The 72,089-nt window shown below is 43.0% G+C and overlaps 1 protein-coding gene and 3 long non-coding RNA genes across 5 annotated transcripts in view; 1 reads left to right on the top strand and 3 right to left on the bottom strand.

The window, feature by feature from the left end:
- Positions 1–833, bottom strand: part of LOC145878635 (uncharacterized) — a 2,899-nt gene extending 2,066 nt beyond the window's left edge. The window contains exon 1 of the long non-coding RNA XR_014392133.1: positions 1–833. This exon is cut by the window's left edge and continues 557 nt beyond it. This is a non-coding gene — a long non-coding RNA (uncharacterized LOC145878635).
- A 38,736-nt stretch (positions 834–39,569) lies between these two features.
- LOC123742439 (uncharacterized) lies at positions 39,570–42,536 on the bottom strand. Its single transcript, XR_006769594.1, has 2 exons — positions 42,301–42,536; positions 39,570–42,049 (listed from the first exon to the last, which is right to left on the bottom strand). It is a non-coding gene; the product is annotated as an uncharacterized LOC123742439 (long non-coding RNA).
- LOC106602841 (uncharacterized) lies at positions 40,455–42,776 on the top strand. The gene is made up of 2 exons (XR_001328309.3): positions 40,455–40,918; positions 41,709–42,776. It is a non-coding gene; the product is annotated as an uncharacterized LOC106602841 (long non-coding RNA).
- A 10,205-nt stretch (positions 42,777–52,981) lies between these two features.
- tpst1l (tyrosylprotein sulfotransferase 1, like) lies at positions 52,982–66,951 on the bottom strand. Of its 2 annotated transcripts, XM_014195766.3 has the most exons (7): positions 66,564–66,701; positions 64,551–64,576; positions 56,358–57,042; positions 56,040–56,198; positions 55,632–55,885; positions 54,011–54,212; positions 52,982–53,584 (listed from the first exon to the last, which is right to left on the bottom strand). In XM_014195766.3, the coding sequence occupies exons 3-7, from the start codon at positions 56,769–56,771 to the stop codon at positions 53,552–53,554; spliced, it is 1,062 nt and encodes a 353-aa protein (XP_014051241.1). In that variant the 5' UTR covers positions 56,772–57,042; positions 64,551–64,576; positions 66,564–66,701; the 3' UTR covers positions 52,982–53,551. The 2 variants fall into 2 exon arrangements, with proteins under 2 accessions (XP_014051241.1, XP_014051239.1); XM_014195764.3 differs by lacking the exon at positions 64,551–64,576 and having other exon boundaries at positions 66,564–66,951.
- Between the last annotated feature and the right edge of the window lie 5,138 nt (positions 66,952–72,089).

The following is a 72,089-nucleotide window of genomic DNA, read 5'->3' as shown; positions in this document are numbered from 1 at the left end:
ATTAATTTCGGTGTGGATGTGATATCAGTATATATGTTAGACTATCTGTCTGCACTTAGCCCGTCACTGAAAGTTATTTCAGCGATGTATCCTTGGAGACAATTACTCTGCCTTAGCTCAGAGCTCCTCCCTCGTGCATTCAGAATTTATGTGGTGTTAATTGTTAGAGGCAGACGTTATGGAGCATGCAATTTACCCTCACTCTCATACATTTCCACAGTTATTCAACATATTACATCAATTTAACATTTTTACACATACATTTTATCAGTTACATCAGTTTAAACACTTCTTAACATGTATTTTGTCTATTCCTCATCGGTCACAGCCGAACTATATGGAAAGTAATTTTCGTCCGAATTGGGTCTATTCCTCATCGGTCACAGCCGAACTATATGGAATAATTCCTCATCGGTCACAGCCGAACTATATGGAATGTAATTTTTGTCCAAATTGAGTCTATTCCTCATCGGTCACAGCCGAACTATATGGAATAGTGCATCCTAAATACTGGCGTATCTAACCCCAGGACGTATCTAACGTCAACACAAAATACTGGCGTATCTAACCCCAGGACGTATCTAACGTCAACACAAAATACTGGCGTCTCTAACCCCAGGACGTATCTAACGTCAACACAAAATACTGGCGTCTCTAACCCCAGGACGTATCTAACGTCAACACAAAATATTTGACCCGATATCCTTACTTGACTATCACATTGTCATTTTATGCCTAAATTTAAACAAGAATTCTTACCCATACTCGGTACCACTGATCAGAATTTAGATATACCTATTCGACAATATGCAAAGTTTGATTTAACAGGTTTTGCTTACCTTTGTTTTAAGGCGCCTGGTGATCAGTTTCCCGAGTTGAGTAGAATGGTTGTCCTCCCCCGGAATTTCACCCGTCCTCCACGAACCGTCCTTGCCTCAATTCGCCCTCTCTCATCCACTCCAACCAGTCTGGTTCAATTATTTAGTGAACCATCCTCTGCTACCAAGTTTCTGTTGGTAAATGGAATGAGTAGAAGGGAGAGTCGGTCAAGGACTGATTCGGACAAGGCGCTAAATTATATGACAAGTGATAGTTTATTCAGAGTGAAGATATTTGGTACAGCGTGCACGGACTCGTTCCAGTAGCTCTGAGGGAGCCAGCGCAAGAGAGCCCCTAAAACAGTTTGTTTACATGTTTTATACAACACAGAAAGTAGGTTGAGTCTTGAAGTCCCGATCCTCTGGTTGGCTCAGGTCCAGGCGTTGTCACCGTCGATTGGCTCCATCTGTTCATGCGTCTTCCTGCGATCTTGCACAATGTTCTGATGATGTTAGGTTTCTATCAAAGCTCTAAATCTGGGTGTGAGTGCCTTGGATAAGCTATGGCATATGTGTGTGTGCGTGTTCCTGTTTTCACAGGGTCGGGCATGCCAGACACTGTTGCTGTTATCACGAGATGGGGCCCCCGCAGGCTTGTGGTTGGGCCAGTTCCTGTTATGTGCTGCAAGTGGAAACATCAGTTTGCTTGTGTAAGCTGCATTGAGACATAACTAGCTGGTTAGTGGAAAACATGTGTAATAGCTATAATGCCTGGTAATAACGTAGTTAGCTTGGTGCATGTTGGAGGCACACTAAGTAGAAAATCTTACAAATTCTTACACATGTGGTGGACAGAAAAGGGTGAGGCCGAGGCGAGGCTGGTAAGGGAGGTTGGAAAACTGCAGGGACCTTTGATGAGGAAATGCCCCCCTCCCAGTCCACAGAAACCCTGGACAATCCTGGGCCTATCTGCTACACAGTCCAAACCATCCATCACACTCCCCAACTCAGTTATGATACAACATGGCCCAGCCGGGACAGAATTGCAGAGCCTGCTTGGCTTCCTGGACTCAGAGGGTCTGAAGAAAAGTCTTTCCAGAAGCATTTCTCAACCCACAGAGACCAAATCCAACCATTTATTCTTTAAAAAGAGTCATTCTAAAAAAGATAAGAGTAAATTTCATGTCAGTTTTTAGATGCTGAGTCATGTCTCAAAGTAACTTTCCTCTTTACAAACTGATTGTGCTCTTGTAATCTGATTACTTTTATTGATGTGATTGATTTGAATGAATAGTTTGTATTATTTAAAAAAAGTTTTATAATAATAGCTGTATTGATTTGAATTGTGGCACTGAGAAACAAATTATTGTGTGCAATTGAAATGTGTAAAGAAGCTCATATAAATTTTAGATGATATTTACATTGAAGATTTCTTGTTAGATTTTAGCATTAGCAATTAATCATGCAGGTATAATGCACTCAATTCTCAAGATCAATGGATTTATATGAATACATTTGAAAAAGTGTCAAACTGTGACCTAAGCAAGGAAGCCATAAATATTTGAAAACATGGTATACAGTGCTAAACCTATTTTATTTAGCCTCTACGGGATCGGTGTTTTTGGGCTTGGTGTTTTTGCTCAATATGCGATAATGTGACTAGAATGATGTTGTAAACAACAGACAACTTCCGGGACATAGATGTCTAATATGGGCAGAAAGCTTAAATTCTTGTTAATCTAATTTCAATATGCGATAATGTGACTAGAATGACGTTGTGAACAACAGACAACAGACTTTCCTGGACATAGACGTGGGCAGAAAGCTTAAATTCTTGTGTTCAATTTACAGTAGCTATTACAGCAACAAAGTACCATGCTATTGTTTGAGGATAGTGCACAACAACAAAACACTTTTAGCATGACAACTGGTTTGATACATTCACCTCTGAAGGTAAATAATGTACGTACATTCAGTAATCTTGCTCAGATTTGTCATCCTTAGGGTCCCAGAGATAAAATGTAGCGTAGTTTTATTTGGTAAAATCCATTTATACATTAAAATGTAGCAACTGGGTTCTACAGTTTGACCCTACTCCATTTACATTTACGTCATTTAGCAGACGCTCCTGTCCAGAGCGACGTACAAATTGGTGCATTCACCTTATGATATTGTCACGTCCTGACCAGCAGATGGAGCTAGTGTTTTAGTTTTGGGGTCAGGACGTGGCATGTTTGTGTTGGTTAAATGTTGGGTGGATGATTGGGACTTCCAATTGAAGGCAGGTGTTTATAGTTGCCTTTGATTGGAAGTCCTATATAGGTGTGTGTGTTTTTCTTTGGGGTTGTGGGTGGTTGTTTTTTGCACTGCGTTTCTAGCCTGCAGAACTGTAACTGTTGTTACTTTGTTTGAATTGTTAAGTGGATGCTTTACTCCTTTATTTTAATTAAAGATGAGTATTCACATACCTGCTGCGCCTTGGTCCATTTCTACAGAAGACAGCCGTTACAGAACCACCCACCAAAGGACCAAGCAGCAGAAGAGGAGGAAGCCACAGGAGAGAGAAAGGGAACAATGGACATGGGAGGACGTCCTGGACGGCAAGGGAGCCTACACCTGGGAAGAGATCCTGTCCGGAAGGGATCGCCTCCCATGGGAACAGGTGGAGGCACTCAGGAGAGTGGAGGCAGCTGGACAGAGGAACCATCGGGAACGTTACGCTGGAACACGGTTGGCTAGGAAACCCGAGAGGCAGCCCCAAGATTTTTGTTGGGGGGGGCACACGGGTAGCTTGGCCAGGCCAGGGAGGAGCAGTAAGCCAGCTACCGGTGACTACAGGGAGGTGCGTACGAGGTGGAGGGCGCCATGTTACGCTGAGGTATGCACCATCTCGCCTATACGGACGCACAGCCCAGTTCGCCCAGTACCAGCGCCCCGCAGGTGCCAGGGCAAGGTGAGCATCGAGCCGGAAGGGGGGATGCCAACCCTACAATCAAGACCGCCAGCGCGCCCTTTCGGTCCGGTGTTTCCCGCCAGACGCACTAGCATGGAGGTGCGTGTCTCCAGGCTGGCACGTCCTATACCAGCCCCACGCATCAGGAGTCTAGTGTGTCAACCCAGCTTCGCCAGTCAACAGTCGTCAGTGCTGCCCGCCAGTCAACAGTCGTCAGAGCTGCCCGCCAGTCAACAGTCGTCAGAGCTGCCCGCCAGTCAACAGTCGTCAGAGCTGCCCGCCAGTCAACAGTCGTCAGAGCTGCCCGCCAGTCAACAGTCGTCAGAGCTGCCCGCCAGTCAACAGTCGCCAGAGAGGCCAGACTGCCCTGAACTGCCAGGGTGGCCAGACTGCCCTGAACTGCCAGGGTGGCCAGACTGCCCTGAACTGCCAGGGTGGCCAGACTGCCCTGAACTGCCAGGGTGGCCAGACTGCCCTGAACTGCCAGGGTGGCCAGACTGCCCTGAACTGCCAGGGTGGCCAGACTGCCCTGAACTGCCAGAGGTGCCCGCCTGCCCGGATCTGCCAGGGTGCCCTGCCTGTCAGGATCGGCCCGAGTGGCCCTCCTGCCCTCCGGCCCAGCCCGAGGGGCCCTCCTGCCCTCCGGCCCAGCCCGAGTGGCCCTCCTGCCATCCGGCCCAGCCCGAGTGGCCCTCCTGTCCCCCGGCCCAGCCCGAGTGGCCCTCCTGTCCCCCGGCCCAGCCCGAGGGGCCCTCCTGTCCTCCGGCCCAGCACGAGTGGTCCGTCTGCCAGGGTCAGCCCAAGTGGCCCGTCTGCCCGGCGCAGTTAGCAGCGCCACCGACGTGGGCTACGCCGACGGTGGAGCAAGGTCCACGCCCTGCACCTGAGCCACCTCCAGGATAGGTGGGTTGGGGAGGGAGGGTGTAGCACAGTGCCGTCGGTGACGGCAGCCACCCTCCCTTCCCTCCCTTATTGTTTTAGGGTTATTGTTTATGGGTTTTGTGTTGTTTTTTTTTTGTTGGTAGGTGCATTCCGGGGTCTGCACCTTGAGGGGGGGGTACTGTCACGTCCTGACCAGCAGATGGAGCTAGTGTTTTAGTTTTGGGGTCAGGACGTGGCATGTTTGTGTTGGTTAAATGTTGGGTGGATGATTGGGACTTCCAATTGAAGGCAGGTGTGTATAATTGCCTTTGATTGGAAGTCCTATATAGGTGTGTGTGTTTTTCTTTGGGGTTGTGGGTGGTTGTTTTTTGCACTGCGTTTCTAGCCTGCAGAACTGTAGCTGTTGTTACTTTGTTTGAATTGTTAAGTGGATGCTTTACTCCTTTATTTTAATTAAAGATGAGTATTCACATACCTGCTGCGCCTTGGTCCATTTCTACAGAAGACAGCCGTTACAGATATCCAGTGGAACAACCACTTTACAATAGTACATCTATATATTTTGGGGGGGAGGGTGGGGGGGAGGGTGGGGGGGGGGTAGAAGGATTACTTTATCCTATCCCAGGTATTCCTTTAAGAGGTGGGGTTTCAGGTGTCTCCGGAAGGTGGTGATTGACTCCGCTGACCTGGCGTCGTGAGGGAGCTTGTTCCATCATTGCGGTGCCAGAGCAGCGAACAGTTTTGACTGGGTTGAGCGGGAGCTGTGCTTCCGCAGAGGTAGGGAGGCGAGCAGGCCAGAGGTGGATGAACGCAGTGCCCTTCTTTGGGTGTAGGGACGGATCAGAGCCTGAAGATACGGAGGTGCCGTTCCCCTCACAGCTCCGTAGGCAAGCACCATGGTCTTGTAGCAGATGCGAGCTTCAACTGGAAGCCAGTGGAGTGTGCGTTGGAGCGGGGTGACATGAGAGAACTTGGGAAGGTTGAACACCAGACGGGCTGCGGCGTTCTGGATGAGTTGTAGGGGTTTAATGGCACAGGCAGGGAGCCCCGCCAACAGCGAGTTGCAGTAATCCAGACGGGAGATGACAAGTGCCTGGATTACGACCTGCGCTGCTTCCTGTGTAAGGCAGGGTCGTACTCTGCGAATGTTGTAGAGCATGAACCTACAGGATCGGGTCACCGCCTTGATGTTAGCGGAGAACGACACGGTGTTGTCCAGGGTCACGCCAAGGCTCTTAGCACTCTGGGAGGAGGACACAATGGAGTTGTCAACCGTGATGGCGAGATCATGGAACGGGCAGTCCTTCCCCGGGAGGAAGTGCAGCTCCGTTTTGCCGAGGTTCAGCTTGAGCTGGTGATCCGTCATCCACACTATGTCTGCCAGACATGCAGAGATGTGATTTGCCACCTGGTTATCAGAAGGGGGAAAGGAGAAGATTAATTGTGTGTCGTCTGCGTAGCAATGATAGGAGAGACCATGTGAGGATATGACAGAGCCAAGTGACTTGGTGTATAGCGAGAATAGTAGAGGGCCTAGAACTGAGCCCTGGGGGACACCAGTGATGAGAGCACGTGGTGCGGAGACGGATTCTCGCCACGCCACCTGGTAGGAGCGACCTGTCGCGACCTACTGCTGTCTTTGGCTCCACACCTGCCCGTTCCAGCCATCTAGATGTGTGAAGGTTAATGCTTTTTCTGTAGGGAAACTAATGTATGACGTTCCTGGGAGTGTGTTAACCTCTCTAGGCTAGGCGGGACGAATTCGTCCCACCTACGTAACAGCCACTGCTATCCTGTGGCGCGATTTTCAAAACCTTAAAAATCCTATTACTTCAATTTCTCAAACATATGACTATTTTACAGCCATTTAAAGACAAGACTCTCGTTAATCTAACCACACTGTCCGATTTCAAAAAGGCTTTACAACGAAAGCAAAACATTCGATTATGTCAGCAGAGTACCAAGCCAGAAATAATCAGACACCCATTTTTCAAGCCAGCATATAATGTCACCAAAACCCAGAAGACAGCTAAATGCAGCACTCACCTTTGATGATCTTCATCAGATGACAACCCTAGGACATTATGTTATACAATACATGCATGTTTTGTTCAATCAAGTTCATATTTATATCAAAAACCAGCTTTTTACATTAGCATGTGACGTTCAGAACTAGCATACTTCCGGGGAATTCGCTAACATTTTACTAAATTACTCACGATAAACGTTCACAAAAAGCATAACAATTATTTTAAGAATTATAGATACAGACCTCCTCTATGCACTCGATATGTCCGATTTTAAAATAGCTTTTTGGTGAAAGCACATTTTGCAATATTCTAAGTACATAGCCCAGGCATCACGGGCTCGCTATTTAGACACCCGGCAAGTTTAGCACTCACCATAATCATATTTACTATTATAAAAGTTTCATTACCTTTTGTTGTCTTCGTCAGAATACACACCCAGGACTGCTACTTCAATAACAAATGTTGGTTTGGTCCAAAATAATCCATCGTTATATCCGAATAGCGGCGTTTTGTTCGTGCGTTCCAGACACTATCCGAAATAGTAAAGAAGTGTCACGCGCATGGCGCAATTCGTGACAATAAAATTCTAAGTATTCCATTACCGTACTTCGAAGCATGTCAACCGCTGTTTAAAATCAATTTTTACGACATTTTTCTCGTAGAAAAGCGATAATATTCCGACAGGGAATCTCCTTTTCGGCAAACAGAGGAAAAAATCCCAAAGGCGGGGGCGGTCGGGGTCACGCGCATAAGCTAGTGTCTCTTGATCGGCCACTTGAGAAAGGCGATAATGTGTTTCAGCCTGGGGCTGGAATGACGACATTCTGTTTTTTCCCGGGCTCTGAGCGCCTATGGACGACGTGGGAAGTGTCACGTTAGAGCAGAGATCCTTAGTAAATGATAGAGATGGAAAAGAAGTTCAACAAATGGTCAGACAGGCCACTTCCTGTAAAGGAATCTCTCAGGTTTTGACCTGCCATTTGAGTTCTGTTATACTCACAGACACCATTCAAACAGTTTTAGAAAATTTAGGGTGTTTTCTATCCATATGTAATAAGTATATGCATATTCTAGTTACTGGGTAGGAGTGGTAACCAGATTAAATCGGGTATGTTTTTTATCCAGCCGTGTCAATGCTGCCCCCTAGCCCTAACAGGTTAACTTAAATGTTTTATTACCATAGCATTTTTGTATGCTCTCTATAGTTATGTACTTGAAAATGTATAAATTGACCAATTCAGGACATTTGGGCAAACTCCTGGCAGACTTGATACAAAATATTAGTGTGTAGTGATGAAATTCTTCACTGGATCAATCTGAAACTTGCACACATCTTGTGGACAACATATAAATTGCACCTAGAATCCTACATCACTGTCTGGCCTTTCTACTACATTTCAAAGACGATGCAAGAAAAAATAAAATAGAAAATGCATGTTTTTTTTTGTTTGTATTATATTTTAAGAGATCTAATGTGTTATATTCTCCTACATTAATTTCACATTTTCACAAACTTCAAAGTGTTTAGTTTCAAATGGTATCAATAATATGCATAACCTTGTTTCAGGTCCTGAGCTACAGGCAGTTAGATGTGGGTATTGTGGTGGATGAATCAGAATTAGTTGGGTAACATAGATAATTAAGATGTTTTATTAGGATAATATGCTTATGTGAGATACTTGTCATTAGAAAGTGTCCTTTGGACTCTGGTGTCTTTCAGTTGCACGTTTCCCTTAGCTGGGGCTCAGTCACTTGGGGCCCAGAGAGAGGAGAGTTCAGACTTGTTTTTTACATGTCTCTGTTGCCATGCAGAATATCAGCAAGAGAGGAGGACAGAATGAAATATTGTCTTCATATGTGAATGTGTCTTAACCTATTCTTAAACCATGTGAAGGGATGGCGTGATTAATGGGGAACTAATTATTTGTCTCCACAATGTCTGTGCACAGGTCACGCCCCTCAGTGAGCTTGTCCAGGAGTGTGAACAAGAGGTGTCTTACTGAGGATTGTCCTCTATGAGATAGCACTGACAGAGGAGATTTATGGTGTATTTTGATAAGAACGCCTAAAAAGCATTCCAGAGGACATGAGCTAATGGTTTTGTACTATACCGTACCAGGGAGGGACGGTTCTAGGGAGACCAAATACCGGTCTATACAATGACTCTGTTGATATAGCAGTTGCTGTTTGTTGTGGTTTATAGATATCTTTTCATACAAAACTTAACCTTTGTGAACCGTTCCTAACTATCTGTGTTTGGTCATGTCAAAAGGGGGTGGATCTTGCTATAAAGATCTCAGTAGCCATTGTGTTAACACTCTCAACGGGTCATTAAAAATGGTGAATCGTTGAAAGTCAACTGCTAATTAAAATTGTAGTTTAAGTATAACTCTAACTTGTGTGTACGAAGTTTGTCTCTCCTCATTTGGTAATACAGAAATTGGCAACCACATTATGTCATTAGACGGTCCGATCCTTAAGAGGTTTAACCTGTTAGGGCTAGGGGGCAGTATTGACACGGCCGGATAAAAAACGTACCCGATTTAATCTGGTTACTACTCCTGCCCAGTAACTAGAATATGCATATAATTATTGGCTTTGGATAGAAAACACCCTAAAGTTTCTAAAACTGTTTGAATGGTGTCTGTGAGTATAACAGAACTCATATGGCAGGTAAAAACCTGAGAAGATTCTGAACAGGAAGTGGCCTGTCTGACAAGTTGTTGTTCATCTTGGCTTTTTTTATTGAAGACTGAGGATCTTTGCTGTAACGTGACACTTCCAACGGCTCCCATAGGCTCTCAGAGCCCGGGAAAAAGCGGAATGATATCGAGGCAGCCTCTGGCTGAAACACATTATCGCGTTTGGCAAGTGGCCGATCAGAGGACAATGGGCTTAGGCGCGTGCACGAGTCGACCCCGTGCTTTATTTTCTTTCCTCTTTTTACCTAAACGCAGATTCCCGGTCGGAATATTATCGCTTTTTTACGAGAAAAATGGCATAAAAATTGATTTTAAACAGCGGTTGACATGCTTCGAAGTACGGTAATGGAATATTTAGAATTTTTTTGTCACGAAATGCGCCATGCTCGTCACCCTTATTTACCCTTTCGGATAGTGTCTTGAACGCACGAACAAAACGCCGCTATTTGGATATAACAATGGATTATTTTGGACCAAACCAACATTTGTTATTGAAGTAGAAGTCCTGGGAGTGCATTCTGACGAAGAACAGCGAAGGTAATAACATTTTTCTTATAGTAAATCTGACTTTGGTGAGTGCTAAACTTGCTGGGTGTCTAAATAGCTAGCCCTGTGATGCCGGGCTATCTACTGAGAATATTGCAAAATGTGCTTTCACCGAAAAGCTATTTCAAAATCGGACATATCGAGTGCATAGAGGAGTTCTGTATCTATAATTCTTAAAATAATTGTTATGTTTTTTGTGAACGTTTATCGTGAGTAATTTAGTAAATTCACCGGCAGTGTTCGGTGGGAAAGCTAGTCACATGCTAGTCACATGCCAATGTAAAAAGCTGGTTTTTGATATAAATATGAACTTGATTGAACAAAACATGCATGTATTGTATAACATAATGTCCTAGGTTTGTCATCTGATGAAGATCTTCAAAGGTTAGTGCTGCATTTAGCTGTGGTTTGGGTTTATGTGACATTATATGCTAGCTTGAAAAATGGGTGTCTGATTATTTCTGGCTGGGTACTCTGCTGACATAATCTAATGTTTTGCTTTCGTTGTAAAGCCTTTTTAAATCGGACAGTGTGGTTAGATTAACGAGAGTCGTGTCTTTAAAATGGTGTAAAATAGTCATATGTTTGAAAAATTGAAGTTTTAGCATTTTTGAGGTATTTGAATATCGCGCCACGGGATTACACTGGCTGTTGAGTAGCTGGGACTAGCCCATAGAGGTTAAACGAAACACGGCAAGTCACATCTATTTCTGAATTACCAACAAAATAATGTAGGCTATTATCTGTTTAAGACTCATCAACTTTGTAATGAATTACATATCACATATTTTAAACTCCCTGTACCAATGTCTATTTCCACAGCTCTATCAAGTCCAAAACATGAAGGCAATACCTACACACTTCTCTGACATTACTCCCATTTATATTCCATTGGTCCTTCCACACCTACATCGTCATTGTCTGACCAATTCGGTTATCTCACTTTCACAATGATCATTTGAATAATGTGATAACAACCATGTGATTGTTGCCTATGGTAAGTCTCATCACTACGGTTGAAATATATTTCTGTCCACTGGTTGGTTTTGTGTTGGTTTTGTCGTGCTGTTCCACTCTCCATAGGCCACTGTAGAAATGACACTTAGAACAATGAGAGAGATATTTCACCTGATGTATAAATGTGAAGCATTGTAACGCCCTGGCCATAGAGAGGGTTTTTTGTTCTCTATTTTTGGTTGGGCCAGGGTGTGACATGGGTGGGCGTTCTAGGTTTATTTTTCTGTGTTGGTGGTTTTCTTTGTTTCGGCTGTGTATGGCTCTCAATCAGGAACAGGTGTAAGTCGTTTGTTGCTGATTGAGAGTCATACATAGGCAGCCTGTTTTCCTTTGGGGTTTGTGGGTGAATGTTTTCTGTTTAGAGTTTGTATCCTGACAGAACAGTTGCGGGTTGTTCTTTTTGGATAGTGTTCTTTCGGTCATTAAAAACCTTACAAGATGAACACATCCTCCGCTGCACCTTGGTCTCATTTCAACGACGGCCGTTACAAGCATCCACTGGGCATTTCCACTCACTACCAAATATGGTAGTGAGAGGAAGCCCAATGGTCAGCAGTGGGAGAAGATGAAACAAGGTTAATTTTGTCTGGCATTCTGCACATTTTCTCATAGATAAAACATTTGATCTCAATACAGTTTTCTGTTTCCTAAACTAGAATCTGTTACGAACAGAGTGGACTAAGTTTTGTAGACTTTACCCTTTGCAAAAGCTTTAAAAAATTGCGTTGTTTAGAAGGAGTGCAAAGGCAAATTGAGTTATTGCACACGTGCACTTCACAGTGTAGGCGTTCCCTAACGGAAATATGCAAATGTTTGCTAGAATGCGCTAATAGGATCTTGCTAGCTCGTGCTTGGCTCTGCCCACCTCCTTACTTGTTCTGCCCACTATGACTAATTTCTTCCTGTTTAAAATGACTGTCTATAGCTACGTCACGGAGCAAGGCACAAACAACAATCACTGTAGTTATTTAACGTTAGTTATTACAGACAGATCTGGCAATTCTTCATCTGAAATTGAATACTTACAACTGCAATTATTTTATGTAATTTATGTCCAAGATAACTAGCTACAAAGCTAACTGGCTAACCTAACTAGCTTGCTAACTTTAGCTGCCTCTACAGTAGATCCAGTTTGCCATCTGAGAAGCACTTTGTCACTTTTGCTTTTATAACTTTCTAATCATCTCTAGTTGTTTGGCATGCGATCACACTAGCTACATATATTTAGCTAAAAAGCCTGTTGATGAAATGGATTGTTTTTTTGTAGTTATCTAGCTTGGTTGTAGGCTGCAGGCTACAGTATGCTAGTACAGTAACATTACAGTAGCTAGCTACACCTTTACTGAATGACAACAATGTAGCCTGAACACTGTTCTGTGTAGCAAGCTGGGCTTAGAAATAAATGAACGTATGGAGACATCACACATTCAAAGTGAACATTCCCAAGCCTTTATCCATATCAGAAGGTCTCCTATGAAAGTAATGTCATAACTTCAATGGGACAACCAGGTAATTAAAGCTGAAATGTTGTGTGCCTTCTCTCACTAGATAGAAGTGTGTGGTTCAGTGGTATATTTTCAAAAGAAAATAGAGAAAGATAGTATCAGCAATTTTCAATCAGATGAGACACGCCTGGTCTCATTAATTGAGAGACGTTACTTATACTGAACAAAGTTAGATACTGAACAAAAATATAAATGCAAAATGCAACAATTTCAAAGATTTTAATGAGTTACAGTTCATATAAGGAAATCAGTCAACTGAAATAAATAAATAAGGCCCTAATCTAAGGATTTCACATGGCTGGAAAGGGGTGCAGACATGGGTGGGCCTGGGAGGGCATAAGCCCACCCACTGGGCAGCCAGGCCCAGCCAATCATAATGAGTTTTTCTCCACATAAGGGCGTTATTACAGACAGAAATAATCCTCAGCACCGCCCCACCGTCCCTCAGAAGATCTCGCAGGTGAAGAAGCGGGATATGGAGGTCCTGGGCTGGTGTGGTTACACGTGGTCTGCGGTTGTGAGGCCGGCTGGACGCACTGCCAAATTCTCTAAAATAATGTTGGAGGCAGATTATGATAGAGAAATTAACATTAAATTATCTGGCAATAGCTCTGGTGGACATTCCTGCAGTCAGCATGCCAATTGCACACTCCCTCAAAACTGATATCTGCATATTTTAAAGTGGCCTTTTACTGTTCCCAGCACAAGGTGAACCTGTGTAATGATCGTGCTGTTTAATCATCTTCTTGATATGCCACATCTGTCAGGTGGATGGATTATCTTGGCAAAGGAGAAATGCTCACAAAATATGAGAGAAATAAGCTTTTTGCACAAATTGGAACATTTCTGGGATCTTTTATTTTAGCTCATGAAACATGGGACCATGTTGTGTTTTATATTTTTATTCAGTATAGATTGAGAATCATTTCCATATCGATAAGAGCGTCTGCGAAATGACAGAAGTGTAAATGTAATGTAAATGTTATTGCTCATGGTGTAACTATGTACTGTTTTTAATCACACGGCAAACCAAACGTTGCTGCCATTGCTGTGGGTTCCAGAGATTCAACGGTGGTAAATATCTCATTCAAATTGAATTTCATTCATAAATGTGGCCACTTAATTTACTGTGCTATAAGTTATGCATACTTCATGTTAATATTCCATTACCCTAAGTCCTCCATTCCCGAACGTGAAGCCGCCTGACCCTAGCAGAAAGGACCAGAGAAAAGTGTTGGCCTGTTATGACTTCTTATTGAATAAAATTAAGATCACTTAAGTTCTTACTTAGATTTAGTATTGACTGACATAAATTGGAGCATGAACATGCTTAGTCTACACATTAATGCATATCACAACAGTTGAGAGGTGTGTACACACTTGCAATTTAGCCTAGATCCGTTAAACTCGAGTGACGACTAAGCTCTAGAGGTTTTGTAACTTCACATGAGTAAGACTATGTCAATACAGATCTGAATGTTTGATATCCTTTTTACTGTACACTGTTGATAGTAGTTGATGCCAAAGCTAATCACTGGACTCAGTCAGCTTGACAAACTTCTGAGGCATATGAACACACTGTCATGACGTTGGCCTGTGGGTAAGGTTTATGACCCCCCCCCATAAATACCTTTCCCCCTTCCCCTCTCTTACTGACCCTACTGAAGGACTGCTGTCCTGTTAAATATAGAGAGTCTGGGAACATCAAACAAATGGCGAAAGGTACCACATATTTTGTTAATAAAACCAGTTGGAAATATGCTTGGGAACGTAATGAGTATGTATGTCAGTTCGGTTGTCATCTGAGACATTATGACTGATGACAGGACGACATAAACTGTATCTGAGAAAGTATACACCCTCTAGTTATCAGTCACATGGAATTGTTATGCAATTGAAATGTTTGATATTGAAAATGTTTGTTAGGAGATGAAATGTAATTTTAGCTTCCGAATGAGAGATTTGGGTTTTCATAAGGAAAGGGCCCTGCTCGATCAGTAACCCAACCCTGTGAAGAGACAGGGGTTATAAACGATGAAACACCTCCCTCCCCCCTCTCCACTATATAATCCTTTGACGAAAAGATAACCAGGTAGTTCCAGTACGGGAGGCCTGCAGCCTCTACGTTAGAAGGACACACATGTCAACTAAGCCAACCTCGGCGTGAGCTATGGTATGAACTGGTATGAACTTTGAGCTTATTCACTACAGAAGTGCTACTTCCTAGCCGTTGAGTTAGCAGCGGCCGCTGTAACGTGGGCTAGGAAAGGACGGACGACGGATCCAGTCTAACAGACGGACGAAGATACCACCACGTATCCAATTGACCACCAGAGACATTCTTCCGAGTAACAGGAAGATCTGTTGGCCAACCCGGCCTGCATCTACGACCAATCTACCGAAGCGCAGCTCAGAGTAAATATTTATTGCATTTTCCTTTTCCAAATGGGCGGTAATTTAGAATGCATAAGATAATGTATTTACGATAGCATAGCTGCTGTTTCTTTGTTCCTAAATCTTCCCGCTCTTTCATTCAAGCCCAACCCCCTTTCCTTTGTGTAACCAGCCATGATACAGGTTCCGTCCACAAGGACGTTTTCTGTATGACGTCATTGTATTCTGTGTATTTGTAATTCTGTGTGATTAGTTAGGTATTTAGTAAATAAATAATTAAACCCAATTTTGTATTGCTGATTCAACTTGTTAGCCAGGGTTCGTGAAGATAGCCAAGAATTTACAACTTTCATTATGAGACTGAAAATAAGGTGAGGATTGAGATGACGGCTATCGATGTAAAATATTACTAAGTATTTTAAGAGTTTATTCGGAAGATAACAGCTCTATAAACGTTCTTCCGTGGTGCCCCGACTTTCTAGTTAATTACATTTACATGATTAGCTTAATCAGGTAATATTAATTACAGAGAAATCATTTTATAAATTAGCCTGTCATATCACTTAATCCGGCATAGCCAACGACACGACAACACATACACAAGGGGTTGCCAGGCTGAGTACACTGAGCAGTCAGGAAAAGCTCCTATTGTGAATTTAGTGACTGAATGGAACAAAGAAGAAACAGCACAGCAACATGATCACACAGTTAACTCTCCACCTCTCAATTACATAGTTCACTCTCCACCTCTCAATTACACAGTTCACACTCCACCTCTCAATCACGCAGTTCACTCTCCACCTCTCAAACACAGTTCACTCTCCACCTCTCAATCACGCAGTTCACTCTCCACATCTCAATCACGCAGTTCACTCTCCACATCTCAATCACACAGTTCACTCTCCACCTCTATCACACAGTTCACTCTCCACCTCTCAATCACACAGTTCACACTCCACCTCTCAATCACACAGTTCACACTCCACCTCTCAATCACTCCCCTTTAGCACCAGCTCTAACAATGGTCCTCTATTTTTACTCAGGAGGAAGCTCAAGCCTGCTCTTTTGAGACAATACAAGGAGACCAAAGATGGTGGATAAATAAAGACGTCCCACTCATGCCATTTACCATCGGGGAAGAAAAAGGTCACTGTTCTGGTCTGCTTAAGGGGTGGCTCTCCCATTGGCACCAATATGAAAGGCTGGATTGAAAGTTAGGGAGATCCGGTATCAATTGTTGATAAACAAACAATCAAACTCCACTTGTTGTGGCGGCGGTTCGGCGCGGCTGTGCTGTGACTGGGTCAGAGATGGTAGGAGACAGTGATGGAGAAGAAAGTGAAACAAGTTTGGAACATAGAGGTACAAATAAAGGAGGGTTTGAAGGGAAGCCAGAGATCTTTGGAAGGAGTGAGAAGGCAGAAAAGGAGGTTTGAGGAGAGCAACATAGTTTCCAATGCTAGAGGCAGTTCGGAGGTAGAGAGCGCCGAGGAAGGGGAAGATAAGTCACGAGGGGAACATGGAGGTGAGGAGGAGTATAAAGTGATTCTGAAGTTTAAGGAGGATGGGGGAGTAGGGGCGATGAGTCCGATAAGGTTGACGGCTGTGATAAAAGAGTTGATTGGGTAAGTTGTCAATGCTAAAGTGTTAAGAGATGGGAGCTTGTTGGTGTTCTGCAATTTTTTTATTTAACTAGGCAAGTCAGTTAAGAACAAATTCTTATTTACAATGACAGCCCACACCAGCCAAACAAGGACGAAGCTAGGACAATTGTGCACCGACCTATGGGAGTCCCAATAACAGCCAGTTGTGATACAGCCTGGAATCGAACCAGGGTGTCTGTAGTGATGCCTCAAGCACTAAAATGCAGTGCCTTAGACCGCAGTGCCTTAGAACATGGCTCAGAGGGAAAAAGTTGTCAGAGTGAAGCAAATAGGGAAGTGTAAGATGGTGTCGAGCAGCTGGAATGATCAAGCAGGGAAGCAGTGGATTAAAGGGGTGATAACAGGAGTGCCTGTGAGTGTTAGCACTAAAGAGGTACGCGACAATTTGAGAGGAGGCATTCTAGTGAATGTTCAAAGATTGCAAGCAACAGTGGGTGGAGTTAAGGTGCATGGCCCGTCTATTCTGTTACACTTCAAGGACCGGGTACTGCCAAATAAAGTAACCATAGGGTATTTGAGTTATTACGTGAGGGCATATGTACCGAAGCCTTTAAGATGTTATAAATGCCAGAGGTTTGGGCATGCGGCAACAGCCTGTAAAGAGAAAAAGAGGTGTGCCAGGTTTGGAGGGGAGCATGAGTAAGGGAAGTGTGGGGATGGTGTACAACCAAAGTGCTGCAGCTGTGGTGGTGATCATAATGTGGCATATAGTGGTGTCATAACGTGGCCCTTTCTGGGTATAGATCATGGCTTCCCACTCTCTCCTACACCCAGGTTCTGTTATCTCAGGGTTGTAAATTCCTGGCAGAGACTCTCTCCCCCTGGCCATGCAGAAAGAGAGACACAGAGAGAAAAGGATTTCACATGGCGATGTCGTGTCTTTGGCATTATTAAATTGAAGACTTATTTTATCAATTCTCTGTAATTATTATTACGTGATTAAACTAATCATGTAAAGGTAATTAACTAGGAAGTCGGGGCACCAAGGAAAAACTACAAAGTTATAATTTTCCTAATATAACTTTTCAGATATTTTAATATCTGATCAATTAGTCTTCTAAATAATAAATGATTATTTACCTCATGTTAGTCTCATTCCAAACGTCATAAGTTATTGGTTATCTGCACGAACCCAGCCTTCACTATGAATCATCCATACATCAATTGTCTTAATCAATTATTTACTAACTAACTAAATAATCACAGAAATGCATAAACAAACAAACAGTAGATATGGTTACAAGGAAATGATAGGGGAGGTTCCCTAGTGGGCTAAGCCGATATGGCGGCATGGTGGACAAAGGGAAGCGGGTGTTGGCTGAGAAGGGCGGGAATTACAAGAGTCACTACACAGTTGATAATTATTCATTGAAATGCTAACCCTTTGCACATGAACGCTCACTCATTCGGGAATCACTGCAATCAATATATATTTATGCTCAGTGTGTCGTCGTGATCTCTGTTGGAATCGTCCGTCTTTCTGTTGGAAAGTTCATCTTAGTAGCTCTCTGCTTCCCTGGAGTCTTCGTAGTTAGAATGGATACTTCAGAGTCCCATTCAGAAATGTTCTTATAGAGAATAGATGTTTCGGCGGTTGTTGGTCTTCGCATTCCAGGTCGACATAATTGCTAGCTGCAGACTAGTAATTAGTATCGAAGAGTTGCTCTTATTCTGTCGGATCGATAGTCTCAGAGTTTAACCACGTGGTATGGTTAAGAATTCAGCAACCATTACAACCTTAGCTTATACTGAGCTTTTTGTGGTCTCTACTCCAACCTTTGCTCCCTCAGCTGACCGAGGTAGGCGTGGTCTAAAAAGGATTTCTTCAGGTGGGGGTTTTATTCGGAACAGTAGAAAAGGGCTGTCCCATGAGCCAGATCATGTCTGTGCTCACGGGGGCGGGCCAATGACTTAGTTAAACTTTGAAGGGAATACAATTCTCTCACATTAATGGTTCAACATCACCTTAGATAATTTCACAAATAGTTTCATCTTTACTCATTCATTTTATACAATAATTAGATGCAAACCTCATAACGGAGGCTCCTGTATAAACAGAGTTATGGTAATATGGCTGTATTGTCTTTCAATTAGGTCACAACATGAAACAAAACGGACCAGTCATAGCTGGCTTCTCCACCGACCATTTACACATTCTCCAAAACATGGATATTGTTCAGTTCTCAAGTTCTGTGATGTAGAAGAAGTTCCTTTGTTCTACTGTGAAACTCTCTCTCCATACTGCCTGGCCATGAGGAGAGAGTCTCCTCTAGGAATTTACAACCTGGGATAACAGAACCTGGGTGTAGGGGGAAGAGAGAGGTGGTGAGAGAGAGGGGGATGGTACTCGCTATACCCAAAGAGGGCCACATCATGACAGCGAACTCCTAAATCCCCAAAATGGGAATATGAAACAAAATGTCCACTTGTGAGAAGGTGGGAATGGTCCGTGGACACTTAAGGGACCGGTATGATGAGTGTGTTTCATTTGGTGACCTCAGAGAGGACAGGAAACACACATAACTATATCTCTGAATGTGTATATTTCTCAATTATGGGGTTGGCATCTAATTCTTGTATAAAATGTAAAGATGAACTATTTGTGAAATGATGTAATGTGATGTTAAACCTTTAATGTGAGAAAATTGTATTCCCGTTAAAGTTTAACTAAGTCATTGGCCCGCCCCCGTGAGCACAGACATGATCAGGCGTCATAGAACCGCCTTTTCTACTGTTACGAATAAAACCCCCTCCTGAGGAAATCCTCTTCAGACCACGCGTACCTCGGTGTAAGCTGAGGTGGCACAGGTTGGAGTACCAAGACTGAGCAAACCCACAGCGTGAGCTGTGATTGCGAATAGTTATTGAATTCCTAACCATACCACGTGGAGCATTGGCTACACGGCTGGAAATTGTTAAACTCTGAGACTATCGATCACTACAGAATATCGGTCCCGTGTGGCTCAGTTGGTAGAGCATGGTGTTTGCAACACCAGGGTTGTGGGTTCGATTCCCACGGGGGACCAGTATGGAAAACAAACAAAAAAAAGGTATGAAATGTATGCATTCACTTCTGTAAGTTGCTCTGGATAAGAGCGTCTGCTAAATGACTAAAATTTAAATAAGAGCAAATCTTTGACATACAATTACTAGTCTGCAGCTAGAAATTATGTAAATCTAGAACGAGAATATTGACAACCGCAGAGGCATCTATTCTATGAGAACATTTCCGAATGGTACTCTGAAGTCTTCATTCTAACCACGAAAGACTTTGATCTTCACGTAAACAGAAATAGCGAGAGAGACTCGGATGAACTCTCCAGCAGACGGACTGGATTCCAACAGAAAAGATCACGACACATGGGCGTAAATATATATTGATTGCAATTATTCCGAATGAGTGAGCGTTCATGTGCAAAGGCTTAGCATTTCAATTAATATAATTATCAACTGTGTGTAGGGATCCCTTTTGTCTTTCTCACTCTCCCTTTTGTCTTTCCCACCAAGCCGTCATATCGGCTTAGCCCACTAGGGAAACTTCCCTATCATTTGTTAGTAACCTATCTACTGTTTGTTTGTTTATGCATTTCTGTGATTATTTAGTTAGTTAGTAAATAAATGATTAAGCCAATTGGTGTATGGATGATTCATAGTAAAGGCTGGGTTCGTGCAGATAACCAACAAGTTACGACGTTTGGAATGAGACTGACATGAGGTAAATAATAATTCATTAATAAGAAGACTAATTGATCAGATATAAAAAAAATCTGAAGAGATATATTAGGAAAATTATAACTTTGTAATCTGAAGATTTTCCTTGGTGCCCCGACCTTCAAGTTAATTACATTTACATGATTAGTTTAATCATGTAATAATAATTATAGAGAACTGATTTGATAAAATAACAGTCTTCACTTGTAATGATGCCAAAGACACGACAGTGGGTGTGAGGCAATGAAGCAGGCAGTGGAGGTGCAACAAGTGAGAGTGGAGAGAAGGGTGTCATATGCTGAGGCAGTGAAGGTGGTCCTGGTCCAGGGAGATACAGGTTCAATGGAGAGATGGGTAGGAGCATCTAGACCGGGGAATGTGTGCGGCGATATGGTATACATAGATAAGAGAGAACTGGTGACGTTCATAGTCTAAAACAGAGAGGATTCAGCTAATAGTGAAAGTGGCTGGGAGATATCTCAGTATGACAGGGTTGACATGGGATGAGTTTCGAGATGACCTCAATCAGCTGAGGATGGAGTCATGTATTACTGGATCTTAGTTATGGTGGTAGTACTACAATAGAAAGATTGAAGCCTGTTGGCTGATGGGCAGGAGTTCCAGCAGTTCGTTGTGGATATGCCAGCTAAGCCTGATGTGATTTATGTGCAGGAAACATGGCTCAAACCGACTGTGGAGTTTATCGGGACATAGATGTAGGGGTGGGTGCCACCTTCATAGAGCAAGGACTATGTTAGGCAAAGGTATTGAACAGGAATATGTGGTGGTGGAGGTGTGGCTGAGAGGAAGGGTGATAGTGAACTACTATAATCTGTGTCAGATATTGGACCTGGAAGTGCTGGAGAGGGTGGAGGGCCAGGATAGAAGTAAGGTAATGTGGTGTGGGGATTTTAATGCCCAAAACACTATCTGGATGGATGGAAATGGCCAAGTAATGGAAAATCTGGTGTGCCTGAATGATGGCCGGGATTGATGTAGCCACAGGGAAAGTGTCTGCCCTGGACCTCACTCTGGTATGTAGTGTAATGGCAGGAATCTGTGAGTGGGAGGTATGGGAGGAGTCGACAGTAGGGATTGATCATTACCCCATAGTACGCACAGTAGGCCGAAGGGAGGAAGAGGTGTTAGTGGATGGAGTAGGCAGGTGGGTGTTTGGAAGGGCAAAGTGGGATCAGTTTCAGGAGCTGAGTGAGCAGGTGATGGCTCGGTTGGATATGAGAGTGGATCTGGATAGTATGAGTAACTGGGTGAGAACAGCATTAGTGGGGGCAGCTACTGAGGCTATACCTAAGAGTTCAGTGTGGAGGAGGAAAGCAGTCCCGTGGTGGACGGAGGAGTGTGGGGCAATGGTGAGGAGTTGGAACAGGGCATTTAGAGTACTGAAAAATACACATAACTTCCAACATCTGATTCAGTATAAGCAGGCCCAGGCCCTGGTGAGGAGAACTATCCGTCAGGCAAAGAGGTCATGTTGGCGTCGGTTCTGTGACACCATTGGAAGTGCGACACCAGTGGGAGAAGTGTGGGGGATGAGTGGGGTCAGATGGGAGTGGGATTATCCTGTGTTGACGAGTGTGAAGGATGTGGCAGTAACAGATGAGGAGAAGGCAGAGACGATGGCCAAAGCATTTGTCCAAGTGCATAGCTCTGCAAATTTGTCAGAGGAGGGGCAAAGGGGGAGAGAACCAGAGAGGGGCATCCAGGAGTGCTGGATAGGAGGGAGTTTGTAAATTGGGTGTTGAATGCACCATGTACCATGACAGAGATGAAAAGCGCAATAGGAAAGGCAGGGTTAACTTCACCTGGGAAAAATGAGGTGTGCTATGTTGTGTTGGCCCATCTTAATGATGAGGCACTGGACAAGGTATTGGTGTTGTACAACAGCGTGTGGGAGGAGGAGAAACTACCAGGCAGTTGGAAGGCGGCAGTAGTGGTACCAATCCGGAAGCCAGGGAAGGACCCAACGAGGCCAACAAGCTATCGGCCAATAGCTTTAACATCACATGTATGTAAGATTATGTAACATATCAAATCAAATCAAATTTGATTGGTCACATACACATATTTAGTATATGTTATTGCGGGTGTAGCAAAATGCTTGTGTTCCTAGCTCCAACAGTGCAGTAGTATCTAACAATTCACAACAATACACAAATCAAAAAAGTAAAAGAATGGAATGAAGAAATATATCAATATTAGGATGAGCAAGGTTGGAGTGGCATTGACTAAATACAGTACAATATAATACATTATATACATATGAAATGATTAAAGCAGTATGTAAACATTATTAAAGTGACTAATGTTCCATTATTAAAGTGGCCAGTGATTCCATGTCTATGTGTATAGGGCAGCAGCCTCTAAGGTGCAGGGTTGAGTAACCGGGTGGTAGCCAGCTAGTGATGGCTATTTAACAGTCTGATGGCCGTGAGATAGAAGCTGTTTTTCAGTCTCTAGGTCCCAGCTTTGTTGCGCCTGTACTGACCTCGCCTTCTGGATGATAGCGGGGTGAACAGGCAGTGGCAGGTGGTTGATGTCCTAGATTATCTTTTTGGCCTTCCTGTGACATCGGGTGCTGTAGGTGTCCTGGAGTTGCAGGCAGTGTGCCCCCGGTGATGCTTTGGGCAGACCGCACCACACTCTGGAGAGCCCTACGGTTGCGAGCGGTGCAGTTGCCGTACCAGGCGGTGATACAGCCCGACAGGATGCTCTCAATTGTGCATCTGTTAAAGTTTGTGAGGGTCTTAGTAGCCAAGCCAAATTTCTTTAGCCTCCTGAATGGTACATATGATTACGGAGAGGCTAACTTACTTCATGGAGAGCAGGGGGCTAGTATCGCCACATCAGAGTGGGTTCAGGAAGGGGAGGGGAACTATGGACCCAGTGCTCTGCTTAGAAGCAGAGGTCAGGAAGGCTCAGGTGAACAAGGAGACTGTTGTAGCTGTCTTTTTTGATGTGGAGAAGGCGTATGATATGATGTGGAAGGAGGGGTTGTTAATCAAGCTTGATATTATGGGGTAGGAGGAAGAACGTACAACTCGATAAAGGATTTCCTGTTTGGAAGGTCTATCCAGGTGAGGGTGGGGAAGTCTCTATCAGGCAGCTACCTGATGGATAATGGTACACCACAGGGGAGCGTGATTAGTCCTCTGTTTTTTCCCAATCATGATAATTTATGTTTACTCTCAGGTACAGACGGATATTGGGAGGTCGTTATTTGCAGATGATGGGGCCTCATGGAAGAGGGGAAGAAATGTGCCATACATAGTCAGAAAGGTACAGTAAGCAATTGATGAGGTAGAGCGGTGGGCATTAATGTGGTTCTCTGTAGAGAAAACTCAGACAGTGTTCTTTACCAGGAGGAAGGTGGGAGATAAGGTATGCTTGAGGTTATATGGGAGAAACTTGGAGATGGTGGGTTCCTTCAGGTTCCTTGGGGTATACTTTGACACTGGACTTACCTGGGCAGAACACATCGAGAGAGTAGTGGGAAAATGTAAGAAGGTGCTAAATGTGATGTGCTGTCTGACGGGGAAGGAGTGGGGGGCTGGGCGTTCCTCATTGAGGACCATGTATGTTGCATTGATCCAATCTGTAATAGACTATGGCAGTATAGTTTATGGTTCGTCAGCCCGGACCTCATTGGAAAGGCTAGATGTCATACAGGGGCAAGGACTCAGAATATGTAGTGGGGAGTTTTGGACCTCCCCAGTGGCTGCACTACAGGTGGAGATGGGGGATATGCCATTGCAGATTAGGAGACATCATCTGGCAATGAATTATTGGGTCAACCTACAGGGACATTTTTCAATATTCTTTATTTAACCTTTATTTAGCTAGGCACGTCATGGGGCAAGACATGTGGTGTCTCATCCAACGAAAGGGATTTTACAAGCATGCTGGTAACGAGCGAAGACAGAACACAAGCTTTGGGTGGGTGGGTAATACTCAGGCGAAGGAGATAGGACTGTATGGAAAGGAGTTTAGTCCAACGGTAGCTATTCCTGTAAATCCGCAATGGCTACTCCCGCCTCCAGTAGTTGATCTAGAAGTGTTGGAGAGACTACAGAAACATAGGGAGGGTGTTGATCCATCTGATTTGTTTTATAGATGTCTGGATCTGGATTTTGTGGCCAATTACACAGATGGTTCAAAAGATCCAAGGACAGGATGAACTGGGTCAGCATTTGTAGCGCAGGAATGTTGGGTGGTAGTCAGGAAACGTATTACAGATCATCTGGCTGTATATACGGCGGAGCTGATGGCCATACTGTTGGCCTTGCAGTGGGTGGAGGAAGTCAAGCCAGACAGAGTTGTTATTTGCTGCGATTCATGTGCAGTGTTGATGAGTCTCCAGTCCTTTAGCTCATGTAGCAGACAATACCTACTTTATGAGGTATTACAAACCCATGGCAGCATGAGACAAATGGGTATACAGCACAGGAGGTTGGTGGCACCTTAATTGGGTAGGATGGGCTCGTGGTAATGACTGGAGCGGAATAGATGGAATGGTATCAAATACATCAAACACATGGTTTGATGCCATTCCATTCGCTGTTTCAGACATTATTATGAGCCGTCCTCCCCTCAGCAACCTCCACTGGTATACAGATAATATTTACATGGGTCCCAGCTCATGTGGGAGTGGAAGGGAACGAGGCAGTTGATGCACTGGCTAAACAAGCACTAAGTATTGGGGATGTTGATGTGGTAGTTTCAATGAGCAAGGCAGAGGCAAAAAGCATGATATGGACAGTGATGGTGCAGAGATGACAGGAGCAGTGGAGTAGAGATACTAAGTGCAGGCATTTATTTCAAGTACAGAGGAAAGTTGGGGAGGGGAGAACTGCAGGAAGGGACAGAAGAGGAGGCTATTTTTACAAGATTAAGGGTGGGACACAGCCAGTTGAATAAGTCCTTAAATGTGATAGGAAAGCATCCAACAGGAAAGTGTGATTATTGCAAGGAAACAGAGACTGTGGAGTATGTATTACTATGGTGTGGGCAGTATCAGAGGGAAGCAGAGAGGTTGAGATCTAGTATGACGGAAAAGGGGATACAGGAAATTAGTTTAAAGCGTATATTGAGTAGAATGTTATTAGATATAGTCTCAAATATTTTGTTATCTTTTGAAGAGCAACGGGGCTGGCAGGTAGGAATGAATTTTGTCCTGTCTCTGGCCCACACTCCAGTACAGTAGGTGATGGTAATGCACCATACCATTGGATGCCACCCCCGATAAACCCCACCGAAGAAGAAGAAGTAGAAGAAGAAGAAGAAGAAGAAGGCACCAATGCGATAGCATGCTTCTTTTGCCCACGACATTAGGGTACTGGGAAAAGATTCAAAGTTCAGTCTCAATTTTTTTATGGAAAGGGAAACGTCCCAAAATAAAGATGACTACACTTCAACAACCCAAAGGTTTTGGGGGTCTAGGTTGACCCAATATCAAGTTATATGCCTTGTCTTTAGTACGCCGCCCACTTAACCTGTTATGGCTAGGGGGCAGTATTTTCACAGCCGGATAAAAAACGTACCCGATTTAATCTGATTATTACTCCTGCCCAGAAACTAGAATATGCATATAATTATTAGCTTTGGATAGAAAACACTCCAACGTTTCTAAAACTGTTTGAATGGTGTCTGTGAGTATAACAGAACTCATTTGGCAGGCCAAAACCTGAGAAGATTCCATGCAGGAAGTGGCCTGTCTGACAATTTCTTGCCCTTCTTGATTATCTCTATCCATTACAGAGGATCTCTGCTGTTACGTGACACTTCCTACGGCTCCCATGGGCTCTCAGAAGGCGGCAAAAAGCTGAATCGTGGCTTTGCAGGCTCTGGTTGAAAAAAAGTAGCGGGTTTGGGTAGTGGCTGGTTACAGTACTGTGAGACTCAGGCTCGTGCCTGCGTCGACAGAATGCTTTGTTTTCTTTCATCTGTTTACCTAAACGCAGATTCCCGGTCGGAATATTATCGCTTTTTTACGAGAAAAATGGCATAAAAAATTGATTTTAAACAGCGGTTGACATGCTTCGAAGTACGGTAATGGAATATTTAGAAATCTTTTGTCACGAATTGCGCCATGCTCGTGACCCTTATTTACACTTCGGATAGTGTCTTGAACGCACTAACAAAACGCCGCTATTTGGATATAATGATGGATTATTTTGGACCAAACCAACATTTGTTATTGAAGTAGCAGTCCTGGGAGTGCATTCTGACGAAGACAACAAAGGTAATCAAACTTTTGTAATGGTAAATCGGAGTTTGGTCAGGGCTAAACTTGGTCGGTGTCTAAATGGCTAGCCGTGATGGCTGGGCTATCTACTGAGAATATTGCAAAATGTGCTTTCACCAAAAAGCTATTTTAAAATCGGACATATCGAGTGCATAGAGGAGTTCTGTATCTATAATTCTTAAAATAATTGTTATGTTTTTTTGTGAACGTTTATCATGAGTAATTTAGTAAATTCACCGGAAGTTCTGAACGTCACATGCTAATGTAAAAAAGCTGGTTTTTGATATAAATATGAACTTGATTGAACAAAACATGCATGCATTGTATAACATAAAGTTGTCATCTGATGAAGATCATCAAAGGTTAGTGCTGCATTTAGCTGTGGTTTAGCTGTGGCAAAACAAAGCAAAATAACAGCTGAAATATACATTTACGTAAGTATTCAGACCCTTTACTCAGTACTTTGTTGAAGCACCTTTGGCAGTGATTAAAGCCTCGAGTCTTCTTGGGTATGACGCTACAAGCTTGCCACACCTGCATTAGTGGAGTTTCTCACATTCATCTCTGCAGATCGTCTTAAAAACTCTGTCAGATTGGATAGGGAGCATCGCTGCACAGCTATTTTCAGGTCTCTCCAGAGATGTTCGATTGGGTTCAAGTCCAGGCTCTGGCTGGGCCACTCAAGGACATTCAGAGACTTGTCCCGAAGCCACTCCTGCATTGTCTTGGCTGTGTGCTTAGGGTAGTTGTCCTGTTGGAAGGTGAACCTTCGCCTGCAGTCAAACGTCATGAGCACCCTGGAGCAGGTTTTCATCAAGCATCTCTCTGTACTTTGCTCCGTTCATCTTTCCCTCGATCCTGACTAGTTTCCCAGTCCCTGCCGCTGAAAAACATCCCCACAGCATGATGCTGCCACTACCATGCTTCACCGTAGGGATGGTGCCAGGTTTCCTCCAGACGTGACGATTGGCATTCAGGCCATAGAGTTCAATCAGACCAGAGAATCTTGTTTCTTATGGTCTGAGAGTCCTTTAGGTGCCTTTTAGCAAACTCCAAGCGGGCTGTCATGTGCCTTTTACTGAGGAGTGGATTCCGTCTGGCCACTCTACCATAAAGGCCTGATTGGTGGAGTGCTGCAGAGATGGTTGTCCTTCTGGAAGGTTCCCCCATCTCCACAGAGGATCTCTAGATCTCTGTCAGAGTAACCATCAGGTTCGTTGATGCCGAAGGAAATTGCTGCCGTTTTACGATCGCATAACCAATTGTGCATGTTTTTTCTCGTTATTTTGTACTTATTTTGTACATAATGTTTCTGCCACTGTGTCTTATGACTGAAAAGAGCCTCTAAATATCAGGACAGCGATTACTCACCCCATACTGGAGGAATACTTTTTCTTCAACGAGTCAGACGGGAAGGATTTACTTCAGACTCCTGACAAGGCCTCATCCCCAACATTCACAGGAGAAAGAGATGGAGGTATCGAAGACGATGGTCCGGGTGCCTTGTAAGGATCCGATCAATCGATAATAAAATAGACATACTACGATTACGTATATCTTACCAACAGGACATTAAAAACTGTAATATCTTATGTTTCACCGAGTCGTGGCTGAAAGACGACATGAGTAACATACAGATGGCGGGTTTTAAGCTTTTTCGTCAGGATAGAACAGCGGCCTCTGGTAAGACAAGGGGTGATGGTCTATGTATATTTCTAAACAACAGTTGGTGCACGAAGTCTAAGGAAGTCTCAAGGTTTTGCTCGCATGAGGTAGAGTATCTCATGATAAGCTTCAGACCACACTATTTACCAAGAGAGTTTTCATCTGTATTTTTCATAGCTGTCTATATACCACCACAAATCGATGCTGGCACTAAGACCATACTCAATGAGCTGTATACAGCCATAAGCAAAGAGGAAAACACTCATCCAGAGGTGGCGCTAGTGGCCGGGGACTTTATTGCAGGGAAACTAAAATCTGTTTTACCTAATTTCTACCAGCATGTCACATGTGCAACAAGAGGGAAAAAACTCTAGACCACCTTCACTCCACACACAGGTATGCGTATAAAGCTGTCCCTCACCCTCCATTTGGCAAATCTGACCATAATTCTATCCTCCTGATTCCTGCTTACAAGCAAAAACTAAAGCAGGAAGTACCAGTGACTCGCTCAATACGGAAGTGGTCAGATGATGCAGATGCTAAGCTACAGGACTGCTTTGTTGGCACAGACTGGAATATGTTCCGGGATTCTTCCGATGGCATTGAGGAGTACACCACATCAGTCACTGGCTTCATCAATAAGTGGATCGATGATGTCGTCCCCACAGTGACCATACGTACATACTCCAACCAGAAGGCAACATCCGCACTGAGCTAAAGGGTAGAGCTACCGCTTTAAGGATGCAGGAATCTAACCCGGAAGCTTATAAGAAATCCCGCTATGCCCTCTGACGAACCATCAAACAGGCAAAGCATCAATACAGGACTAAGAACGAATCGTACTACACCGGCTCTGACACTCGTCAGATGTGGCAGGGCTTGCTAACCATTACAGACTACAAAGGGAAGCACAGACGAGAGCTGCCCAGTGACACGAGCCTACCAGAAGAGCTAAATTACTTCTATGCTCGCTTCGAGGCAAGTAACACTGAAGCATGCATGAGAGCATCAGCTGTTCTGGATGACTGTATGATCACGCTCTCCGTAGTCCGTGTGAGTAAGACATTTAAACAGGTCAACATTCACAAGGCCGCTGGGCCAGACGGATTACCAGGACGTGTACTCCGAGCATGCGCTGACCAACTGTCAAGTGTCTTCACTGACATTTTCAACCTGTCCCTGACTGAGTCTGTAATATCAACATGTTTCAAGCAGACCACCATAGTCCCTGTGCCCAAGAACATTAAGGTAACCTGCCTAAATTACTACCGACCCGTAGCACTCACGTCTGTAACCATGAAGTGCTTTGAAAGGCTGGTCATGGCTCACATCAGTACCCTTTTCCCAGAAACCCTAGACCCACTCCAATTTGCATACCGCCCCAACAGATCCACAGATGACGCAATCTCTATTGCACTCCACACTGCCCTTTTCCACCTGGACAAAAGGAACACCTATGTGAGAATTCTATTCATTGACTACAGCCCAGCGTTCCACACCATACTGCCCTCTAAGCTCATCACTAACCTGGGACTAAACTCCTCCCTCTGCAACTGGATCCTAGACTTCCTGACGGGCCGCCCCCAGAGGTAGGTAACAACACATCCGCCACGCTGATCCTCAACACGGGGGCCACTCAGGGGTGCGTGCTCAGTCCCCTCCTGCACTCCCTGTTCACTCATGACTGCATGGCCAGGCACAACTGCAACACCATCATCAAGTTTGCCGATGACACAACAGTGGTAGGCCTGATCACCAACAACGATGAGACAGCCTGTAGGGAGGAGGTCAGAGACCTGGCCGTGTGGTGCCAGGACAACAACATCTCCCTCAACGTGATCAAGACAAAAGAGATGATTTTGGATTACAGGAAAAAGAGGAGCAAGCATGCCCCCATTCTCATCAATAGGGCTGCAGTGGAGCAGGTTGAGAGCTTCAAGTTCCTTGGTGTCCACATCACCAACAAACTATCACGGTCCAAACACACTAAGACAGTCATGAAGAGGGCACGACAAAGCCTTTTCCCCCTCAGGAGACTGAAAAGATTTGTCATGGGTCCTCAGATCCTCAAAAGGTTCTACAACTGCACCATCGAGAGCATCCTGACTGGTTGCATCACTTCCTGGTATTGCAACTGCTTGGACTCCGACCTTAAGGCACTACAGAGGGTAGTGCATACAGCCCAGTACATCACTGGGGCCAAGCTTACTGCCATCCAGTACCTCTATACCATGCGGTTTCAGAGGAAGGCCCTAAAAATTGTCGAAGCCACCCTAGTCATTGACTTTTCTCTCTGCTACCGCACGGCAAATGGTACCGGAGCATCAAGTCTAGGTCCAAAAGAGTTTGTCATGACTTTCTCTCATTGGTGAGGATTAAAGGCGCCAGATCAGCTCGGCACAGAGTTGGGACGGTTTTATGACTTAATGCCGGTCGTAACCTTTCTCTCTCTTGCCCTGCAGTATTGAACAAAGGAATGTGCTGTGTGTAGAGAGCGACTCTTGCCTAATTCCTCTAACATCAAAAGATTGGACATTGGAACATTAGTTTTGAAATCCAAATGTTTGCAATGGTTGGTGGGGATCCAAACAGTAATCATATCATATAATGTATTATTTTGTGATGTCATTAAGGATGGTATAACAAGATGAAACTGAAACTCTGAAAGTGTACACGTCCTAGTGATCAGGTTTGCATCTAAATGTTGTATAAAATAAATGATTAAGTATAAGAATACTTTTGTGAAGATAGAAATGTGATTTTAGCCTTCTAAATGAGATTATGGCATTTCATTTAAACCTGGGCCCAGTCAGTAAACACGCTCACGTGAGCACAGACATTGTGTCAACAGGACATAATGCCCTCCAAGGCCAGAGTGCTTAAAAGGACTCGCTGAAAATTTAAATACAGACCAGAGAACGTGAGGACGTGGTCCACATATTGAAATGGTTAAAACTACAAGACCAGAAAATGGTAAGACCCTCTGAAACTCTCAACGAGTGACGAAGGTGAAGACTAGACCAAATATTCAGTCTGCTGGTATGTAAAGTAGTCTAATACATTTGACCAAAGATGGGAGGGAAGAACAGATCCCTCTCACCACTGTGTGGTACACCTGAAAGATCCAGTCTAAAAACACTCCAGAACAAAAGAAGCCAACAACTAAGAAGGACATTGTGACCTCTGGTGGACAACCAGAGACTTGTATTGAACTACTCCCCATAGACGGACTGAGTGGTTTCAACAGAGACGACAGAGAATGACATTTACGTGTAAATAAATGTTGCATTTCATATCCGAATGAGTAGTTGTTACGGTGCTAAATATTCATAATTACGGTGAGTGCGGTTTCCAAATGTATGTACGATAAGTCCACTCTCTTTGTCTCTCCCGCTCTTTATCTTTCCCCACCCCCTTTCCATTGTGTAACAAGCCGTCATATCGGTATATATCGGTACTCTCAAACATGTAGATCCCCTGAACGCAGCTCACTTTCCAGCCCACTTTCCAGCTCACACTCTCAAACACATAGATCCCCTGAACGCAGTTCACTCTCCAGATCCCAATCACCTGGATTCTGATCACCTGTTCACACACCTGTATGTCATTATCACACACTATTTAGTTCAGTTCTTTGCACACCATTATTGTGAGGTATTGTTTGTTTTGTGACACACTTCTATTAGAGCTCTGGTTTTTCCCGTAATTTAATCCACTCGTTTATGATAGTTTTTGCCTGCCTCACTAACGACGCCTATTCCCTGCCTGTACCTTAGCCTATCGGTTTTCCTGTTATCAACCTATTGCCTGATCTCCCAGATGACGCTATTAGCCTTTTCCCTGCCTGTACTGTTGCCTTGTTGGACCCCCCGTGTATGACCTTCTGCCTGCCCCCGGACCCAGATACCTGCCTACTCCTGTGGTCCTTTACAATAAACATCTGCTGCGCCCTGCGCCTGAAACCAGCTCTCTCTGTCTGCCATCGTGTTCATTACACCCATGGAGTCAACCACTCCCACTCCATCCACCTGCTGAGTTGCTGGTAGTCAGAACACAAGTAGAGGTTTTGTATCCAATCTATATTAAATGACTAGAAACCCTCCGTAAACTGATGGGAATATGTCTGTTGTGTTCTCAAAGAAATATTGGAACCTACATGCACATGATGTAGGACTGCCCCAGTGTGAAGATCTCCTGATCACAGGTTGCCAGATCTGTATCGAGTATAGGTTGTCCTGCCATTCCCTATCTTTTCCCTATATACTATTGTTAAACGATGACGCTTCACTGACTCTCACAGTTCCCCAAAATGAGTATGATTGTCTGGAGAGTAATTAATTCCTTGTCAAAAAGATTGTTGGTGAGACGGAAACCTCCACAGAAGCTTAGCATAACTCGATGGCTACAAAACTTCCTTGACGTCCTATCACTAGAGCTAACCATTGCTTGTGTAAACAGTGCCAAGGAAACAACATTAGATACCTTTAATAGAGCAGTCAAAAAGGTCAAAAGCTTATTATGTAATGCTATGTTTGAATTTATTAATTGTTTTTTGAATATCTGTATCGAATATCGATGTATGCAGGGTAATTCTATCCATGTGTGTCTTTTTCCCACAAATAATTTTACAAACACATGATGAGTTATGCATGATGTTTTGTTCTGTTCACAACATGAGCCCGTGGGGGGAAGGAGGGGGGAGGTGAAGAGGGAGGATGGGAGGGAGCGAAGGCCCAATAGGGATTGGTCTCACTTTCCCAACTTCATGCAAATCACCAGCAGCAACCACTGGGCGATGACCAATCATATCGAGTGGTTCCTATGACAAATTTGACGCTTTGCGACCCAACATTGGAGACTTTCTTTAGCAAAGATGGCTGAAAAAAATACTATGCATATTTTTTTGTCATGAAGTTCATTTATGAAAATCACTATTTAGCAATCTAGCTGACTAGCTAACATTAGCCAGCTAGCTAGCTTTATAGGTGTGGTGAAATGAGTATGAAATTGTAATTTGTGTTGTTTAATGTTTTAGGTACTCCTGAGAAAACCAGCAAACCAGGCTGTCGTCTTGTGAAACAGTGGAGAATAAAGAATCTAGCTTGCTAAAGCATTTTCTGCAAAGTACAAGTTTGTAAACTTGCCTTGCTAATATTTTTTATGCAATGCAACTGAAGTAACGTATCTAGCTAAATATTTTCTTGCTTATTGTGTAGTGGAGGATAAAATACCTGTATGCCTATGGATCTGTAGCTAGCTATGTTGTTGATCTGTGTATGGACCCTAAAACGTTTGGTATAAATATTAGTTTAGAACCAAGCTTTGAACCTCAGCTTTCATAGCCCGTTGTATTGACTTGAATAGTATTAATGAAGCCTATGGATTGAGTAGAATATAACTTTATTGTGCAAAGGATGCAAGTCGTATATACATGTAGTTATTACCAATCATGAGATCCCCACATTGTAGCCTGTACATTGAATATATTCACTGATCATGCACTCTACCTTGACAAATAAAGGTGATGTTCAGTTATGAATGTCTGTGAGATTCTTTTTCAGTCATATCCAATACCAGGTATAAAAATGGCCAGCTCTTTTCCAAGACCCCAACTTTCTTTGTATTTCTTATTGAAATAAGGTCACACCAATCATCATCATTTTATTAGCCAAACAGCAACCTTTTTTTCCGGGACAGCATAATATCCGATCAGGCATGGCCTCAGGCAGTCTGTAGTTTCCATTCTGATGTCCAACCGGTTTTTCTCTCCTGCTTATTCTACCTCCTGAGAAATAATTGCTTCTCTTTGTGATGTTTTATTGTGTGTGCAGCTAAATGTAAGTGACAAAATAAACTTGCGAGCTAGCTCGCATACTCCCGCTAGCATTAGCATTAGCATGGTCATCCGGATGACATTACTATTTAGCATACTTATTAAGGATTAGCATTTGTTAGCATTTGTCTGTGGTGCTATTTTCGGTTGTAGATCGGTCATGCTTATGTTTTATAATGTGTAGGTATTTCTACATTGCTCTATTGTTTCTTTGTGCATTTACCGTGTGTTTGGGTCCATATAGCCTGTTTAGTTTGTTGGCATGCAAATAGGCATATTTTTCCCATAGCCTAAATTCTCTTTTCTTTACAGAACCACAAATAGTATCAGAGAGAGTGGTCTTTGAGTTAAGCTACGAGTCAAGGCAGACAACACCACACATAACACACCACTCCAACGAGGGACCACGAGCAGAGGGTACTGTGAGTGGAATTAATTACTCTCACAACAAGACCAGCAGCAGCTAGCCTCCTGTACAAGATGAGACAGAAACACGTTTTCTTGCAGAACAGTCGTAACATGCCTGAAGCTGATAGGAGAGGAAACTGAGACGTTGACACGGGAGATACCGGAGCAATCGGAAGAGTTAAATTCATCCGCCTTAATGGGTCCCCAACAGTTCAAGTCACTACCCAGGCTGACTCGCAACAGTGAGGATGGAGCCTCACCCTCATCGGTTGGCAACTCACCTGCCCCCAATAGCAGGCACACCTCGACTAGAGATTGTCATCCTCAAAGTCAGCCGTAGCGGGCACAGCTGGTGACAACCAGAGATGATAAACTGCAGTCACAAAGGCAGCGTGATAAGATAGAGCAGCTCATTGAAAACCTTGGGATCAGAGGGATCTCTTTCTCAGACCAGTCATCCTCATCTACTCAGTCAATCCCTCGCCGTCGTTAGCCATCGCACCAGCGAAACCGGTCGTCTTCTCATTGCAGGACTACAGCGCCACCTAGAGGGCTGACTTCACATGATCGCCAACGTCAGCCCTCGCATTACCGCTGCAGTCAGCCTACACCTGATTACCGTCGTAAAGCCTCAACTGATTGCCATTGTCAGTCCACACCTGAATGTCGCCGCCGAGACTAATCACCTGACCGTCACTGCCGCGACTACTCATCTGACTATTGTTGTCAGCTCTCACATGACCATCGCCACTGCGACTACTCGCCTGACCATTGTCGCCGGGCCTACACTCTCGGTCATCGTCAGCTCTCGCCTGTCTGCTACCGCACTCCTTCACCTAGCCGGGAGTGCGCCTACCGTGGACCAACTCCTACCATCCCCAACTTCATCAATGAAGACCCACAAGAGTTTGCAGGGCTGAAGGTGGCCCTCAACAATGTGCTGCCTGTAGATGCAACAGCGTGCTTCAAGTTTCAGATATTGGTGGAACCTATTGGTGGAACTTCTTCCAACCTGAAGTTGGAAGAGGCTTTGCTAATTGCAGACTCCTCACGCAACAGCAGGTACCGATACAGTGACACCATGGAGTCCCTCACAGAACTGTATGGCCAAACCCACCAGCTTGCCCTCCAACGCATCGCAGGGTTAATGGATGGACCCAACATCAAGAGTGATGACATCAAGGCCCTCCGAAGATTCTCTCTGAGGGTGCATGCCTTGGTTGGCATGTTGGATCAGCTAGGGAGTAATGGACAGACAGAACTGAGGTGTGGCTCACACGTCTCCCGCCTCTTAGTTAAGTTACCACATGACCTAAGAGCCAGCTTCAAGAGATGTGTGAAACCCATCAAGACACCCATTCCAACCCTCATTCACCTGGCAGAGTGGCTCGAGTACGAGGTGAGAGTGGAAGTAGATGGCACGCAGTTCAGTAGCGACCAAAGCAGGGACCACCGTAGCTCACGCCCTTGATCAACATAAAGACAAATTCTTCCCCAAGACCACCACCATCCTCCACGGAGGTGAGCAGAGAAAGGACAAAGCCAAAGTCTCTTCACAGAACCAGTCTCCGGAGGAAAGGTCACGGGAGGAGCCAAATAAGTATTGTTTGTTCTGCAACACCACAAAGCATTACATGAATCAATGCACCAACTTTCAGCTCCTTTTGAAAGACCAGAAAGAATCCTGGATCAAGACAAATGAAAGATGTTGGAAGTGTGGACGTGAACACCAAGCAGCTCAGTGTACTCTCAAGGCTAAGTGCAAGAAGTGTGAGAAGAAGCATCTTGAGATTCTCCACGAGGTCAACACTAGCCCGACTGCAGCAAAAACCGCCAGCACCAAGGCGCCAACAGAGAGCATTTGCCTGGTGAGCTCCACTGCAGAGACCCTCTACATTGATCGACCTTCCGGAAGCAGCAAGGTGTTGCAGAAGACGAGTCGAGTCATCTTGTGGAGCAGCAACAAGTAATTTGACACAGTACGCTCTGTTAGACGATGGGTCGGAGCGCACTATACTTCTACACGAAACAGCAGAGCAGCTAGGCATCCAAGGCAATCCTGAGGACTTGGCACTTCGTACTGAGCGTCAAGATATCCGAGTCATCCATAGAGCTTCTGTGTGCTTCTCTGTGGCCCCTGTTACTCAACCAAACAGGTCCTTTGACATCCACTGAGCCTTCATAGTTGAAGAGTTGGGCCTTGCACCGCATACCTATCCTGTCGAAGCCCTTCAGAAAAGATATTGGCACCTCAAAGGTCTTCCCTTTAACCTCTCTAGGGTAGTGGGCAGTATTTTCACATCCGGATAAAAAACGTACCCGATTTAATCTGGTTATTACTACTGCCCAGAAACTAGAATATGCATATAATTGTTTGATTTGGATAGAAAACACCATAAAGTTTCTAAAACTGTTTGAATGGTGTCTGTGAGTATAACAGAACTCATATGGCAGGCAAAAACCTGAGAAGATTCTGTACAGGAAGTGCCCTCTCTGACCATTTCTTGGCCTTCTACACTTTCTGAGGCTCCCATAGGCTCTCATAAGGCGCCAGAACGTTGAATGATGACTTTGCAGCCCATGGCTGAAAAACAGTAGCGCATTTGGTAAGTGGTCGATCTGAGAACAATGAGACGGGCGCACGTGTGCACGTGAAGAGTCCATTTTAGATTTTGAGTCTTTGAACGGAAAGGACGTTTCCCGGTCGGAATATAATCGCTTTTTTACGAGAAAAATCGCATAAAAATTGATTTTAAACAGCATTTGACATGCTTCAAAGTACAGTAATGGAATATTTTGAAATTTTTTGTCACGATACTCATGTCACCGTTCGGATAGTGTCTTGAACGCAAGAACAAAACAGAGGATATTTGAACATAACTAAGGATTATTTTGAACCAAAACAACATTTGTTATTGAAGTAGAAGTCCTGGGAGTGCATTCTGACGAAGAACAGCAAAGGTAATAACATTTTTTTTATAGTAAATCTGACTTTGGTGAGTGCTAAACTTGCTGGGTGTCTAAATAGCTAGCCCTGTGATGCCGGGCTATCTACTGAGAATATTGCAAAATGTGCTTTCACCGAAAAGCTATTTTAAATTCGGACATATCGAGTGCATAGAGGAGTTCTGTATCTATAATTCTTAAAATAATTGTTATGCTTTTTGTGAACGTTTATTGTGAGTAATTTAGTAAATTCACCGGCAGTGTTCGGTGGGAATGCTAGTCACATGCTAGTCACATGCTAATGTAAAAAGCTGGTTTTTGATATAAATATGAACTTGATTGAACAAAACATGCATGTATTGTATAACATAATGTCCTAGGGTTGTCATCTGATGAAGATCATCAAAGGTTAGTGCTGCATTTAGCCGTGGTTTGGGTTTATGTGACATTATATGCTAGCTTGAAAAATGGGTGTCTGATTATTTCTGGCTGGGTACTCTGCTGACATAATCTAATGTTTTGCTTTCGTTGTAAAGCCTTTTTGAAATCGGACGCAAGCGTCCCACCTAGCTCATAGAGGTCAAGATCATTTATTTGAATTGCATGCCCTCCAGTTTCACCGGAAGTTGTCCCGCTTTGAGACGCTTCATCTCTCAAAGAGGAAAGCCCATTGAGATCTTGTCCGATTGAGGAACAAATTTCAAGGGAGGGGAGCGAGAGCTACAGGAGGCCTTCATGGCATTCCACCCACAGCTCCAGGAACAATTAGCCAGTCAGAAGATTTGCTTTGCCTTCAACCCACCAAGTGCACCACACTTTGGATCATGCTGGGAGAGGGAGATCAGATCCATCAAGACTGCCCTGCAAACCACCCTTGGCGCGCAGACCATCTCTGAAGAAGTGCTGAGGTCTGTACAAATAGAAATAGAAGGGATCTTTTACTCCAAGCCCTTGGGATATGTGTTGTCGGACATCGCGGATCTGGATCCAATCACTCCTAACTCTCTTCTCATGGGGCGGCCAGACTAGTAACTACCACAGGTGGTCTACCCAGAGTCTGAACTGCTCAGTCACAAAAGATGGGGAAACAGCCAGGTTCTAGGCCACCATTTCTGTCACTGCTTACCTTCACTTCAAGGCCGCCATAAGTGGCACAATGATAAGGAAGACCTTGTAGTTGGGACCGTTGTGATAATCGTGGATGATCAGTCTCCTAGGGCACTCTGGCAAGTTGGAACTGTCAAGTCAGTTATCCCTGGAGCAGACAGGAAAGTGAGGACAGCAGAGATCCAAGTCAAGGACAGAACCTACGTCAGGCCTGTTGCTCGACTCATCCAGCTGACCGCTTTTTCTCAAGAAGCTACTGACCCTTAGCTGGCTTGTCAGTTGAAGCAAATATGTACAACACATTTGGGGGCAGCTGTAAAAATGGCCAGCTTATCTCCTTTCCAAGACCCCAACTTTCTTTTGGTTTTCTTATTGAAATAAGGTCATACCAATCATCATAATTTTAGTAGCCAATCAGCAGCCTTTTTTTCCTGGGACTTAGCATAATATCCGATCAGGCAGGGCCTCAGGCAGTTTCCATTCTGATGACCAACCTTTTTTTCTCTTCTGCTTATTCTACCTCCCGAAAAATAATTGCTTTTCTTTCTCATGTTTTATTGTGTGTGCAGCTAAATGTAAGTGGCAAAATCCAATGTCTTGTTGTTTGGAGCTAAATAGTGTCTGTTCTAAATATGTGCCATTTTTGTTAAACTTGCGAGCTAGCTAGCTCGCGTACTCCCGCTATTGTTATCATTAGCATTGTCATCTGGATTGCATTACTATTTAGCATACTTATTAGGGATTAGCATTTGTCTGTGGTGCTAGGCTATTTTCGGTTGTAGATCGGTAATGCTTATGTTTTATAATGTGTAGATATTTCTACATTGCTCTATTGTTTCTTTGTGCATCTACCACGTGTTTGGGTCCACATAGCCTGTTTAGTTTGTTGACATGCAAATAGGCATATTTTTCCCCATACTCTCCTATAGCCTAAGTTCTCCTCTTTTCTTTACAGAACCACAAGGGAGATAGGTGTTGTATGTGTGTGTGGATCTTCATTAAATCCTTGAACTGGAACTACTGCTTCCTCGTGTTCTGAACGGACACCCTGTGGTGGTTGCTACCGGCCTAAAATCCAGCACCTACGTTTTTTTTATTGGTCCTTTGAATTCATAAACAACCCATATTTTACCAGGAGTATCAAACTCCAGTCTTTTAATGATGCTGTGTTTGCATGTATGTATTACAATTACACACTTCAACAATGTTTACCAATCCTGGTCCATCAATGGTTACACATTGTAACTGTAATAGACTAGAAATATGATTTAACTAGTTACAGGCTGATTTGTAATTCATATATACAGAAATATAATTAACAAACTGTACACTACACTTCCTATGCATCATGTAAATACTCTAAAACCGGTTCATCTCAATATCTATTTCCTTCATCTGCACTGATCTGAGGACACAGGATAATGGATCATAATTACTGCTATAGTCTATCAGGTTGCGTGATCATCGTAATGTTACATGGAAAATACTACTAATGGGACGCAGAATTAAATGTATTTCACACTTGCACAAATGCGACCAGTTATTTTTCGTATTTGCATTTAATTTCTTTCACATGCAAATGAACTGCTGGCACTTTAGAGCCCACTGAATGTCCATCTTATGTTTGCTAACATTAGCTTGAAACAATTAGTGTTTACCTTCCCACAACACATGGAGTCGAAAAGGGATTTGTCCATGTGTTTACGTACAGCTGACAGTCGGCAAACTCACAACAAACAGGAGGGCCAGACACGGGGTAGCTACGTCAAATAATTATGTATTCATCTCCATGTCCATTGACACAAATTCCGTACATGTCTGTGTTGCAGCTCGAGAATCGGGATGTTAGATTTACTCAGATGTATTTTTTATTAAAATGTAAAAAAATAAAATCTGGCCCTATTCATTTCTGCGTACTTTTAACTTGGATCTTGTACCTGGGTACATGGACAGAGAATTGCGTAGTTGGTATGCAAAATGCATGCATGTTGGCAGGTCTGCAGCCAGCTGGTCTGCGCATGCTCTGAGGACGCGGCTAGGGATGCCGTCTGGGCCGGCAGCCTTGCGAGGGTTAACACACTTAAACGTCTTACTCACGTCGGCCACGGAGCAGGAGAGCCCACAGTCCTTAGTAGCGGGCTGCGTCGGTGGCACTGTGCTATCCTCAAAGCGGGCGAAGAAGGTGTTTAGCTTGTCTGGAAGCAAGACATCGGTGTCTGCGACGTGGCTGGTTTTCCTTTTGTAGCCCGTGATTCTCTGTAGACAGTGCCACATACGTCTCGTGTCTGAGCCGTTGAATTGCGACTCCACTTTGTCTCCATACTGACGTTTTGCCTGTTTGATTGCCTTGCGGAGGGAATAACTAAAATGTTTGTATTCTGCCATATTTTGAGTCACCTTGCTATGGTTAAATGTGGTGGTTCGCGCTTTCAGTTTTGAGCGAATGCTGACATCTATCCACGGTTTATGGTTAAGGTAGGTTTTTAATAGTCACAGTGGGTACATCTCCTATACACTTCCTGATAAAACTCAGTCACCATATCAGTAATATTACTCTCGGAAGCTACCCGGAACAAATCCCAGTCCGTGTGATCAAAACAATCTTGAAGTGTGGATTCTGAATTGCCAGACCAGCGCTGAATAGTCCTTAGCACGGGTACTTCCTGGCCAGTTCAGATGCGGGATGGGTTCACTGACACAGCTGATACAGCTGATATAACCTAGAGGATTTAGGGGGAAGGGGGAGAGGGATTTAGTGAAGGAGAGAAAATAAGGTAGTTAAATAGACAGTGTTCAACAGGAATCTGTTTGTGTAGCCTCACCTGGTGTCCACACTGTCAGCAGAAAAACATACACAGACACACGAGGACAAACAATATAGCGCAGTTATAGAAATAATGAAGTGTCTTATTATTCTCCATGGTTGGCCCTCTTGCCTGTTCTTTGAAGGTGGGAGCCACAGTTATACACCTGAGCCTGCTTACTGCATAACACAATCCATCAGATTGATACACGAGTGTGTAGGTGTGGGTTATAGGGTGTCTAATTGTTCTACATTTTTTCAATATGGATTGATTTAAAATAGCCTGTTTTGTTTTTGTACAGACATCACACCCTTACCTAAACAGCATCCTCACCTGAGAAGTAGAAATCAAAGGGAGAGAAACTGGGAATTGAATAACTGCATTTGACATAGCTAAGTAAATGGGAGAATACTCTTGTTAAAATGTGGATGCCTCATAAAATAGCTTTTCTTTGTGCATAGTGTGGTCTACGGTGTTGCCAGGGAACAAACAGCACCCTTTTCGAAGAAGTAGGAGGTGAAGATCTCCCACACAAAGATTGCCTCCCGTGCTGCGTTGTTGGCCCCCACCCTGGAAACATCATGCAGAGCAGCAGACCTCTCCTCTGGCACACGGCGGCAAGCCGCAGATCCCCTCCTGGTCCTCGTGTCCATCCTCATGAAGTTATGCAGGACACAGGTAGCTTTCACACGCCTGAATCCCACAGGAGGCAGTCCCAGATCGGCCTTGGAACCCAACCTTGCAGTGCCCTACACAGTAACTGTAGGCAATCATTTTGAAGGAATCTCCAGTTGCAAGGTATCTGTAGGAATATGGAAGATAATGTAATTATTAGACTTTTACATCACCAGGTCATTGTGGACTACTAAAGTATATGATAACATTGAATAGATAGATGCATGTGCACACACATGTGCATGTGTAGCAAGTGACAACAACAGGATCATATCAAGGATAGCACTACAAATTAATACGTAAATACCACTTGAAGCTTGATGAGTTGATCATTTGAATTAACTGTGTAGTGCTGAGGCAAAAAACTAAAATATGCACCACTTTGACTCCCGAGGACCAGCACGAAGAACCGCTGCTTTTAATTGAGACCTCTTCATCTGCAGACAGGCTTTCACATCTCTCTGTATCTGAGGACAGAAAACATCACAATGTTAGGGTTGAACTGGCTATTTGTATGCATAACCTTTATAATATACCGGGGAAGCTATGCTACAATATTAAGTACATAAGCTACGGATAAATCAACTGCTGAAGACAGGAAGTGCGTCACTAGGCTGGGACCAGCCTGCATGCCGACGTTAGGAGGAGCAAGTTTAAACCACGCTCCTCCTCCCTCTGACAGGCCAGCATTGAGCGGGAACTATCTCTGTCAGAGTATAAAAGCGAGAACAATAAGATGTGTCGCTCTCTTCTCTGTTTGCCCTGCGAGGTATAACAGCGAGACCGTATATATATATACACGAACCACCCATTTACCACACACGTGTTTGCATTAAAGTACAAATAAATCAGAAGTTACTATGTGCTGACTATTTTGTTCTGATACCAGAAACGAACAGGACGCAACTTTAACAACAAGAAACATACTATTATCTAATTTTAGTATGATAAAGTAACAATGTTCAGTGCTCACTCTGTCCACACTTCTAGGGACTGGAAGCAATTGTGGAAATTACTAGATTGTTATAATGCTATTATTGCATCAAATGGTTGTTTTATGCAACAGAATAAGGGGTTGTTAGAATGCTCATCTGTGTGTGTTCTACTGAAGATGGGCCTCTGGGAGATGACACTAGCATGAGATTTATGCTGTCTTTTGGGTGATAAAACCTAAAGAGATCACATTCCAGCTCATGAGTTAATGTTTCTGTTCTATATGGTACCAGGGAGAGATGACCCCAGGGCCAGACCCTGGTCTGTACAATGAAAGATAACTGTTGACACAGCAGATACTGTCTGCTGTGAACTATAAGTATCTTTCATACAAATCTTAACCTTGTGACCCATTCTATACATCTGTTGTTCGTCATGTAGGTTGAAAGGGGTGTATCTTGGCTATAAAATACCTTTGTACTTTTGTCTCGGGGCTCTCAATGAATCATCTGAGCGTTATTCGGCGACCAGCCATCATTATCGTAGAGCACTCAATCGATTCACTTTATATGTGTGCGTTGTATTGACCTGCTCCCTTATTAAATGATTAAAGATTTAGTTTAAGTATAACTCTGACTTGTGTGATAACCACCACAAACTACACACAAGTACCTGCCCTATCCAGAATAGCCTACTCTCTCACTTTAACAGTTGGGGCTGCTATTCTTTCGCCCTCACCCATGGCTGTTAGCTAGCTACCTACAAATGCATTTGGAGTTGGTTTTTTTACAGTGATAAATACATAAAGATTGCTAGCTAATATGAAGTTAGGTAGCTGGTAATATTTTATTCACTTAGCTAGCTATACGGTATGTAAAGTTGGCTAGATAGCTAGTTAGCTAGCTATGTTCGCAGCTTATTTGCGTTAGCATGCACTGTAGCTAGCTAATAATACTTTTTTTTTTAACATTTTCGAAATGAACTTACTTAAGTAGGTTCTCCCAGCCATGTGGACAATTGGAAACAGGGTAGCAAAGTTTGTCACCAGAGCGGTTTAGAGCATAAATAAATTCATGAAATGGAGAATGGATGAAACTATTTACCCATTTAATAACCATACCTTCATACAAACTTGCTATGCTGAATTCTTGAAACACAAATCAGACGTGCTGCTATATGCTGCCAGCACACCCACAAGCGAGGCACTCTGGGCAGCTGAGCGACCCGCGGCAATTTACCACGTATTAATGTACACGTACGGTGGAGAGGGGAGATAAGACCGACAGGACAAATAATGCTTATTTTATTTTTTCTCTTGTTTTTCATTACTTTACATATATACTTCTTGAACATATATACACTACCATTCAAAAGTTTGGAGTCACTTAGAAATGTCCTCGTTTTTGAAAGAAAAGCACACTTTCTGGCCATTAAAATAACATCACATTGTTCAGAAAAACAGTGTAGTGTAACGGCGTTGGTAGTCGTGTTGTTAGGAATGAGGCGCAGGAAGCAACGAGCACAGGGAGTGTTGTTTTTTAATAACACTTTGTTGGAAGAAAATAAAGTTCCCAAACACAGGGGAATAAACACAAGGTACAACAATGCCAAGCCGACACGAACTAGACAGTCGAATACAACCATTAATCCCGCACGACAAGGAGCGGGCCAGCTAAACTAAATAGCCCTTCTAATGGCTAATTGACCACAGGTGTCTAAAATAAAAAAAGGGAAAAGCAAAAGGGAATCGGTGGCAGCTAATAGGCCGGTGACGACGACCGCCGAGCGCCACCCGAGCAGGAGGGGGCGCCACCGTCGATGGGAATCGTGACATGTAGACATTGTTAATGTTATAAATGACTATTGTAACTGGAAATGGCAGAATTTTTGTTGAGTATCTACATAGGCTTACAGAGGCCCATTATCAGCAACCATCACTCCTGTGTTCCAAAGGCACGTTGTGTTAGCTAATCCAAGTTTATCATTTTAAAAGGCTAATTGATCATTAGAAAACCCTTTTGCAATTATGTTAGCATAGCTGAAAACTGTTGTCCTGATCAAAGAAGCAATAACACGGGCCTTCTTTAGACTAGTTGAGTATCTGGAGCATCAGCATTTGCAGGTTCGATTACAGGCTCAAAATGGCCAGAAACAAAAGAACTCTCTTCTGAAACTCGTCAGTGTATTCTTGTTCTGAGAAATGAAGGCTATTCCATGCAAGAAATTGCCAAGAAACTGAAGATCTCGTACAACGCTGTGTACTACTCCCTTCACAGAGCAGCGCAAACTGGCTCTAACCAGAATAGAAAGAGGAGTGGGAGGCCCCGGTGCACAACTGACCAAGAGGACAAGTACATTAGAGTGTCTCGTTTGAGAAGCAGATACCTCACAAGTCCTCAACTGGCAGCTTCATTAAATAGTACCCGCAAAACACCAGTCTCAACGTCAACAATGAAGAGGCCACTCCGGGATGCTGGCCTTCTAGGCAGAGTTGCAAAGAAAAAGCCATATCTCAGACTGACCAATAAAAATAAAAGATTAAGATGGGCAAAAGAACACAGACACTGGACAGAGGAACTCTGCCTAGAAGCCCAGAATCCCGAAGTCGCCTCTTCACTGTTTCTTGCAACTTTTGACTGGTACTGTATATATGGGGCTGTCGAGTGGCGCAGCGGTCTAAGGCACTGCATCTGTGCTTGAGGCATCAGTGTCAAATTTGGCCCAGCGTCGGATTTGTTCTTAACTGACTTGCCTAGCCAAATAAAGTTTAAATGTAATATGTTATTGTTTTTTTACTGCCAACATTCTATGTATCCACAGCCATACACTGGCTGAAAAAGTACTGATAATGTATCACTCACACCTTTCCAAAAAAAACAACACAGAGACACTTATGGTCTGTATATGTAACAGAGTAAGAACTATCCTGTTTTATTCGTTTAGCTCTCCAAAATTAGTTTCATAAGCATTGAATTCATGTTATTGAGATAATTTGAATAGGTCTTAGTTTCAATTATTCCTATTGACAGGTTTCAAGGGTACTTGACTGACATCGTGTGGTTTGTTGACCGTATTGCACCCCAGCTGCTGTATTATTTTTGCGCACCATTTTCCCTCAGACTGTTTCGTGCTGATGGAATTAATGGTAACGTTGGGTAGGAAATGCTTATCCACTCCTTTCCCAGATAAAGATAATTTATTTTAATATAATTACATCCAAATTGTCACAGAATATGTATTAATAACTAATGTTCATATAGTTTGTCATATTGTGAAGTGTATTTGTTGTTTTAACAGAGTTCTCATGCTAACTTGTTAGCTATGCTAGCTCTCGTCCTGTTAGCAATGTAACGTAAACTAACCCCATTCCGTACAAATGTGCGCAACCGCGACATTCAAACGAGGCTGCAAAGAAAACTAATGTAGCGACTGTTGACATCAAAATCTGGGGTGTGAACTATGTTTCTATTATTGCGTTGACTGACATGGTAATGGCTCTATAGTATTGGAGAAAAGTTGGAAAAAACTGACACCTCTGACTCTGTGTCATGGTATAACGTACAGCACGCATAAAGCAACTAATTCTGTCTTACAGCCTCTCTTCACCTGGTGTAGCACTGCTCTCGCCGTTTAAAAACAAGAAAAGGGACAGGGTAAGGGGGGATACCTAGTCATTTTTTGCGTCATCACTGCAAGCTATCATGACACTCAAAAGCCGCTGTTTACTTCTGAAGATCACTTTAGCACCGCCTAAAACCCGTTTCAAATTCGACACAAACCTTCAAAAAGGTATGTAATGACACATTATATAAACTCTTTATAGTGTTTTATTTACATTTTAGAGGTGATAAGGTGATAAGTTGGACAGATCGAGTGCAAAAAAACCATTTCCCCACACGACTTCTCTCCTCCTCACTATCACGCAATAGGTTTCGCTTTCCCACCTGCCATTTTTAAAAAGACCCAACGGAGCTCATTGCCTTCTTGAATCATGACGAGATGGGCATCATGAAGGTCTCCTCATTGATTATGTTGGAAAGGGGGAAATTGTGCTTTACAGTGGTATTGATATTACAGTTGATCTGGAAGTATTACGTTTTTGGGCGCTAAAATAAGGTCAATTGTACGGACCAGCGCGATATAAAAAAGTGAGTTAGTTTACTTTACACTGTTAGCTAGCTTGTTTTCAACATGTGCACCCCATCCAAACCCAGAAGGTTCAACATTTTTGACGAGTCCTTTTATGTTGTAGGAGTGTGAGAGAGGCCATAAGTCAACGAACACTGCTGTGTATGTTATTGTGTCTCAGAAATAAAAAAAATTAAGATTGCATGAGCTCCTGTACCATCGTGTCAATGCTTGCTGATTGGTTGCCTCAGAAAGGAGTTAGAACCGGAAGGTTACATATAAACTCAGCAAAAAAAGAAACGTCTCTTTTTAAGGACCCTGTCTTTCAAAGATAATTTGTAAAGATGCAAATAACTTCACAGATCTTCATTGTAAAGGGTTTTAACACTGTTTCCCATGCTTGTTCAATGAACCATAAACAATTAATGAACATGTACCTGTGGAACGGTCGTTAAGAGACACTAACAGCTTACAGACGGTAGGCAATTAAGCTCACAGTTATGAAAACGTAGGATACTAAAAGAGGCCTTTCTACTGACTCTGAAAAACACCAAAAGAAAGATGCCCAGGGTCCCTGCTCATCTGCGTAAATGTGCCTTAGGCATGCTGCAAGGAGGCATGAGGACTGCAGATGTGGCCAGGGCAATAAATTGCAATGTCCGTACTGTGAGACGCCTAAGACAGCGCTACAGGGAGACAGGACGGACATCTGATCGCCCTCGCAGTGGCAGACCACGTGTAACACCTGCACAGGATCGGTACATCCGAACATCACACCTGCGGGACAGGTACAGGATGGCAACAACAATTGCCCGAGTTACACCAGGAATGCACAATCCCTCCATTAGTGCTCAGACTGTCCGCAATAGGCTGAGAGAGGCTGGACTAAGGGCTTGTAGGCCTGTTGTAAGGCAGGTCCTCACCAGACATCACCGACAACAACGTCACCTATGGGCACAAACCCACCGTCGCTGGACCAGGCAGGACTGGCAAAGTGTTCACTGACGAGTCGCGGTTGTGTCTCACCAGGGGTGATGGTCAGATTCGCATTTATCGTCGAAGGAATGAGCGTTACACCGAGGCCTGTACTCTGGAGTGGGATCGATTTGGAGGTGTGTCCGTCATGGTCTGTGGCAGTGTGTCACAGCATCATCGGACTGAGCTTGTTGTCTTTGCAGGCAATCTCAACGCTGTGTGTTACAGGGAAGACATCCTCCTCCCTCATGTGGTACCCTTCCTGCAGGCTCATCCTGACATGACCCTCCAGCATGACAATGCCACCAGCCATACTGCTCGTTCTGTGCGTGATTTCAGTGTTCTTCCATGGCCAGCGAAGAGCCCAGATCTCAATCCCCTTGAGCACGTCTGGGACCTGTTGGATCGGAGGGTGAGGGCTAGGGCCATTCCCCCCAGAAATATCAGGGAACTTGCAGGTGCCTTGGTGGAAGTGTGGGGTAACATCTCACAGCAAGAACTGGCAAATACAGTATGGTGCAGTCCACGAGGAGATGCACTGTAGTACTTAATGCAGCTGGTGGCCACACCAGATACTGACTGTTACTTTTGATTTTGACCCCCTTTGTTCAGGGACACATTATTCAATTTCTGTTAGTCACATGTCTGTGGAACTTGTTTAGTTTATGTCTCAGTTGTTGAATCTTATGTTCATACAAATATTTGCACATGTTAAGTTTGCTGAAAATAAACAGTTGACAGTGAGAGGACGTTTCTTTTTTTGTTGAGTTTACATATGAGGCTATTTATACAGAAAAATAGGTATTTATAATTATATTACAATATTGTGTTGACAATATTTCTATTACACAATTTCTGATCTCATTTGCCTTTTATTTTCCTGCATAAGTAAAAGCAAGAGCTATGCCTAATGGTATTCATTCCAATCAAACTGGTTTGGATTTCTCCTTTACCAAAATCGCTGCCATTATCAGCACATTCTTTACTTATGAGGGTTTATGAACCCATCCCCTTGAGTCATTTAATAGGATCTCTGTGCCAGAGATACTGTAGTTACTGCATTTGATACATGCTGTGAATGTTGCTTGCTGGATAGAGGGGGATTAACAGCAAAAAGGAAGAGAGAAATACACATTTAGTCCGTGCAACATATCAACAGTTAGCCAAACATTCATTCTATGAAGGTGTCAGCGCTTCGGTTAGGTCCTAGGAAATGACTCAGCTATCCTACAACAATGAAGGTGACCTCCACAGCAGAGTTCACGGTCAATAGTTTTCCCCTACCATTATCTCTTGATGATGCATACAATCTATATTGAGTTCAGCACTGATAAAATACTTTGATATAGATACATTATATCTCTCTCTCCATTTCTGGAACTCCTCCTAATTGAGGCAAATCAATGTTCTATCAACGTGCTAAGCTTTTGGTCAATGACAACGACCAAGTTTTCGATGAACATCAACTACCTTAGACTACCTCTTGGTAAATACAATAGACCACAGCATATCATTGTATTTGGCTGTATGCTCTGACGAATAAAGGTTGTTCTGGGCCAGAAGGTCAGCACATGCACCACAAACTTGCGTCTGTTTAAGGTTGCATTTTCTTCAAAGGTGCGAAGACTTCTTTTCCTAATGTTATATTATAATGCATGAATTTCCTTGAACAGTATGGAGTGGCTACTACAGTAATAGACTGATGACAGCACAATGCCGCTAAACTACCACAAACAAGGTCATATAACGACTCCTATAGTGCTGTATTGTATACCGTAATTTCCGGACTATTAAGCGCACCTGAATATAAGCCGCACCCACTGAATTAAAAAATATATATTATTTTGAACATAAATAAGCCGCACGTCTATAAGCCGCAGGTGCCTACCGGTACATTGAAACAAATTAACTTTACACAGGCTTTAATGAAACACGGCTTGTAACAAAAATTAAAATTAGCAGTAAGCTTTAGTTGTCTTTTTGCACTGAGTCAATTCCTCACGCTGCCGTTTCCAACATCTCATTAAGACCAAGCTCCCGTGCAGCAGCTCCATTTCCTTTTCCAACAGCCAGATCAATCGCCTTCAACTTGAAAGCTGCATCATATGCATTTCTCCGTGTCTTTGCCATGATGGTGACAAAATGACTACCGTAATCAGAATGATGGGAAGTTTGAGAGCGCTCGATTTAATCTAAACAGTAAACAAAAAAGTTATTTGACCTTAACCCGTTCGGCAATTTCATTGGTCTAATGAAAGCTTCATGCCTCCAAAAAACTGAGCACGTCACAGAATGCATTTTTTTATTTTTTTTATTTTTGAAAGCGGGAAAAATCCTATATTAGCCGCGTCATTGTTTAACCTCTAGGGTAGGGGGCAGTATTTGTACGGCCGGATAAAAAAATGTACCCGATTTAATCTGGTTATTACTACTGCCCAGAATCTAGAATATGCATATAATTATTGGCTTTGGATAGAAAACACCCTAAAGTTTCTAAAACTGTTTGAATGGTGTCTGTGAGTATAACAGAACTCATATGGCAGGCAAAAACCTGAGAAGATTCCTTACAGGAAGTGCCCTCTGACCATTTCTTGGGCTTCTACACGATCTTTATTGAAAACTGAGGATCTTTGCTGTAACGTGACACTTCCTACGGCTCCCATATGCTCTCAGAAGGCGGCAAAACGCTGAATGATGCCTTTGGAGCCCCTGGCTGAAAAACAGTAGCGCATTTGGATAGTGGTCTATCAGAGAACAATGAGACTGGGGCGCGTGCACGAGGCGACACCATGTTTTGATTTTTTCGTCTTTGAATGAAAAACAGGGTTTCCCGGTCGGAATATTATCGCTTTTTTTACGAGAAATGCCATAAAAATTGATTTTAAACAGCGGTTGACATGCTTCGAAGTACGGTAATGGAATATTTAGAAATGTTTTGTCACGAAACGCGTCGGGCGCATCACCCTTCGGATAGTGTCTTGAACGCACGAACAAAACAGAGGATATTTGAACATAACTATTGATTATTTTGAACCAAACCAACATTTGTTATTGAAGTAGAAGTCCTGGGAGTGCATTCTGACAAAGAACAGCAAAGGTAATCACATTTTTCTAATAGTAAATCGGAGTTTGGTGAGGGCCAAACTTGGTGGGGTTCAAAATAGCTAGCCATGATGGCTGGGCTATCTACTCAGAATATTGCAAAATGTGCTTTTGCCGAAAAGCTATTTTAAAATCGGACACAGCGATTACATAAAGGAGTTCTGTATCTATAATTCTTAAAATAACTGTTATGTTTTTTGTGAACGTTTATCGTGAGTAATTTAGTAAATTCACCGGAAGTTTGCGGTGGGTATGCTAGTTCTGAACGTCACATGCTAATGTAAAAAGCTGGTTTTTGATATAAATATTAACTTTATTGAACAAAACATGCATGTATTGTATAACATAATGTCCTAGGAGTGTCATCTGATGAAGATCATCAAAGGTTAGTGCTGCATTTAGCTGTGGTTTGGGTTTATGTGACATTATATGCTAGCTTGAAAAATGGGTGTCTGATTATTTCTGGCTGGGTACTCTGCTGACATAATCTAATGTTTTGCTTTCATGGTAAAGCCTTTTTGAAATCGGACAGTGTGGTTAGATTAACGAGAGTGTTGTCTTTAAAATGGTGTAAAATAGTCATATGTTTGAGAAATTGAAGTAATAGCATTTCTAAGGTATTTGAATAACGCGCCACGGGATTCCACTGGCTGTTGAGTAGGTGGGACGATTTTGTCCCACATACCCTAGAGGTTAAGCCGCGAGGTTCAAAGCCTGGGAAAAAGGTTGCGGCTTATAGTCCGGAATTTACGGTAAATACTTTTTTCCCCCCCTCATCATTTCAATAGACACTCCTAGCGTGGTCCCCGATCTGTTTGTTATCATTTTAACTCCCTGGAGAGTGAGCAAGGCATCACGGCGAGCACACGGGAGAGAAACATCCGACTCAAAGCCAAGATCAGTTCCCAGTTTGAGGAGTTTAGAGGTCAGCTGATACTGAGAGAGGAGTGAGCAATGCGGGAGATGGGCATGGACTTTGAGAAGAAACTAACCGAGATAGAAGCGTTCCTGAAAAAGGGAAAAGAAAGTCAGACCACTATTAAGTCAGGGATGGACATTGCTGAGCCTGGTGGACGGACAAAGGCCAGGCTGAGGTGATCGAGAACAGACACTAAAATCGACAGTTGATGAGCTGCAGGGACCTTTGAAAAAGAAATGTTCCCTTTTGAGTCCACAGAAGACCTGGCCAAAGGACCTATCTGCCACACAGTCCAACCCAGGCATAACGAAACGAGGCCAAGCTGTCACACTCCCCAACCAAGTCACAACACACCCTGACCCAGCTGGTACAGAACTGGAGAGCCTGCTCTGCTTCCTGGACCTAGAAAGCCTTGAGAGGAGCCTTTTCATGACCATCTCTCCCCTGGACATAGAGCCCCAGCCACCTGTTTGTGAGCCCCTGGAATCCCCATCATACTAACCTGACGCTCCGCTGGAAAGGTCCCCCTCTGACAGAGGGGGTCCAAACAGAACTTTCAATTTTTTTTGAAAGAATAAGTAAAAAACTGACAGGGCTCAATTTTGAGTAGAAGAGTGTAAGTAGAGTAGGTGAGAATTTGACAGATTTTGAATTGTGTAAATTCAATTGTTTTATGCTTGCTTTCCCTGGCTAGATTTTACTGTGTTGCGTTACTTGCGTACATTAATCGTAGTGCCCTGTATTGAGTTTGAGGTGATAAGATTCTGCTTCTTAAAAAAAAAAAAAAAAAAATGATACACATTTACAACATACAGTGCTTTACCGGCAGTACGGGAAAAAAAAGAATCACCATAAAACACTTAAAGATTAACCTTAGGCTGATTTTGGTGGGTACTGTAAGTCCTTAGCAAAGAAACCTGAAAAAAATGCTTACAAATACTTGCTATATAGTGATTTGCCTTATTTATTTTCACTAAACAAGCTACAAACTCTAATACTGAATGAATGCTCCAACAAAATAATTTATTAAGAAAATAAACATGACATCTTAAAAAATATAAATGTATGCCTACTTACACACACACATATATACTCTCGCAGATCTTTCCGAAAACATGTTCACAGATTTTGGATGAGTGACAGGAAGTTAATAAGAAACATATAGAAATGGTACCAGGTTCAACAATTGTGGTACAAATTCACATTACACTGCCACACTATTGGTACATGGAGGGCTCTGTGGAGGGAGAGGAGGCAGAGTTTCAGACAGGGGACTTTCCTGAGAATGAGTCAAGGGAAGAGGCACCGGAGTTCCCACACAGTGGCATCCACTATCCCACAGAATTGTGGAGCAATAAGCTGATCCATATTTGATGCCCTCATTCCACTCAAATAACACAACATAGGCTAACAATCAGTGGCCTATGCAAAAACACAGATGCAGTTTAGAATCCTCTTTAGTGGGGTTGATGGTGGGCTGAGAGCCAATGGGAAAGGAGCACGGAATGTGGAACTGGAGAGGGTTCTATAATGTCCAAAGTGCCTTGTGTTTACCTCATCCTCCTTTTCCACCTAACTGGGATGTGGGGTTTCTGTTCTCTGAAGCTGAGGAGAGGAAAATCATCATCAGTTTTTAAGGATGAGCACATGCAGATATGAAAATATGTGCATGACACAGGTGGCTCCTTAATAGGGGAGGACGGGCTCATCGTAATGGCTGGAACGGAATTAATGGATTGGCATCAAACAAAGACATGGTTTCCATGTGTTTGATACCATTCCACTTACTCCATTCCAGCCATTATGAGCAGTCCTTCCCTCACCAGTCTCATGTGGTGCAGGAGTATATTACTTATTTATGATCACTGAGCATTGGGGTTCTGCATTTCCAGCATCACGAGGATATGCATGTTGCCCTTCCTATCAGACTTTCCATCTGTATGCGTCTCCCTTTCTCCTTTACAATGATACTGTTCATAAGAATAGAAATATGAAAGGATGTAAATTCTGATATGGGGAGTCAGGTCTCACCAGTGTGTAGTTGTTGGGGGGTATGATGGGGTCTGGCCGGGCGTAGTCTGGGGGGTTTGCCAGAGGGTCGTAGCCGAGGCGGGCGAGCATGGGGGCGATGTCATCCATCTCACGCAGCACATCAGAGGGGATGTGACCCACCCACTTAGACAGGGCGTCTGTGTTTACAGGGTTCACGACCTGGTCTGTGGACCGCTCCACTCTACAGGGGGAGATCAGACAGATATAAAATTAGTGTCTGTGTGAGACTTGATTCTCCACCTGACTTCTCCAACCTACAAGGGTCTAGACTAATTCCAATGCGTGTGTGCGCACGCATCCATTTCTGTCCTAGCTTTGAGAGGTGTATATGGTTGTGACAAGATGTAATGATTGCATAAGACAGAAGTATTATATAAAGCAGCTCACTGACTACCACAGCTGGCTTCACATTATGTCTCATCATCTCTCTTCTAAACCTTCCATTAAACCCTCATACAGCTCCAGACCTGGCTTCAAATGCTATTTGAACTCATTTAAAATACTTTATCTGGGATTGTTTGAGCAGAATAGTCAAAAAGAAAACCCTGTCCATCTGGCACGCCAGGAAAACAAGACACTAAAAGTATTTGAACATGTCAAATAGTATTTTAACCCAGGTCTGTACAGCACCGCACAGCTGGAAAAACCAGCCTGACTGTGACTGATCCCTGTACGCTTCATAGTAGTAATAGATATGGCTGACCTGGTGAACAATGAGCATTGTCAGTGTCCACTTATTCTATCACACGGAAATGGAGGATAACTACCTATTGTTCAGGCATCTCTTTATTATACCTTTATTATATAGGTAAGGGAATATTTACAATAGTAAATTTGATTTTAGATGGTTCCAAGATGGCGCTAACATGTATCGCCTAGCCTATTTTTCTGAGCATACCACGTCATTTATTGCAAAGTGTGATTTCCCAGTAAAGTTATTTTTAAATCTGGCAATGCGGTTGCATTCATGAGATGTTCATCTATAATTCTTTGAATGACAATATTACATTTTAACAATGTTTTCGAATAGTAATTTTGTAAATTGTAGCACTGATTCACCGGAAGCATTTCAGGGAAAATATTTTCTGAACGTCACGCGCCGATGTAAAATGCTGTTTTTATATATAAATATGAACTTTATCGAACAAAAAATGCATGTATTGTGTAACATGATGTTCTAGGAGTGTCATCTGATGAAGATCATCAAAGGTTAGTGCTGCATTTAGCTGTGTTTTGGGTATTTGTGATGCATGCTAGTTGCTTTGAAAATGGCAGTGTGATTTTTTTTGGCAGGGTACTCTCCTGACATAATCTAATGTTTTGCTTTTGCTGTAAAGCCTTTTTGAAATCGGACAATGTGGTTCGATTCAGGAGAGGTGCATCTATAAAATGGTGTAAAATAGTCATGTTTGAGAAATTGAAGTTATAGCATTTGAGGTATTTGTATTTCGCGCGACGCGATTCCACTGGCTGTTGACTAGGGTGGGACGCAAGCGTCCCACGTTCCCAGACAGGTTAAAAGGGAAAGGAAATAATGATTCTTAGGAGGGTGCTTGTCATGCATGTACATAAAGACAAACTCGCTCTCTCTTTCGCTCACTTGGACAGCGACACTCCACCGGCCTTGCCAATGAGGTCTTCGTGGTGTAGCACGGCCGGGTCCCATGGCAACCCCAGGAAGCTCAGCAGCTTCCTCATCTCTTCCTCTGGGTGCAGTACCAGCTGCTCGTAGCGCACAGGCAGACAGCTGCCCTCAGGCGCCCTCTGGCACTGGGAGTACATGCCCTCCACCGCACGGCTCCACTTAGTTAGACAGTCCTTGTAACTAGTCAGGTCAAAACCAGAGATGGTCACCTGCAAGAAGAGAGAAGGGAGGGAGAAGGAGTCTGTGTTAAAGAGAGAAAAATATAGGGAAGAGAGTGAAGTGTCTGGAGAGCAAGGAAGAATGGAAGATCAGACCACAGCATGCAGAGGGAACCCCCCTCCCCCACCCCACAGCAGTTGCTACCTTGCGTGAGATCATGGAGTGGACGGTAGCCCTTCCATCCCGTAGCATGAGAACAAACTTGGCCTGGGGGAAAATACGGGCCAGGTAGGACAGAGACTTCAGAGCAAATGGATCCTTGTTACAGAGCCTGGCTGCTGGCTCCCCATGACCAATTATTACCTGGTGGAAGAAAATCAATCAAGCAATGAATCCAGCTGCAAAGCTATAGAAAATGGTGCAGTTACAATTGAATTACACTGCAGCATTCCAGCCTAGGCAACCCTTCATATGTTTCAGGATTACCTGATGTAAAGTGAGAAGACAAACACCATGGCTAACCTCCAGTAAGAACGCCCGCACTGCTGAGTCCAACACCTGGTCAGTGACCCCGGCCTCGTCCAGTCTGACCCGCTCTCTGGCCGAGCGACTCCAGGTGGCACGCATGGCAAGGAGACGCGGGATCACCCGTGTCTCCTCCCCGCAACGCACTGCATTGTGGGCATCCAGCATGGCCCGCATCAGCGTGGTGCCGCTCCGAGGGAACCCACCAATGAAAATGAGGGGTGTGTCCTCACCATAGTAAATGGGAGATGCTTGGCTCTGATTGGTGGAGCCCAGGTGGGCATCTGCCCAGGTATGGCGGTGGGCGTGGTCAGGGGGAGGGCAGTCGATGCCACTCAGGCCCAGGTAGAGGAGAGAGGCGGAGCAGAGGAGAGCACAGCCCAATAACATGCTCACCTTCTGTCCCCTCATGGTCAGTTAGACTGGAGGTTTATGGGCTGTGGACTGGAGTAAAGAGTAGGAGCTTGGGGTATGATTTGGTATAAAATCTGTGGGTTGAGACCTAGAGGGTTGAGAGAGGGGTAAGGGAGAGTGACTGAGGCCTTTGGGTAGAAAATAACGTAGTGAGGAACGTAGAGACCGGTCGTCGCTGGCGGTCTAGGACCCCCCCAGGTGGCTCTAAGAGGGGTCCTTTCCAGCTGGGTGCCAGCCCTGTACATATCCTTGATCCACCATACTGGACCTGCAAAACACACACGTCAACAATACCCTGAGGAAAGGCTTATTTTTGTTTTTAATTTATAATATTTCTTCTGGTGACAACATACAAAACCCAATGTTATTACATAATTATTACGCATTACATTTTGGAACAATTTCAGAACAATTGTAGCTTCCTGCATGTGTCCTGTCATTGAACTCCCCAACGAATGACTGAACTAGCTGCCCAAAAGACACAGAAGAGTGTCCGGTTGGATTTCTGCAACATTCATATTCCACATCCTGCATTTGGAGAGCCACTAACTACACGGTAACGCTGCCTTCTCGTAAATGTCATCAACTCAATGCTCTCCCTTTCTTCTCACCTCACTCAGTTTCTTTCTTTCCTCCATCTCTCATTGTCACACTCAGGTAAAGCCACTAACTGCTACTGTTCCATGTTTTCCTACAGTGACAGCTTGCTCAGCCACACTACAATGCAAAGCAATTTGTTTAAGATCTATGAGTCACTACTAAACTGAATCAAAAGCCTGCCGAATGCCAATCCTCACATGCTGCAACAATCAGTTATATTTACTCTGCTAGCTAGTTTAAGGCTACAAAGAGTTTACATAGTGTTAACGCCAAGTTTTGCACCCAAAACATTTACACAGACTTTGTAGCCTAATTTATACATTTTTGTTCATTCCCTTCTGAAAGGCCTAGGTACAAATGCTTTGTACAGTACATTCGGTCTCTGTATTAGCCAAGCACTTCAAAGTAACTGCCCAGTGTTAAGATTTCTATGAAATATAATTAATTCCACATTTCTTAAATTACAGTGCATCTGGAAAGTATTCAGACCCCTTTCCGTTACAGCCTTATTCTAAAATGGATTCAATACATTTTCCCCCCTAGTCAATCTTCCCACAACACCCCATAATGACAAAACAAAAAAACAGGTTTAGACATTTTGGCAAATGAATAAAAAAATACAAATATCACATTTACATAAGTATTCAGACCCTTTACTTAGTACTTTGTTGAAGTACCGTTGGCAGCGGTTACAGCCCTGATTCTTGTTGAATATGACGTTACAAGCTTGACACACCTGTATTTGGGGAGTTTCTCCCATCCTTCTCTGTTGATATCCCTCTAGAGGTGTGGGGGCAGTGCTTTGGCAAAGTGGGTGTGGTTATATCCTGCCTGGATGGCCCTGTCCGGGGGTAACGTCGGACGGGGCCACGGTGTTCCCGACCCCCCCCCGTTTCAGCTTCCAGTATCTATTCTGCAATAGTCTATGTGCCGGGGGGCTAGGGTCAGTCTGTCCTATCTGGTGTCCTGTGTGAACTTAAGTATGCTCTTTCTCCCACTCTACCTCAATGCTCAGCTATGAAAAGCCAATTGACATTTACTCCTGAGGTGCTGAACTGTTGCACCCTCTACAACCACTGATTATTATTTGACCCTGTTGCTCCTTATCTATCAATGTTTGATCATCTCGAAGTACTTGTATAATCTCCCCCCGACACAGCCTGAAGAGGACTGGCCACCCCTCAAGAGTGTGGTTCCTCTCCAGGTTTCTTCCTAGTGCAGGATTCAGGGTAAACTTTGAACATTGAGATATTAGAGAATGATAGATCAGACGCATTGTGTATAAGGAGTGAAAGAGACTGAGTTTTATGTCAGGAGGTAATGGGTCTCCGTAGAAAGACAGAAGGCTTTGGAATGTGTTAGGTGGACGGGAGGAGATCACAGGATTGCTATAGGGGAAGCGGATGGACATCTGTGGATTTGGCAAAGGAGGGGTTGAGGTCAGATCCCTGAAGGGAGTAATAAGGGTTTACATCCCATTACCCTCTTCCTGTTGAACCATAAGATGTAAGGATTGGAGAGAAGGAGGGGTGTCTAAAGTGGAGACAGACAGACATGAGAACATGTCTTTGTCTGAATACAGCCGTGTCAACCCTTTGGGAAGAATTAAACTTGGTTAAGCTTTTCTAGTGTCCGTGAGCTTTTTACTCTGACAAATTAGAACCTAACACTTTTTTATTTTATTTTAAATACACCTTTTTACTCCCAAATTTCGTGATTAATCTGTTCTCATCGCTGCAACTCCCCAAAGGGCTCGGGAGAGGCGAAGGTCGAGTCATGAGTCCTCCGAATTAAGCCGCCTAGCCGCGCTTCTTTATACGCTCCCGCTTAATCCGGAAGCCAGCTGCAGCAATGTGTCAGAAAACACCAGTCTCAACATCAACAGTGAAGAGGCGACTCCGGGATGCTGGCCTTCTAGGCAGAGTTGCAAAGAAAAAGCCATATCTCAGACTGGCCGATTAAAAAAAAAAAAAAAAATAGAAGTAGATGGGCAAAAGAACAGACACTGGACAGAAGAACTCTACCTAGAAGGCCAGCATCCCAGGGTTGCCTCTTCACTGTTGATGTTGAGACTGGTCTTTTGTGTGTACTATTTAATGAAGTTGCCAGTTGAGGACTGGCATCTGTTTTTCAAACTACACACTAATGTACTTGTCCTCTTGCTGAGTTGTGCACCGGGGCCTCGCACTCTTTCCATTCTGGATAGAGTAAGTTTGCTCTGTTCTGTCAAGGGTGTAGTACACTGCATTGTAACGAGAGCTTCAGTTTCTTGGCAATTTCTTGCATGGAATAACCTTAATTTCTCAAAACAAGAATAGACTGATGAGTTTCAGAAGAAATTTCTTTGTTTCTGGACATTTTCAGCCTGTAATCGAACCCACAAATGCTGATGCTCCAGATACTCAACTAGTCTAAAGAAGGCCAGTTTTATTGCTTCTTTAAAATCAGCACAACAGTTTTCTGCTGTGCTAACAATTGCAAAATGGTTTTCTAATGATCAATTAACCTTTTAAAATGATAAACTTAGATTAGCTAACACAACGTGCCATTGGAACACAGGAGTGATGGTTACTGATAATGGGCACACCTATGAAGATATTCTATACGTTTTTTTTATTTTTTATCTGCCATTTCCAGCTCCAATAGTCATTTACAACATTAACAATGTCTACACTGCATTTCTGATCAATTTGATGTTATTTTAATGGAAAAAGTGCTTTTCTTTCAAAAACAAGGACATTTCGAAAGTGACCCCAAACTTTTGAAAGGCAGTGTAACACCGCTCACGTCGCAGACATACAAAGGGTTAATATGTCCACAGTGAGTCAATAACAGTGGTTTCAATGTTTTTAAATGGTTTCTGAAGGACAGGGAAAGAAAAGTGAAAGGAAATACTTAATGGTGTTCAATGACTTGTGTCCTGACTTTGAGGCCTGATCAACCTCAATAGAAATGATCGAGACAGGTGGGATTTCATTATAATATGAAGGAGAGAGTCTGTAGTCTATTTTACTGTTACCTTATGGGATACCATTATCTCCTCAGAGTTATCAATCTAAGTTGATTGATTATTCTAATTAGTTTATTTTTGATTTAACCCCTGTGCGGCCTCGACATCCAGCGAAAAATCATATCGCCATTAGCATAACAAAATGTAATAATTTTTTCAAATTATATCGTTTTATAGATACACCTCTCCTGAATCAAACCACGTTGTCCGATTTCAAAAAGGCTTTACAGCAAAAGCAAAACATTAGATTATGTTAGAGGAGTATATCGTAAAAGTAGCCACATAGCCATTTTCCGACCAACCACATGCATCACAAATAACCAAAAAACAGCTAAATGCAGCACTAACCTTTGACAATCTTCATCAGATGACACACCTAGGACATCATGTTACACAATACATGCATTCTTTTGTTCGATAAAGTTCATATTTATATATAAAAACAGCATTTTACATCGGTGCGTAACGTTGACTAACTATTTTCCCTCAAATGCATCCGATGAAACAGAGCTACAATTTACTAAATTACTATTCGAAAACATTTTTAAAATGTAATATTGTCATTCTAAGATTTATAGATGAATATCTCTTGAAAGCACCTGTAATGCCAGATTTAAAAATAACTTTACTGGGTAATCACACTTTGCGATAAAAGGGGATGCGATACTCAGAACAATAGGCTAGCAATAGCAATAGGCTAGCCATCTTGGAACAATCGCATATCACATCTAGTCTTGTATACTATTGTCAATAATCCCTTACCTTTGGTTGTCTTCATCAGAAAGCACTTCCAGGAATCCCAGGTCCACAACAAATGTATTTTCGTTCGAAAAAAACACTCCTTTATGTTCCAAGAGCTTGTTCTTGTTTGCGCGTCTGAAGGCTGCTCCAAAACTTCCGTCGGCCACGGGACAGCCATTTCGAGAAAATGCATTTTTTTCCCCCCCATTTAGGTTCGTTCAAACATGTCAAACGTTGTATAACATAAATCTTCAGGGTGTTTTTCAACAAGAGAGCCAATAAGATTCGAGGGGGATGCCGGCGTCATAATGGTGATGGCCCTCTCCGTGTGACTACGTTCCACAGCGTCTCATTCATTCAGTTTTAACAGTAGAAGGCTCAAACCAATTTGTGAAGACTGGGGACATCTAGTGGAAGCAATAGGAAGTGCTCAATGAACCATAGCGCACGGTGTGATTAATAGGCAACGTGATGAAGTTGAGTTCGCAATTCAGAATTCCACTTCCTGTTTCCATCTGTCTCGGGGTTTTGACTGCCATATGAGTTCTGTTATACTCACAGACACCATTCAAACAGTTTTAGAAACTTTAGGGTGTTTTCTATCCACAAGTATTAATTATATGCATATCCTAGCTTCTGAGTTTGAGTAGGAGGCCGTTTAAAATGGGCACGAATTTCTTTCAAAAAAATCACTTTAGCGCCCCCTATCCTAGGGGAACGCCAAGAGGTTAACATGCAGCCTTTTTTTTTATCATGATGTGAATCATGTGTTCAAAGGGGAAATTCCCTGGCCCTTTGGTAAATACACAAATGTATTTTGTTCAGTCTGCATTTAGAAGGAAAAATATGTTAATAAGGGTTGACAGTTACTCCAAATGGATTGGGATACGTGTATTGCTGATTTCATTTTTGTTTCGATACAAAACTTCACCAGATTGGGTCTGCTGGATTGTTGGGATTCACCCTTGGGTTAGGGTACTAACTCCCTGATCTGGTAACTCTTTGGAGAGGTCACCAGTAAAATAAGGGAGTATGAATACATTTTGAAAATGGTTTCAACAATAACAGTATGTTGTTATACTCTGACATTTGTCTTAGAGATACTGGTATTAAGAAAATTGAGAATGTAATCATTTATCATACGGTGAATGGATGGTCCAGAAGTGTCTTAAACTGATTGTTTTGCTCTGTTCGCTCTCAAGTTATGGCAAATGTGACATCAGATGGTGTCTTAATGCATGGAACAGAATTTGACCACGAAGAGTGTGTGAACCTAAAAACCCTCCCTAACCGGCTGAAGAAAGAGCGACAAAGGCTTTCAATTATGACAGTGACTTAACACTCCTATTTGTGACCTGAGTCCGAGCCATCAACCTGGGGACGGGCGGCAGGAGTGCACCATGAGTCCTGAGACCGCGCATTGAGTGAGCATGGAGAGAGATCTCATTCAAACGTCTCTCATGCTCCTGTTGTACTGGTGGGAGAAATGGGCCAGACAGAATGGTGGCGGCGGCTCAGTTTAGAGACTCGGATATTTGGAAAAAACAGAACAATTTCTTTGGATATTGAAATCGGAACATTATCAAGGGCCATCAAATGTGACAGGCAAGAGTTACATATGTGCCGTTGGGAAGATTAACTGTAACGCTATCTGAAGAAGAACCAATGAAGACACGCTGGAAGGATAAGTTTTTCAACCACTCCACAAATTTCTTGATAACAAACTATAGTTTTGGCAAGTCGGTTAGGACATCTTTGTGCATGACAAGTCATTTTTCCAACAATTGTTTACAGACAGATTACTTCACTTATAATTCACTGTATCACTATTGCAGTGGGTTCGAAGTTTACATACACTAAGTTGACTATGCCTTTAAATTCTATGGGCTACGTGGGACGCTGTTTCTACGAACGTAAATATAACTTTTTTACTTTGTCGTGAGATTTTTGGCGCGCTTCCTACATTTGGAGTAGCTTACTGAACGCGCAAACAACAAGGAGGTATTTGGACATAAATGGAGTTTATCGAACTAAACAACATTTATTGTGGACCTGGGATTCCGTGAGAGTGCATGCTGATGAAGATCAAAGGTACGTGAATATTTATAATGCTATTTATGATTTTAGATGACTCCAAAATGGCGGGTATCTGCATTGCTGGTTTGGTTTTCTGAGCGCTGTACTCAGATTATTGCAAAGTGTGCTTTCCCCGTGAAGTTTTTTTTAAATCTGTCACAGCAGTTGCATTAAGGAGATGTTTATCTATAATTCTTTGAATAACAGATTAATATTTTATCAACGTTTATGATGAGTATTTTTGTATATTGTTGTGCTCATTCACCAGGAGTTTGAGGCAAAATATTTTCTGAACATCACGCGCCAATGTAAAATGGGGTTTTTGGATATAAATATGAACTTTATCGAACAAAACATACATGTATTGCGTAACATTGAGTCCTAGGAGTGTCATCTGATGAAGATCGTCAAAGGTTAGTGCTTAATTTTAGCTGTATTTCTGGTTTTTGTGACACCTCTCCTGCTTGGAAAATGGCTGTGTGGTTTTTCTTGTTGACGCTCTGTCCTAACATAATCTAACTTTATGCTTTCGCCGTAAAGCCTTTTTGAAATCGGACAATGTGGTTGGATTAAGGACAAGTGTATCTTTAAAATGGTGTAAAACAGTTGTATGTTTGAGAAAATTGAATTATGAGATTTTGTTGTTTTGAATTTGCCGCCCTGATATTTCACTGGCTGTTGATAGTGTGTACCGCGGGTGGGATGCTAGCGTCCCACGTAGCCCATAGAAGTTAACCTCTTACATCTAGACGTTCCGCTAGCGGAACACCTGCGCCAATATCCAATGATGGGCGTGGCGCGAAATACAAATTCCTCTAAAATCCGAAAACTTCAATTTTTCAAACATATGACTATTTCACAGCATTTTAAAGACAAGACTCTCCTTTATCTAACCACACTGTCCGATTTCAAAAAGGCTTTACAGTGTAAGCAAAACATTAGATTATGTCAGCAGAGTACCCAGCCAGAAATAATCAGACACCCATTTTTCAAGCTAGCATATAATGTCACAAAAACCCAGAAGACAGCTAAATGCAGCACTAACCTTTGATGATCTTCATCAGATGACACACCTAGGACATTATGTTATACAATACATGCATGTTTTGTTCAATCAAGTTCATATTTATATCAAAAAACTGCTTTTTACATTAGCATGTGACGTTCAGAACTAGCATACCCACCGCAAACTTCCGGTGTAAAAGGTGAAATAAAAATAAATAAATAAAATTAAAATGAGGGGTAGGGTGAAGTTAGCTGCTTTTAGAAACAAGTATTTACACACTAGCGTTGATAGGAATTAGCTTGCAAAAGAAACAATCGTCAGACAAAATTACATTTCAACTTACTCTGCCGATTGTCCGTAGGGTTGGTCCTTATGCAGGGGGGGTGGGGTGAGAAAAAAAAAAAAAAACTGAATAGAACGTAAAACAGACTTAGCAAATCTGGGTCTGTTTAGACCCACTTCCTCTCTGCTTACCTCATGTCAAAAATAAAAGTCCTGCACATGCAAAAAGCAAGAACTTGTGGGGAACTTTTATTTTGACATGAGGTAAGCAGAAGAACTTTGCCTAAACATCAGACTGTTACAATGGTTACACCATGAATATCAGTCTGAAAGAAGTCACAAAAAAAAAGATGCAATTGCATTTACTTTAAGGAATTGGGATACCTAGTCAGTTGCACAACTAAGTAAGCGTTTCACTGTCAAGTCTACACCAGTAGTATTCTGCACATGTGAGCAGTAACATTTTATTGGAATGTTTTCAACCGAAATTTGTCTTCCACATTTCACCCAACCCCTCTGAATCAGAGAGATTGTTGTTGGGGGTTAACTGACTTCCTCAAGGGCAGAACGGCAGATTTTTCCATTTGCCGGCTCGCGATTCAAACCAGCAACCTTTTGATTACTGGCCCAACGCTCTTAAAACCGCTAGGCCACCTGCTGCCCCATGTACTGGTTGTATATTTTGTTGGTCCTTTTGGCATTTACGTCATTTAGCAGACGCTCTTATCCAGAGCGACTTACAAATTGGTGCATTCACCTTATGATATCCAGTGGAACAACCACTTTACAATAGTACATCTATATCTTTTTGGGGGGGGAGGGTGGGGGTTAGAAGGATTACTTTATCCTATCCCAGGTATTCCTTAAAGAGGTGGGGTTTCAGGTGTCTCCGGAAGGTGGTGATTGACTCCGCTGTCCTGGCGTCGTGAGGGAGCTTGTTCCACCATTGGGGTGCCAGAGCAGCGAACAGTTTTGACTGGGCTGAGCGGGAACTGTGCTTCCGCAGAGGTAGGGAGGCGAGCAGGCCAGAGGTGGATGAACGCAGTGCCCTTCTTTGGGTGTAGGGACTGATCAGAGCAGTAGGAGGTGGAGAAAGGGTATCCACGGGAAGGCGTTTACCCTACTTTTTGTGGTGCTGGTAGGTTCTGTCCCTTGTATTTTCAATCTGTTGAGGTTATTGCTTGTGATGCACAATATGTAAACAATAGTCGAATTTAGTCCACCAAAGCCCTCAGCTGGAAGGGGTTTGCTGGTCTGTTAGGCACTGCCATATTGTGCAAGTGTTTGTCACGTGTGAATTGCATTAGTATTGAAATTAAAAACTGGAAACACAAACAATATATATTTACACAAACTAGCATACTGAATGTCTGATGGGGATATTTGTCTCACATTCCTGCCTCCAAAAGGACCAACCACATGGACAACCAGTGATGCATCATTTTATTCAACATTCTGGTTTGTAGAGGTCATGAGAGGAATCTTCCCTGATCTTAAAGCTAATTTCTGCCCGACATATAATTATTTGCAATTCAATGGTGGGTCTTCAGGCTAAGAGAAACTGAACTGACCTTGCTGATGAATTACAACAAACCAATGTTGGGAAATTATGTTTAAATATACTTTCCATTAGATGATACATTCCAAGCCTACATTCAATCGACAGAGTACATTTAAATTGTATTTAACATTTTTTGACAAGCTAATTTCCAAACATCAGCTAGGGCTATGTAAGCTAGCTAGGCCAGCGGTCCACACTGAAAAAATAAAAAAACAGCACCTCCGGCGAACAGGGGTGTAGTCATTCGTTCAAACAGCTACATTCCGTTTTTTAATTAAAATGGGAGACAATTTTGCAACTAAAACGAGTGACAAATTCAGGTAGGACCCTCCCCGTTTCGTTCAGTTTGCTTCCCTTTAAGAAACGTTTTGCAACAGAATCGGCCTAATTAATACACCCCTGGTTAATCAACAATATTGCTACCTCCAGTGAATTTTGAAAACCCAGGAAGCGCAATTGGTAGTAGTTGTGTATACACAAAACTTCACGGAATCGAATGTGAATATCACTCACCTTAACTGCCGAGAATCAGTCTCTGAAAAAGAAAGGTCCGTTGTACTGTGCAACTGCAAATAGAGGAAACTGTCAACTTCTCAACACAAGCCGCTCAAACAAGATAAATTCGTTTAAATTACACAATGTAACTATGGTGTTGTCTTGTCACCAGTCTGAAGTTCAGCCGTCTCTACTGTCGTAAAACACAACCTAAGTAGAGTAATTCAGCATTCTTAAAATAAACGCCTGAACGGTGTTTATTTCTTTCTGGTCCTGACGAGAGAAAAAAACTATCGGTGAGGTTCTCTTTTGCACTGTTCAACCAATCGAGTAAACGTGGAGGAGGAGTTAAGATGAGTTTGCCCTTGTTAATGGATGTTAACGTCCAAAAGTAACATCACATGCTCTCTTTCCATTCCTCCTAAAGACCGGATGCAATCGTTTGACTCCACTGACGGTGTACGGGACAGTTGCCATAAAGGCAGTCCCACAGCTAGAATAATGAGACAGATATTTCACCGGATGTATAAGTGTGAAGCATCCGGTTTGCCGCTTCCACTCACCCCCAAATATGGTGATGAGAGGAAGCCCAGTGAACGGCAGTGGGAGAAGAGATGGATTTTGTCCGACATTATGCAATACTTTTCACCAATTAAACTTTTGGTCTCAATACAGTTTTCCGTTCCCAAAACTACAACCTGTTCCGAATAGAGTGGACTAAGTTTTGTAGATTTTATCCTTTGCCAAAGTAAAAAAAATATATGTTTTGTTTTAACGGAGTGCAACGGGGAATTGAGTTATTGCACACGTACTTCAGCGTAGGCGCTCCCTAACGGAAATATGCAAATATCTGCTAGAACGCACCAATAGGATCTCGTTAACTCGTGCGTGGCTCTAACCCCCTTCCTTGCTTGTTCTGCTCACTATGGCTAATTTGTTCCCATTGGAAACGACAGGCTGTGGTCTATCTTGAGTTAGTTGTTAATTCCCTTTGATACATAGACACTTTCACAGTAAGATATGAAGATTGGCTGAAACTGCTTCTCCATAGAAATCCCGATCACACTTGTCGGCGTGGTCATATCGCAGCGACGTTGGCTATTCTCATGCGTAGAAACACATAATCAGGTCTAGAAGGTAGTCTAGCTCCGAACTGCGCATGGGCAGGCTGTCAAATCAAAGGCACTCCTTCGATATAAAGTTGTTTATTACAAAAATAAAAACGTACTTAAATGTAACAACTTGGTTTATAGTAAACACAGTAGAGAACAACGCTGAGTACACCGCTAATTTGATCAGCTAGCAGTTGCTACCTCACCACTCATACACCGGAGAAAAACCGCCACCTGATTTCTCATGAGGAGAAATTGAGGAATCTGCACATTCGGTTGATTCAGAAAATCCAGTCAATAGTACAACACCACATTTTTTTTATATATATTTTTTAAATTCTCCAGGTCAACAATCGATGCTGTCTCTGCAAAGATAAACGAAAGAGCCAATGGTCTGGAGAAAATTATACACGAAAAATCGTTGACCTCTAGACCTCTCTGAATCACGCATAAAATAGTATCTAAAAGCTTAAACTTGCAAACACTGCTTCTTCTGATAAATGCACTGCACAGGAGAAGACCATCGCTGACATGCAAGAGCACTTATCTAAGGCAGAGCGATACCGGAGAAGGACGGGGCTACGGCTTTACCCGGGGACCACGGTGAGAATGTGAAGCGCATAGTAGGTGGCACCGGACTTCTCCGATGGATATATGGCTGTGGATGTCGCTCATCGTATTGGGATGAAGCAAGACGCCATCGATCATCAACCAGTTTGCTTTTCGCACAGCGAGAGATGCAGTTTGGGAGAAAGCAAAAGAAAGAAAGCAAAGGAAGGGCACCTTTCTGAAAGATAAAGAATTTAGATTCAGTGAGGACCTGGCTACAGCAGCAAGAAAGGCAAAGTTGTGGCCTCTCATCCAACAGGCACAAAATCAAAGAAAGGGTGCATACTACATGGGAATCAGAGCCTTCTTCGCAGATGGAAAATAAATACTACCGGGGTGATTTGTTCCGCCGGTAGGTTTACAAGGTAGCCCCTTCCCCACAGCAAACTGAGCGTTCTAGTTTTGAATTGTGGTGTTTTGGTTTACAAGTTCAGACTTTGTTAATACATATATGAAGCAAATTTTTATAGAGGGTGGAGTTGAATTTGCATAGGATGTTTCTTTCTATTCTGTATATATGGACTTGAAGTTTATGTCAATCAATGCCAGGGGGATATGAAACCTGTTGAAGAGAGAAGCAATTTTTAGATTTTCTTTTGTAAGGACTGCAACACAGATGTTTTATTCGTTCAAGAAACACATTCATGCAAAGATATAATTGTTGGAAAACTCAGTGGGGCAGTGACATTTTTTTGGCCCACGGGACTAAATCATTCAACTGGGGTTGCAATTTTAAATGGACATTTTTCTTTACTCAAATGGACACCAATGGACATTGGCCAGTAGCGGTCATCAACCACATGGAGAGATTATTTGTGTTGTGTAATGTATATGGATACTGTTCTAGTCCTCCAAATGACTTACTTCTAGAGGAAATTCAGGAAATTATTAAGTCTTCTGAGAAAATATCCATCCAGTCAGATTATAGTTGGTGGGAATTTTAATATAGTTTATTATAAAGAGACTGATAGATTGCCCCATAGGCCTAACATTGGTGTGAACAAATTGGTGAATTTCTGCCAAAGCCTGGACTTAATTGACATATGGAGAGTTAAAAACCTGGAGAGAAACCATACACATGGAGTAATAGAGATTGTTCACTACAATCAAGAATTGACTTGTGGGTGATGAACTCAAGACTGCAGGTTAACACTGTAGAGGTAAAAAACAAAACTGTCTGCAGTCCTGATGGATTATAAAGTCATATGGCTGACTAAGAATGTGCAGTAATGATAAGAAATACTCTGGTGGTTATTGGAAATTAAATAACTCATTGTTATTGCATGATGATTTAAAAAAATGTGATTAAGAATATAATTTCTGTTTACTGGAATTTAGCTACATCTAATGCAGAATATGGGAAATATTGGGACCTGCTGAAATGTAAAATCCGCTCAGCCTGTACTACTTATGGAAAACGGCTTGCTTTAAGAAAGGAGATGTGAGGTAGCTGAACTCTATTAGACAATTGCGGATATCACTAGGGATGCACATTTTGGGAATATTCAGAGGTGGGAATCAACAAGGAATATATGGGAATATATGGGAATTAACAGAAATATATGCAAATTAATATTAATACCATTTAAATGTAGATGTTTTTTGCATTGGATATATTTACCATATCATATGGAGACAAACATAAACCTTTTACCTTACCATAAGTAGACATAATTGCAAATGATTAAATCCTTCCAATATAAAAAAGAACTATCTAGTTACTAATTGAATTTTAATTAAATGAGTTAACTTCACATGGGATGATTTCACTGAACAACAAAAGAAAGGGAATATTGAATGATCCTCAATGATCCTTCGTATCTCCCAAAAATGTTTTTGACATACATCTGTAAAATGATAGTCTAGAAACTAAAACTTTGTTTGTCTTCCTCTCAGACTTCCATGTCTTCTCCCTGGACCTCCTCAATGTCCACCTCTTGAACATCAGACTCTGAGGCCTCATCTTCACTATCACTTTCCAACCTTGTTGAGGATGGCTCGTTGTCAGGCTCAAAAAGCCTAAAATTTGTCCGGATGGCCACCAATATTTCTAACCCTTGTATTGGTCAGCCTGTTGCGTGCTTTGGTGTGTGTGTTCCCAAACAAGGACCAGTTGCGCTCTGAGGTGGCTGATGTTGGTGGGATTTGGAGGATGATGGAGGCAACAGGGGAAAGAGCCTCAGATCCACAAAGTCCCTTCCACCAGGTGGCTGATGAGATATGTTGGCACGACTGCCATATTGCATCTCCATCCCAAAGCCCTTGCTTGGAAGTATACTTTGCCAGACTGCCAAGAACCTTGCCCTCATCCAGGCCAAGGTGGCGAGACACAGTAGTGATGACACCATAGGCCTTGTTGATCTCTGCACCAGACAGGATGCTCTTGCCAGCGTACTTGGTGTCCAACATGTACGCTGTGTCGTGTATGGGCTTCAGGTAGAAGTCTTCACGCTTTTTGATGCATTTCAGAACCGCAGTTTCCTCTGCTTGGAGCAACAGTGAAGTAGGCAGGCCAGTGTGGATTTCTTCTCTTACATCTGCAAGCAGAGTCTGAACATCAGACAGGATGGCATTGTCTCCCTCAAATCTGTGCAATGGCTACTGCTATAGGTTTCAGGAGTTTCAGGCTGCTTACCACTCTCTCCCAAAATACATCATCCACGGGGATCCTCTTGATGGGGCTGTCCATGTCGGCAGACTGTGATATGGCCATTTCTTGGAGAGACTCTTTCCCCTCCAGGAGACTGTCAAACATGATGACAACACCACCCCAACAGGTGTTGCTGGGCAGCTTCAATGTGGTGCTCTTATTCTTCTCACTTTGCTTGGTGAGGTAGATTGCTGCTATAACTTGATGACCCTTTACATACCTAACCATTTCCTTGCTCTCTTGTAGAGTGTATCCATTGTTTTCAGTGCCATGATATCCTTGAGGAGCAGATTAAATGCATGAGCAGCACAGCCAATGGGTGTGATGTGAGGGTAGGACTCCTCCACTTTAGACCAAGCAGCCTTCATGTTTGCAGCATTGTCTGTCACCAATGCCAATACCTTCTGTGGTCCAAGGTCATTGATGACTGCCTTCAGCTCATCTGCAATGTAGTGGCCGGTGTGTCTGTTGTCCCTTGTGTCTGTGCTCTTGTAGAATACTGGTTGCGGGGTGGAGATTATGTAGTTAATTATTCCTTGGCGACAAACATTCGACCACCCATCAGAGATGATTGCAATACAGTGTGCTTTCTCTATGATTTGCTTGACCTTCACTTGAACTCTGCATCCAGTAAATTAGTAGATAAAGCATATCTAGTTGGAGGGGTGTATGCTGGGCGAAGAACATTCAGAAATCTCTTCCAATACACATTGCCTGTGAGCATCAGAGGTGAACCAGTTGCATACACAGCTCGAGCAAGACTTTCATCAGCATTTATCTGACTATGTTCCTCCATTGAGTGAAAAAAACTTCTGATTCCAGGAGGACCATGAGCTGTTGCTATCGATGAGGTGTCTGATTCATAATTTTCACCTTAAATAGAAGTAGATGGACTTTTGTCAGAGGTTGCTTGTTGTGAGCACAAAGGGAACTTTATGCACTTGCCCAGATGATTCTGCATCTTTGTTGCATTCTTCACATATGATTTGGCACAGTATTTGCAAATGTACACAGCTTTTCCATCTACATTAGCTGCAGTGAAATGTCTCCACACATCAGATAGTGCCCGTGGCATTTTCCTGTAAAGATTAGAAAAAAAAGAGTAAAAATAAATAAATACAATTCCATGTACAGATAAATAGTTAAGCAGTTAGATTAAACAACTCCTTTGTA

This window comes from Salmo salar, chromosome 04 (assembly GCF_965601325.2).
Source record: "Salmo salar chromosome 04, fSalSal1, whole genome shotgun sequence".
Classification (NCBI taxonomy): Eukaryota; Metazoa; Chordata; class Actinopteri; order Salmoniformes; family Salmonidae; genus Salmo; species Salmo salar.
This window is presented reverse-complemented; position numbering and strand designations above follow the sequence as displayed.

Coding starts and splice junctions, on each gene's coding strand:
- tpst1l (XM_014195764.3), bottom strand. CDS start 56,771: ATGAGGGGACAGAAGGTGAGCATGTTATTGGGCTGTGCTCTCCTCTGC. Junction 55,886..56,039: donor ACTCCATGATCTCACGCAAG/GTAGCAACTGCT, acceptor CTCTTCTTGCAG/GTGACCATCTCTGGTTTTGA. Junction 54,213..55,631: donor GGTGGAGTGTCGCTGTCCAA/GTGAGCGAAAGA, acceptor CTCCCCCTGTAG/AGTGGAGCGGTCCACAGACC.